The 59,170-nt window shown below is 41.7% G+C and overlaps 3 protein-coding genes across 6 annotated transcripts in view; 1 reads left to right on the forward strand and 2 right to left on the reverse strand.

Moving 5' to 3' along the window:
- Positions 1 to 2,622, reverse strand: part of NCK1 (NCK adaptor protein 1) — an 86,850-nt gene extending 84,228 nt beyond the window's left edge. Inside the window, exon 1 of one of the 3 annotated variants that reach the window (XM_032265602.1) lies at positions 2,491 to 2,622. The gene's annotated coding sequence lies outside the window, so the exon portion shown is untranslated. Of the gene's footprint in view, positions 1 to 2,051; positions 2,177 to 2,490 lie in introns of those variants that run through there. The other 2 variants (XM_032265618.1, XM_032265607.1) reach the window with 2 other exon arrangements.
- On the forward strand, positions 1,965 to 9,614 carry LOC116537896 (ferritin-4, chloroplastic-like). The gene is given in 6 exon segments (XM_032260115.1): positions 1,965 to 2,376; positions 3,442 to 3,532; positions 8,717 to 9,063; positions 9,066 to 9,146; positions 9,149 to 9,222; positions 9,224 to 9,614. Coding segments are annotated over 6 exon segments (1,233 nt in total). The 3' UTR covers positions 9,452 to 9,614.
- A 3,334-nt stretch (positions 9,615 to 12,948) lies between these two features.
- On the reverse strand, positions 12,949 to 38,462 carry SLC35G2 (solute carrier family 35 member G2). Of its 2 annotated transcripts, none has more exons than XM_032265651.1 (2): positions 37,890 to 38,462; positions 12,949 to 14,393 (listed from the first exon to the last, which is right to left on the reverse strand). In XM_032265651.1, the coding sequence occupies exon 2, from the start codon at positions 14,373 to 14,375 to the stop codon at positions 13,137 to 13,139; it is 1,239 nt and encodes a 412-aa protein (XP_032121542.1). In that variant the 5' UTR covers positions 14,376 to 14,393; positions 37,890 to 38,462; the 3' UTR covers positions 12,949 to 13,136. The 2 variants fall into 2 exon arrangements, with proteins under 2 accessions (XP_032121542.1, XP_032121550.1); XM_032265659.1 differs by lacking the exon at positions 37,890 to 38,462 and adding an exon at positions 22,178 to 22,282.
- Positions 38,463 to 59,170: the final 20,708 nt, after the last annotated feature.

Consider the following 59,170-nt stretch of genomic DNA (forward strand, 5'->3'; position numbering starts at 1 on the left):
AAAAAAAAAAAAAAAAAAAAAAAAAGAACTGCATCTGTATTCATTAAGTCAATTCTTCCTGAAAAGTGATTTGTAATAATCACATCAAACATACCTTCAGCTTTGAAAGGAAAGTTCTCAGAGAGCCAAAAGAAAAAGAAACCAAGCCAGGCACAGTGGCTCACGCCTGTAATCCCAGCACTTTGGGAGGCCCAGGCCGGCGGACCATTTGAGGTCAAGAGTTCAAGATCAGCCTGGCCAACATGGTGGAAACCCGTCTCTACTAAAAATACAAAAAAAAAAAAAAAAAAAAAAAATTAGCTGGGCATGGTGGCACACACCTGTAGTCCCAGCTACTGGGGAGGCTGAGCGTGAGAATCACTTGAATCCAGGAGGCAGAGGTTGCAATGAGCCAAGATCATGCCACGGCACTCCAGCCTGGGCAACAGAGCCAAGACTCAATCTCGAAGAAACCGAGAAACAAAAAGTATCACTTAATATCACTTTTCTTTAACTTTATTTTCCTTTTTAAATTTTTTTTTTTAATTTTCTAATTTAAAGACAGAGTCTCACTATATCGCCCAGGCTGATCTCAAACTCCTGGACTCCAGCTATCCTCCCATCTTGGCCTCCCAAAGTGCTGGGATTACAGACTTTAACTACCTCTCCTGGTCTCATTCAGTATCTAACAAAACATAACAGGTAGGTTTCAAGTTTTATTTACATGGACCTGAAAGCACTGCAGAAACCTGGACAAAAGATAATGCCTAGAAAAATAAGTACACATTTTAAAATTTAATACATGAACCAACAGCTAGTAGATCTGAACATTCTGCAAACTATCTTTATGGATATTACAGCCAATTCCCACAGACCACAATGTTCCCAAAGAAGAAAGCCTCAGGGCTTGTGGTCAAGATGAAAAGAAAGTACCATTTATTAACCAGTATATATTACTATCAAGTTGTGAATGGAATGCCTATTTAAGAACATCACCGACTCCATCCCCACAAGAAAATAGTGTTTTAAAAAAAGAAAAGAACAAACGTTGACAATTACCAAACAAACAAAACCTTCTTCTTGGGTTACTTCCCCGTTTACTGTGTGACCTCGCTGAAGGCCGAGAGTTTAGACACAGTGGTTTCCAGGTGCTGAAGAAATCGTTATTGTTGGTTTGCCGTAAGTCTATCCAAGGAAGATTTTTAAAATGAGTACTTCGGCTGGGCATGGCGGCTCACGCCTGTAATCCCAGCGCTTTGGGAGGCCAAGCCAGGCGGATCACGAGGTCAGAAGATGGAGATCATCTGGCCAACACGGTGAAACTCCGTCTCTACTAAAAACACAAAAATTAGCTGGGCGTGGTGGCCTGCGCTGGTAACCCGGCTACTCGGGAGGCTGAGGCAGGAGAATCGCTTGAATTCGGGAGGCAGAGGTTGCAGTGAGCCGAGATCGCGCTACTGCACCCCAGCCTGGCGACAGAGCAAGACTCTGTCTCCAAAAAAAAAAAAACCATCAGCAACAACCAAAAAAAATGAGGACCTCTTGGCAACACTTACCCGTTTTGGAGCAGACATTGAGCTGCTGCTCTGCTCCCCTCCCAAAAAGGAGTTGGAAAATTCTTCTTAACCTCATTCTTTCACAATTCCTAAGGCTTCTTACCTAATATAACGTGTAGAATTATTTTCAGTTGACTCCAGGTCCATCAGTTTGACACCAAGAGCCTTCCTACTGTTACGTCCTAAGCCCTGAACAAATCCAGCTTCCTCAGCTTCTAACGGCAAATTTAACTTACATGTTAACATACAAGAAACGTTACAAAACCTACCGAGATAATTTTTTTACCAAACATATTACAACTCAAGTCAAAAGTTTACACCCCCAGCAACTCGCGTACGAATGTGAAGCAAGTCCGGACGTTTAAAGTCAAAGCCCCGGACCAGAAAACGGCCGGCGGGTGGGGGGAGGGGCGAGGGCGCGTCCCGAAGATGTCCACCCTCAGCACCGCGCAGGCTGCCGCCCCCCCTCCTCTCAGGCTGGAGGTGAGAGCGCCCTCCCTTCTACCACGTCCCTACCTTCCCGGCCTTGGATTACGCCACAGCTGGCAACAGGACTTTTTCAGGAGAAAACAGACAAGCCGGCGAGCGCGCCGCACACTCGACCTCCCAGCCTCGCAGGGGCGGCCGCCGGGCTCTAACCCGAACGCAGCGCTCCAGGGGCTGACAAGGAGGCCACGGGTTCCCGCTCCCTGGGGCAGAGACCCAAGGGTCTCGCGGAATCCCAGTGCAGAAGTCCGGGTCCCGCCACCAGCAGCCTCCGCGCCCCCTCCGGCTCAGCTGCGAGCCTGCAGACGGCGCCCCCGGGGCAAACTCAGCGGGGGAAGAGGAAGCGACGCAGCGAGTAACAGGCTGTGAGGACGGGCAGCGGACTGAAGGACGGGGGTGTGTGTGTGTGTTGGCCTCCCAGCAAGGCCATCTCACCCTCCCGCTTCCGAGCCGGCTAGCTCCAGCTCACCTGAGGAAGGCACCGGGACGCCGCCGCGGCCGCCGTGATGGCCGTAACGGCACGAGGCCTGCGCTCCACCGCCGCGTAGTTCTCGGGAGAGGGGCGGGGCACGCGCGGTGGGCAGGCGGATCCGCGCGGGCAGGAAACCCACTCCCGACCCAATCTGATAGGTTCAGTTGCCCCCTTTCCCGGTCCCTGACGCGACAGTAGTCTGTGCCGCACTGGGATTGGGCGGGCCCACATGTCAATCAAGCGCCGTTCGTCGTGTGGAAGGCGCTGAGGCTGCGCAGCGGAAAGAGAGAAGACAGCGAGAGGGTGAGAAGCGCTGGGCCAGACAACGACTGTCTTCGGTTTTCCCTCTGCGGTTGCTCTGGCTGGTTACTTTGAGCCTTCCTCCTTAGCGCTGCAGGAGAGACTCTACAGCAAAAATGACTGCGTCCTGAGCTAAGCCCCCACTGTTCTGGGAGCCTCCCACTGGTTTCTGCACCTGAAGAATGTCTTCCCAGCCGAAGGTGCTTAGGAGCAGGGAGGGACAAAGAAAAACAAATAAAAAGACCTGGAAATTGGGACCTGAGAGAAATGTGGCTTTTTTTTTTTTTTTTTTTTCTGAAGCAGTCTTGCTCTGTCGCCCAGACTGGAGTGCAGTGGCGTGATCTCGGCTCATTGCAACCTCCGTGTCCCGGGTTCAAGCGATTCCCCGCCTCAGCCTCTTGAGTAGCTGAGACTACAGGCGCGCGCCACCACGCCCGGCTAATTTTTTGTGTTTTAGCAGAGACGGGATTTCACCATGGCCAAGATGCTCTTGATCGCCTGACCTCGTGATCCGCCTGCCTTGGCTTCCCAAAGTGCTGGGATTACAGGCGTGAGCCACGGCGCCTGGCCGACTTGTGTTAATTTGAGGCACAGACCAAAATCGGCTGAGTCTGAGGTCCCTCTAAAAGTACCCTCGTGCTTGAGCAGCTTCCAGTCTTAGCGACAGTAGTGTTATGAAGAGGATCGTCGGAGCCAGGTCTGCCCATTATAAGGTCTCCAGCCACTGGTTGAAGCATCAGTAAGTGTGCTGCAAACCCCAGTAACCTTTTTTTTTTTTTTTTTTTTTTTTTTTTTCAGACGGAGTCTCGCTCTGTCGCCAGGCTGGAGAGCAGTGGCGCGATCTCGACTCACTGCAACATCCGCCTTCTGGTTTCAAGCGATTCTCTCCCTCAGCCTCCCGAGTAGCTGGGACTACAGGCGCGCGTCACCACGCCCGGCTAATTTTTGTATTTTTAATAGAGACGGGGTTTCACCACGTTGGTCAGGATGATCTCCATCTCTTGACCTTGTGATCCGCCTGGCTCGGCCTCCCAAAGTACTGAGATTACAGGCGTAAGCCACCACACCCTGTCGCCTCATTTCTTCTTAACAATCTTTGTGGTTCAGTTTAGGGTCGCTCCTCAGGGAAGCTTGCCGAGTTAGGTATCCTTGAGCACAGGTATTTTCTCCATCCGAGCTATTCAAATGGCTTGCCTGTATCCCTACCTAGATTGTAAACTCCATTGAATCAGGAACCATGTCTGTTCAGTTTCTCCCTACGACCTTGCACGTGGTAGATGGTCAGTAAATTTTAAGGCATTAATACTTTTTACTTTAATCCTGGCCCTAGCTATCGGCCTCAAAAGTTTGCAGTTTTCTGCATTTAACTTCAAAATTGAGTGGTAATGCATGCATGTGGTTGGCCTGTGCTGTAATTTAGATGTTTGTCCCCCTAAACCTCCTGTTAAAATTTGATACCCAATGTTGGAGGTAGGCCCTAATGGGAAGTGCTGGGTCATAGAGGTGGTTCCTTCATGAATAGATTAATGTCCTCCCTGGGGAGGGGGTAAGTGAGTTATCTTTATTTCTGCCAGAGCTGGTTAAAAAGAACCTGGCACTTCCTTTCTTCTCGTGCTTCCTCTCTGGCCATGTAATCTCTGCATAGACCAGCTCTCCTTTGCCTTCTGCCATGAGTAGAAGCAGTCTCAGGTCCCCATTAGATGCAGATGCTCAGTCTTGAACTTTTCCAGACAGAACCATAAGCCAAATAAATCTTTTTTATTTATAAATTATCCAGCTTTGGGTCTTCCATTCTAGCAACATTAAAGGGACTAAGACAGTCTGCCATATGTAGGGTCACAAGGTCAGGCACAGATTTACCTGTTTATGCTCAGGTTGGCTGGGACAAGTATACCGTGAAACTGGGCAACAGCTACTCTATGTCTGTATTCTATTATTTGCATCCAAAGTGAATAAGGGAGGTGAATTTTGAGTTTATTCTAAGGGTTTAAATAACTTTGCATATTTTATCATTACTGGTATGGGTTAAATTACATCCCCCCTAAAATTCATATACTGAAGCCCTCACTCCTAATGTGACTCTACAGATGTTCCTCAACTTACAAAGGAGTTATATTCCAATAAACCCACTGTAAATTGAAAGCACCATAAGTTGAAAAGATCATAAGTCAAAAATGCATTTAATGCTTCTAACCTACCAACCATCATAGCTTAGCCTAGCCTACCTAAAACATGCTCAAAATACTTACATTAGCCTTCAGTTAGGCAAAATCATCTAACACAAAGCTTATTTTATAATAAAGTATTGAGTATTTCACATAATCTATTAAATACTGTACTGAATGAAAAACTGGATGGTTATATGGGTACTCAAAGTACGGATTCTAGAGTGCCTATGGCTTTTGCACCATCATAAAGTCAAAAAATCTTAAGTCAGGGACCATCTCTATTTGGAGCAAGGCCTTTATGAAAATAATAAAAATTAAATTAGGTCATAAGGGTGGGGCTCCAATCCTAGAAGATTAATGTCTTTATAGAAAGTGGCACCAGAGAGCTCTGTCCATTTGAGAACACAGGAAGAAGACAGACATCTGCAAGCCAGGGAGACAGCCCTCACCCAAAACTGACCATGCTGACACCCCCTTTTGGACCTCCTAACCTACACAACTTTGAAAAACTTCTGTCGTTTAAGCCACCCAATCTAGTATTTTGTTATGGCAGCCCAAACTAATACAATGGTTTTCTTATTTGTTGATATATTTTATAAAGTTTACAGATTGAGATATTAATATGATACTCATTTTTTAAGAAAGCGTTGTCAAGAGTTAAAACTATCTCGCCGGGCGCGGTGGCTCAAGCCTGTAATCCCAGCACTTTGGGAGGCAGAGGCGGGTGGATCACGAGGTCAAAAGATCGAGACCATCCTGGTCAACATGGTGAAACCCCGTCTCTACTAAAAATACAAAAAATTAGCTGGGCATGGTGGTGCGTGCCTGTAATCCCAACTACTCAGGAGGCTGAGGCAGGAGAATTGCCTGAACCCAGGAGGCGGAGGTTGCGGTGAGCCGAGATCGCGCCATTGCACTCCAGCCTGGGTAACATGAGTGAAACTCCGTCTCAAAAAGAAAAAAAAAAAAAACAAAAAAAAACTATCTCTGCAAAATCATGCAGCAAATTTAGCACGGCTTGACTCAATTTTTTTTTTCTCTGAGAGGGAGTTTTGCTCTTGTTGACCAGGCTGGAGTGCAATGGTGCAGTCTTGGCTCACCATAACCTCCACCTCCTGGGTTCAAGCAATTCTCCTGCCTCAGCCTCCCGAGTAGCTGCGATTACAGGCATGCGCCACCACCCAGCTAATTTTTTGTGTGTATTTTTAGTAGAGATGGTGTTTCTCCATGTTGGTCAGGCTGGTCTCTAAACTCCTGACCTCAGGTGATCCACCCACCTCGGCCTCCCAGAGTGGTAGGATTACAGGCGTGAGCCACCATGCCCAGCCTCAATTTTAATTCTGATTACATATTTAACATAATGGAGGCAGAAGGTGTGAATACAAATACAACAGGTACAGAAATACAGTTCTGGCCTTCCTGTAGCTTACCACCACGTTAAGTAGGGAAAATTAACCCAGAAAAAAATATGCTTAAGTCATACATTTAGTTTTTTGGGGGTTTTTTGTTGTTGTTTTTGTTTTTTGAGATAGAGTCTTGCTCTGTCACCCAGACTGGAGTGCAGTGGTGCAACTCAGCTCACTGCAACCTCTGCCTCCAGGGTTCAAATGATTCCCCTGCCTCAGCCTCCCAAGTTGCTGGGACGACAGACATGCACCACCACACCCAGCTAATTTTTTGCATTTTTAGTAGAGACAGTGTTTCACCATGTTGACCAGGCTGGTCTCAAACTCGTGACCTCAGGTGATCCACCCACCTCAGTCTCCCAAAGTGCTGGGATTACAGGCGTGAGCCACTGTACCCAGTCAGTTTATCCTCTTACTTTTTCTTCTTTAATCTTCCTCATCACTCATTCTTACCAGGTACTGTTAAGAAATAATTTAAGAAACCTCCAAAAATATATGCAAAAGACAAGTCAAAGAAGAAAAATAAGGAAACAGCAATGAAAAAGGAAAGCATAGACTGGAAGGGCAGATAGGCAGAAAGGCATATATGAAATTGAAATTAGAAGGGATGCAGTTCATGTTTTCATGAGGTGGGAGCTGTCCCAGAGACTTCCTTTCACACAGTCTGTCTCCCTAACTTCCAAATATAAACATGCACATGGCTGCTGCTTCCTGTCTTTCAGGGGAACTCAAACCAAAAACAGGAATCAAACTTGCTAATTAGTGCTGAGAGGATCAGGGACTAACCACAATCAGGCAACAAGAAAATGTAAGTCAAAACTTGTGATTGACCCTGGCAACAGAGCTACAATTAAAAAAAAATTTTATGATCACACCACTGCACTCCATCCTGGGTGACAGAGTGAGACCCCCACACAATAATAGCGGGAGACTTCAACATCAATATTAGATCAATGAGACAGAATGTTAACATTGATATCCAGGACTTGAACTCAGATCTGGAACAAGTAGACTTAATTAACATTCATGGAACTCTCCACTTTAAATACACAAAATATACACTCTTATCAGTACCACATCACACGTATTTACAGGTTTAAATGAAATATTGGTTGGCTGCTTGTTAATTATTTTCTTCCCTCTTTTTTTTTTTTTTTTTTATGTCTCTATTATTAAATACAATTACAGGCATACCCAGTTTTAGACTGCATTCTAGCCCGGGCAATAGAGCAACACCCCTGTTCTCTCTCCCTCTTCCTCTTCCTCTTTCTTCCTTTCCTTTATTCTTTTTCTTTTTTTTTTTTTTTAATTCTTTTTCTTCCTTTCTCTAGTTCTTAAATTAAAAAAAAAAAAAAAGCTTTTTCCTATTATGTAAGGTGCCACAGTGAGCTTCTATTTAAAGTTTTCGGTTTTTTTTTTTTTTGAGTCAGGGTCTCACTGTAAAAAAAAAAAAAAAAAAAAAAAAATTGAGACGAGAGTCTCTCTGTCACCAGGCTGGAGTGCAGTGATCTCAGCTCACTGCAACCTTTGCCTCCCGGGTTCAAGTGATTCTCCTGCCTCAGCCTCCTGAGTAGCTGGGACTACAGGCACACACCACCACGCCCGGCTAATTTTTGTGATGGTCTCTATCTCCTGACCTTGTGATCCAGCCACCTCGGTGTCCCAAAGCCCTGGAATTACAGGCGTGAGCCACCTCGCCCGGCCAAAAAATTTTTTTAAATTAGCTGGCCATAGTGGCATGGGCTTGTAGTCCCAACCACTCTGGAGGCTGAGGGGGGAGGATGGCTTGAGCCCAGGAATTTGAGGCTGCAAGATGCTTTGATCACACCACTGCACTCCATCCTGGGTGACAGAGTGAGACCCTATCTCAAAACGAAAACAAAACTTATCTATGGACTATAGGTGGAGCTTCAGATATGGGCAGCTAATCTGTCTATGATTGAAAAAATGCAGGTGGCTTACTTTATTAATCCCAAATAAAAGAATTTGGGAACACAAAGGAAAAATGAGCCTCCATGTGAAGACCTTTCCCAAAAACCTGATAGTTTATAGTTAGAAATTGTTATAGAGAGGCTGGGCGCAGTGACTCAGGCCAGTAATCCCAGCACTTTGGGAGGGCAAGCAGGTGGATCACGAGGTCAGGAGTTCAAAACCAGCCTGACCAACATGGTGAAACCCTGTCTCACTAAAAAATACGAAAATTAGCCAGGCGTGGTGGTGGCAGTCACCTGTAACCCCAGCTACTAGGGAGGCTGAGGCAGAGAATGGCTTGAACCCGGCAGGTGAAGGTGCAGTGCACTTGCACTCTAGCCTGGGCAACACTGCACTAGCACTCTAGTCTGAGCAACAGAGTGAGACTGCCTCAAAAAAAAAAAAACAGAGAGACACCGCCGTTTCCTGCTTCAATAGTGCTTGGACAGAACCCGGCGCTCATCCCCCACCCCGGCCGGCCGCCCATAGCCAGCCCTCCCTCACCTCCTCACCGCGCCCTCAGACTGCCCCAAGGCCCCAGTCACCGCTCCAGCGCCGCACAGCCGCCGCCACGACGACCGCGTCCGTCTGGCAGGTGCAGCAGAACTACCACCAGGGCTCAGAAGCCGCCATCAACCGCCAGATCAACCTGGAGCTCTATGCCTCTTACGTCTGCCTGTCATATCTTACTACTTTTGATGATGTAGCTTTGAAGAACTTTGCCAAATCTTTCTTCAGCAATCTCATGGAGAGGGTGAACACGCTGACAAAGTGATGAAGCTGCAGAACCAACGAAGTAGCCGAATCTTCAAGATATCAAGAAACCAGACCACGATGACTGGGAGAGCGGGCTGAATGCAATGGAGTGTGCATTACGTTTGGAAAAAAAATGTCAATCAGTCACTACTGGAACTGCACAAACTGGCCACTGACAAAAATGGCCTCCATTTGTGTGACTTCATTGAGACACATTACCTGAATGAGCAGGTGAAATCCATCAAAGAATTGGGTGACCACGTGACCAACTTTCGAACGATGGGAGCACCCGCATCTGGCTTGGCAGAGTATCTCTTTGACAAGCACATCCTGGGAGGCAATGATAATGAAAGCTAAGTCTTAGGCTAATTTCCCCATAGTCATAGGGTGACTTTCCTGGTCACCAAGGCAATGCATGCATGTTGGGGTTTCCTTTACCTTTTCTGTAAGTTGTATCAAAACATCCACTTAAGTTCTTTGATTTGTACCATTCCTTCAAATAAAGAAATTTGGCACCCAGGGGAAAAAAAATGTTACAAAACAGAGAATAGTTTAGCATTACTGTCAGGAAGGAATGATTATGACCTCCTCAAAAAAGTCCTATCTACCAATCAGCAAGACATAACTGATCACGCTCAGTTATGTTCAGGCTCAACGCTGAAGTATAGAAATTAGTGGGCCCTGGTAACCAAATGTAATTTCTTTTTATTTAGAGACAGAGTCTCCTTCTGTCACCCCAGCTGGAGTGCAGTGACATGATCATTACTTGCTGCAGCCTCAAACTCCTGGCCTCAAGCCATCTTCCCACTTTGGCTTCCCTTCTAAATAGCCAGGAATACAGGCATGAATTTAGGCACCCAGCCTAAATTTAATTTCTAGATTGAGTATTGTTATATTATTTTTGATCTTTTTCAGACGGAGTTCACCCTGTTGCCCAGGCTGGAGTGCAGTGGCATGATCTCAGTTCACTACAACCTTCGCCTCCTGGGTTCAAGTGATTCTCCTGCCTCAGCCTCCCGAGTAGCTGGGATTACAAGCAGCTGCCACAGCTCCCGGCTAATTTTTTTGTATTGTTAGTAGAGACAGGGTTTCACCATATTGGCCAGGCTGGTCTCAAACTCCTGACCTCAGGTGATCTGCCCACCTTGGCCTCCCAAAGTGCTGGGATTGCAGGCATGGGATTGCCCAGACAAGTATTGTTATATTTTTATGGGAATTAATTTAACAAAATTAATTAAGGGTCTGCTCTGTGGTAGGTACCAATCTACAGCCATCAGCAGTGTACCTTAAAAGTGCTCAGGTCGGGCACGGTGGCTCATGCCTGTAATCCCAGCACTTTGGGAGGCCAAGGTGGGCGGATCACCTGAGGTGTTTGAGACCAGCCTGGCCAACATGGTAAAAACCTGTCTCTACTAAAAATACAAAAAAATAAGCCAGGCATGGTGTCATGTGCCTGTAATCCCAGGTACTCAGGAGGCTGAGGCAGGAGAACCGCTTCAACCCAAGAGGTAGAAGTTGCAGTAAGCCAAGATCAAGGCATTGCATTCCAGCCTGGGTGACAGAGTAAGACTTCGTCTCAAAAAAACAGTGCCCAAACCAGTGTCAGAGAATGAGATGTAAACAGATATTTGTTATTAGTATTGTAAATACAAAAATAGGTATGTGCAAGAACAGTAAGCCACAGGGGAAAGGAGTTGTGTGGTCAGGTTAGTCAGGCAATTAACTAGAAAAGAGCTGTTCAGGTAGAGGAGCCTGCATAATAAAAAGGCATTAAATGGCAGAATATTGCTAGGGCAGAAGATAGCTAGAAATATCATCAATAGCCAGGTTATGGAAGTCAAGCACCTTAGAGTTTATCCTACAGGCAATGAGAAGCCATCAAAGGTTTTTTGTTTTTCAGCGCTTTAAAGATGTCATTCTCTTGTTTTCTGGCCTCCATTGTTTCGTGAGAAACTGGTTGTAATTCTTATCATTGTTTTCTTGTATGTCTTATGTCTTTTTCTATGAATGCTTTTAAGATTTTGTTTCTTTATATTTGTTTACCAAAAATTACACTGTGATGTTTCTAGGTGTCTTTTTCTGTGAATGCTTTTAAGGTTTTCTTTATATTTATCAAAAGTTACACTGTGATGTTTCATTACAGTATGATGTTGTTTTGTTTTTGTTTTTGTATTTATCCTGCTTGGGGTTCATTTTATGCCCTGGATCTGTACGTTGCTGTTTTCTCATTTTCTTTAAGAAAGAAAGACTTTTGTCTAGTATTTCTTCAAAGGTTTTTTTTCTGTCCCATTCTTTGTTTCTCCTCTTCTGGGACTGCAATTACACTCATGCTAGACTTCTCCGTACTTAGTACAGGTCATTCAGGCTTTGTTCATTCTTTTTTTCCTAATCTTTTTCTGTGTTTTAGTTTGCATAATTCCTATTAAGGGCCACTATCTAATAATCCCTGAAAAATCTAAATGTTGACATTTTCCCAAAGCACAGTAGCCTGCTGATAGCTATAGATTCCTTTCGGGAAGGTTTGGAGATATATTAGGAAATCAGAAATTAGGAGATATTACTACAGAGTGGATTTAGTATTGTGTTTTCATTGACTGAAAAAGCAAAAAGAGAACACTGAGGTCACCCAGAGGTGATAACTGCAGGGAGCAGCTACCAATGCTAGATCTAGTGAAAAGGGGGAATCAAGGTGGACTATCAGATTTCAGAAACTCAGACAAATAACCTGGCTGAGCTATTGCTCAGACCCGTGAGAGGATGCCGTCTGTCTGGTCCTACTACTTCGGAGAAGGCTAGTTGGGGGTAGGGAGGATGTCAAAAGAAGCTCAAGGATGAAATCAATTGCTGCTGCTAGAGCAAAGGGCTCTTGCTTATTGCTGGGATGACAATGACAGAAACTGCAAACAAATGGAAAGGAGGAAGTCCCCTCTTCCCTTCTGCCTTCCAGTCTCCCTCTAATGCCCTTTATTGATGGAATCTAGTGAGACACCACCTGGTATAGAAAAAAATGTAGTTTGCAGGGTTTGAGCCATAGCATTACAGAGGAAAGTACAGAAGGAGGAATGTGAACCTGAGACAATAGTTTAATAACCAGTACCATATCGTTTGTTTGTGCTAAATTGGTAAGAATGGCCAAAATTAGACTTAATGCCATCATATATGCTTTTACAAACTTTTAGACCTTTTTGACAAGAATCTCAGGATACCATGTCAATTTTCTTCTATACTATGATTACTGTTGGTGCCTTTTTCAGAAGTAAGGAGTATCTTTACTGCAGCTCACACATATACTTGCCACAAATTCATAAACGAGGTCAGCCTTGGAACAGATCCACATAACTGAGGATAAGCAGACCCTACCCCAACATTAGGTATCTGACCATCAGGCTCAAAGTGGCATGGGCTAGGAAAGGCTGGCAAGAATCCACACTTCTCCCTATTTCTATTTCCTATATATCACCTACTGTGGCCATAATAAGGGTAACTTATTCAAACTTTGGATAACCACCCACTGTCATTAAAAAAACCACTTCTTTTCCCTCGTTTCCTCTTTTCTTGCCTCAGCTCAGCCTCCCTGACCCAGCCCTATGACATCTAGTTTTCTAATGCAAGTAGATGACAAAACAGGGTTTGGTGTTCAACGTCTCACCTTATAGTGTATTTTTCACAAATGAAGGAGTTTTGTTGAGGATTTGTAGAACATTGGTCATGGACATTTTTCTAATTTTTGAACTTCAGTTGCATCTAAAAGGGGTCATTTCTTTGAGTCTTCTATTCTTTAGTGATAGCAGTTAACATTCTACTACAATTTGCCTGGAAAGACATCTATAAATATCAACAAAGATACCAAATTAATGACATATTTCATCTATTTAATATTTGTATTTGAATATATTAGACTAGAATAACTTTTCTGCATTTCTATATATATATTATATAGCACTCTCAGTTATATAACACAAAAGACATTAATAGGTAAACATTTAAATGGCAGTATACATATTAATAACTGAACATTAATGAGATAATAATAATCAGGTATTCATTTAATGGGAGAATCTAATATTTCCTGGTAGTCCTGCCTTCTTAAATTTCTCCAGTAAAGTTTATAGCCAGCAAGGACAAAAACACTAATCATAATGACTACTCCTCCAAAAACATCATAGACACTAGGAAATATGTGCAGCACGAGAAGCTGCAAGACCATAGCTACCACAATCTCCAAATGTTGTACTGTGCTAACCAAAGCTGGATGGAATTTGTCCAAGGCATAATACACTCCTAAGAATGCTGCAGTAGAACAGACACATATAGCAATGAGATAACTCCAAGTTTCTCCATCTAATGGAATGATGGGTTCTTGAAGAACAAACATAGTAGATATTCCCCAAATTGTCCCAGTCCAACCAAAGGTAAACAGTGCAGTCCACATGCTGATCTTCTCCCTGATGGATCTATATACTATCATAGAAAGAGCAGTAGTCAGTCCAGCCATCACAGTCATGGTGTACCCAAAGGCTTCTTTCCAGGCATTTAACAAAGAATTGTCTTCATCAACAATGTTGGGGATCATGACAAGACAAACACCTAAGATGCTGCAAACAACTGTAGCCATGTCAACATAAGCCATTTTCTCATCTACAAGTAGAAAAGCCAAAATGGCACTGAAGACTGTGGTTGTGGCTCTCCACATAGTGGTCCCATTGCTGGGAGGAACTATTGAAAATGATGTATAAGCACAGGTGATAGAAATGACATTGCATACACCATAAAAGAAGAGTCGTAATCTGTATCCACTGGGTCCAAAGGGGTCCTCCTGATAGTAACACACAACTAACACAGATAAGACCTGCAAAACAGAACGGATAAAAATCAGTTCTAGAGATGGAACTTTAGAACGATCGGAAACAAGCCTAGTGATAAGAGCTACACATCCATGAGCCAAAGCAGATCCAAACAGCACTATCCACATTTTTCGGGATTGAAAAATATTTTTTTCTGCAAAGCTCTGGAACTGTCCAATCTCATTGACCATTGGGTCTTCTGTTGGTGGAGGTAGGGTATCCATGGTTCCAAAGAAAGTTCTTCCTTTTCTTTTCATTTCACTCAGCAGACCTTTCTTTGGATTTTCTCCCATAAAATTTCCATAGTCTTCATTGATTTCTTCATATCCATCATCCCCAGGCTGGGGATAATGAGAAGTATATTTCACCATCACTGTGTTAGGATGTATTTTCACCCGTTTTTTAACTGGATATTTTTTGGAGGGAGACGTATCCATTTCTTCAGATAATCAATTCTATTTAAAGAAAAAAAAAGACAAATGACAAGACATATTCATTTCACTGAAAATTTAATTTCTATTTTGATCATGTCCAACAATTCAATGATAGAAAGTAGTGACTATAACAGGAATCTGGAAAAAAAAAATAGAAAGAGATGATCTGGCAACATGCCTTATCAGATGTATTGTACCTACTGGAATTGTTTACCCTTTTTTCACTCTCATCTTAAGTCTGTCCTCATTTCTCATCACTTACTTTTTGTTTCATTCAGCTCTATTTTCTATTTTTATACCACAAACAGATTTTTCCATGTTTTCATTCCTACCTGTTTCTCTACTTATCCAACAAGCAAAACACAGAAAAATAAATAACAACTTAGGTCAAATCTTTCCTTCTCATTACGTCCATTTGTCTATGTCTTAGTTATAAATAAGTTCAAAGAATTTTGTATAATCAATTCTGTGTAATACCAGAATTCACCTTATATTATAAATTATAGTGGTTTTTAAACATTCATTCTGGATTCCCCGTAAGTTTTGAGATATAAAGATACACTGAAATTAGAACATAAATAAAATGAATTTAGTAACATTCACGCATTGTTGGTAGAAAGGTTAAATTATACAACCTCTCTCATAAGCAATTGGGCCATATATATTAAGATTTTAACTACCCTCTATTCAGCAATACCACTTCTAAGATTTTATGCTAAAGACATGATCACAAGATGCTTTTTACATTCTTTGTAAACAAAAAGGGGGGGAGAATAAGAATACATATTTATATTTGCTTACATAACAAAGAAATTATGTAAAGATACCAAGGAAACTAATAGTGGTTCAGGTGACAGAGGGAACAAGACTGGAAGAAAACCTTACTGTTATGTATTTTTTTACATTTTTAGTTTTGAATTGTAATATTGTCAAAAAATTAAAATTAAAATGTTTATCTGCTACTTAAGAAAAAGAATATACCAAAAAATGTGGGAAAAATATGCATACAGGAAAGTTTACTGTAGCTTACTACAATGAAGGTTCATACAATGGAAAACTATGCCATCTGTCTTTTAAAAATGACAACGTAGGCAAGGTGGCTCACACCTGAACTCCCAGCACTTTGGAAGGCTGAGGCAGGCAGATCACTTGAGGCCACGAGTTTGAGACCAGCCTGGCCAACATGGTGAAACGCCATCTCTGCTAAAAATAAAAAGTTTAGCCAGGCCTGGTGGTTTATGTCTGTAATCCCAACTACTCAGGACACTGAGACACAAAAACATTTGAATCCAGGAAACAGAGGTTGCAGTGAGCCAAGATTGTACTGTACTCCAGCCTGGGTGACAGAATGAGACTCTGTCTCAAAAAAAAAAAAAGACAACATAGATTGTATTGACATGAAAAGATGCCCCTACAGACAAAAAAAATAATAAAAAAAAAAGATGTCCTCTATATAATGTCAAGTGGGAAATAAAATTGAGCTTACTGTAAGAATTAAATAAAATAATGCATATAAAGAATCTGCCACAGTGCTGGCATATAGTAAACTCTCAATAAATGTTAGCAATAAATTTGGCTTCCTTTTACCTATAACAACTTTATGAAACACTGGGTATCTTCTATAATAATATTATTTCTTTTAGACTTTTTTTTTTTTCACTTGGTTCTTTTCTTCCCTTCAACAATTTCCTGTTTCCTTCCCAATAATTCCTCTCCTCTCTGCTTAAAAAACAAAAAAGAAAAAAATTTTTTTCTTCCTCATGACTCCCCGATTAATTACCAAAAACTCATCAGTTCCAGGATCTTAAACAATGGCCCAGAAATAAAATCTCATTTTGTTCTTTGACACCATCTGGAGAGCCAACTGTTCTACTCCTATTTACTCCTTTCTTTTCTAAAAGGCACTACCTTCAGCTGGAAGAAGTCATGAAAAAAAATATCACCTGTGACTCCAAACCCTTCCATTTCCTAGCCTGGATGTCCCATTTGCAGTCCTTCCTGCACACCACTATCAGGCTAATCTGACTATTCTTCATTTCCAACTTCTACCAAGACATTTCAAATCATAGATTCAGCTTCAATAACCCCAAACTGAATTTTTCTTGTTCTCCCAAATAAATTTTTTTCCTAATGTCCTCATTTATGTAATACCACAATTTTTTAAAATGTGAGAAAGCAAAGAAAACAAAAATCACTCATAATCCTATCATTCAGAGACAACTACTAATCCTTCCAGAAAGATTTTTCTTTCAAAAATAGTATCAATTATATCCTATTTTATAACTTTCCCATTTTACAATACATTGTAATCATTGTCCATGTCATTAAAAATTATATAATATCACTTTTAATGGATAGTTAATATGGACCCAACAAGGGCTTTGAACACATTAACTTCAGCCCTCTGAAAGCTAAAGGCAAATGGGATGACAAACTACCCTCATGCAGGATTAGATTCATAACAATCCCAGGAAAAGCCACATATGTGAAAATAACAGATAACAATTTTGAAGTTTTTCCATTGAATGTATATAAAGGCATGTTTTGTCTTGTTTTTCTTTTTTTTTCTTTTTGACACAGTCTTGCTCTATCACCCAGACTGGAGTGCAGTTGTGCAATCTCCATTCACTGCAACCTCCACCTCCCAGGTTCAAGCAATTCTCATGCATCAGCCTCAGCTGTGAGTCACTACAGGTGTGTGCCACAATGCCCAGCTAATTTTTGTATTTTGTGTAGAGATGGGATTTTGCCATGTTGGTCTAGCTGGTCTCAAACTTGCAGCCTCAAGCAATCAGTTGGCCTGGGCCTCCCAAAGTGCTGGGATTACAGGCGTGAGTCACCATACCCAGCCAACAAATTTGTTTTGTTTACTTCTTTTTTTTATTTTGAGACAATGGAAAACTGATGCCTGGCTCAAAAATTAGTAGGATATGAAGTCCTTCATTCTATCCATGAGCTTCTTGTTCTTGAGAAAAAAATTTACTTTGAGAGTATGAGGAATGACAAGTTTGTTACATTCCAGAATCTAGTTTTGGTGATGTGTCCATCCTTTAGATAGGGTGCAGCTCTGTATTACTATAGCAACAGCTAACTTTTGTTTCCATAGCCACTGACTGTTCTCCTGACCCTGACAACCTCTTCCAAATGCATCCCCTTGCTTTGAAGAATCAGGGGAAGGGCTGGGTATGGTGGCTCATGCCTACAATCCCAGGACTTTGGGAGGCTGAGCCGGGCAGATCACTTTGAGCTCAGGAGTTTGAGACCCGCATGGGCAAAATGGTGAAACCCTGTCTCCAAAAAAAAAAAAAGTGCATCACTACATTCCAGCCTGGGCAACAGAGTAAGATCTCATCACACACACACAAAAAGAAGAAAGTAAGAAAAGAAAAGGGCCAGGTACAATGGCTCACGCCTGTAATCTCACACTTTGGGAGGCCAAGGTGGGTGGATCATGAGGTCAAAAGATCAAGACCATCCTGGCTAACATGGTGAAACCCCATCTCTACTAAAAATACAAAACTTAGCTGGGCACGGTGGTGCATGCCTATAATCCCAGCTACTTGGGAGGCTGAGGCCAGGGAACTGCTTGACCTGGGAGGCAGAGATTGCAGTGAGCCGACATCATGCCACTGCACTCCAGCCTGGCGAGAGAGACTTTGTCTCAAAAAAAAGGAAAAGAAAAAGAAAAAATAATTAGCTAGGCGTGGTGGTATGCGCCTGTAGTCCCAGCTACCAGGGGGGCTGAGGCAGGAGAATCACCTGAACCAGGGAGGCAGAGGTTGCAGTGAGCCGAGATCACACCACTGCACTCCAGCCTGGATGACCGAGCGAGACTCTGTTGAAAGAAAAGAAAGAAAAAGGAAGCAAAGAATGAAAGAGGGAAGGGAAGGGGAAAGGGAAGGCAAGGGGAAGGGAAGGGAAAAGAAAAGAAAGAAAAGGAGGGAGGGAAAGGGAAAGGGGGAGAGAGGGAATGAAGGAGAGAGAAAAAGAGAGAAAGAAACAGGGAAAGGAGGGAAGGAAAGAAAGAAGGGGAGGGGAGAGAAGGGGAGGAAAGGGGAGAGGAGGAAGAGGAAGAAAAGAAAGAAGAGGGGCAACGACCAGGAGTAGAATATGGATGAATCAGTCCAAATTTATCTTCATCACTCTGCCTTTCTGGTGACAACAGGTTAGTGGTGATATCCTCTGTGAGGATGACTCCCTGCAGTACTAACAGAGGCACTAGAGTGCCAGAAGTGGATAATAGCTCACTCATTTCAGGCTAGAAAAAATTCAGGGCACATTAGGCTGAATGATAAATTCCTTGGCATGCTAGCCAAAATCAGCTTAAAAGAGGGCTACCTGGGTACAAGAGAATCCTTACTTGGGGCTGAAAGGCAGAAGCTTCCCAAGAGGGAAGATACACTGAAGCTGAAGATGTGGCAGTCCCCCCAACCAATTAGGTTGGGGATGAAGGCTGCTTAGTTGGACTAGGAAAAGTAATGGATACTGGATTCCAGAGTGGGACATGTTGGGAGGAGCAAGGCAGAATGTGATCTAAGAGGACTAAGAAATGTTGGGCTGAGCTAGGCTATAGGAGAATGGTAGACAGACCTGAGGATTTTGCTGGGCTGTGTCAGTCTGGATTACAGGAGGGGGAGAAATTACAGCTAATGGACTTGGAGATGAGGGGAGATAAGAAAAGAGATCTGATGGTATTGAGGTAGAGGCTGGAAGGAGAAGCATCAAACAGGAAAGCTAGTCCAAGTTTGAGCTAGACACTCTGCTGACAGCTCTAAAGCAAAAAATTAGGGAAGGAATAGTGAGGGTCCTATCAGCTATGCAGTAGCTGCTAGGAGTCAACAGCTGGCTCTGGGAGGGAAAAGAATGAGAAAACAAAAGAAATATATAAGAGCAGAAGGTATGGGGAAAAAAGAGGTAGGGATGAGAGTTATCAGTTTGGTTACACCTGGGCTAAACATTTAATCTAGTCATTAGTTTGAAAGCACCTGGGTCAGTTAGTTGCTGTATAGGCAAAGTCAAAGGGAGAAGCCTGTCCCCTCTCTACTCAGTAATGGTTCATGACTTTAGGGGGCTATAATGAACCATGCAAACCAGGAAAGGAAAAGGTTAAATGAGGTTGGAAAAAAAAAGTTTTATGTGGCACTTTTAAACAAGCAGGTTGGTTTGGTTTGTGTGCCAGTGATGGTGTCTGATTTGGAGCAAAGCAATTTGTGTTGTGACATTTTAAAATCCATTCTGGCACATGGTGATGAATGTGTTGGCTGGCAGCTAAGAACTTGCTAGAATGCAAGTACGAAAGTCTTTCACCATTTATAATCGACACTTCCCTTTCCAGGAAAGAGCCTTTCTAATCTTTGAATCAGTGAATCTATCAATTTGCATAAAATATGCCATTCTCAATGAACACATATTTATTATCTACCACTTAACTTTCCTTCTGTTTAAAAAAAAAAAAAAGGCAGAATCACCTTGCTGTGAGTCAGCAGTTTTAAATTCAGCTGTCCTGGGTGAAGCTGTTAAGTGCAGAAAGGAGCCATCACTAGAAGGGGGACAAGCAGGAATAAAATGATCCTTTTCTATTTCCAGGATATTTTTTTGTTTGTTTCTATTTAAATTGTTAAATACCCAATTAGGTTAGATGCTAATTAAATGTAAAATTACTGGGCTGTTCCAATATGCATGTTATAGTTGTACTTCTTGGTTGTTTGTAATTTACCTAACTCTCTTGAGAGATCATCAAAGCAGCCCAGCTGAGTTCAAAGAAGCCTTCCAACCACCCAGGATATGCACCAGTTCCTGACCAAAAAAGGAACACCCCAGGATCAACAGAAGCTACTATCAAATCCTTCAAACACTACTTGCACCACCTGCTCACATTTGTCCTGTTTTTGCTGGTATTTATCCACAAAAAAAGTCAAGCCTGAACTCCTTCTTGAGGTCAAAACTTAAAAATATACCAAATGAATCAGTTCAAACTTTTACAAATTTGGTTTGGTTTAATCATAACTGATTCTTCATACTATTGACACCATTGCTTCTTCACACTATAGACATCACTCAGTAAAATTACAACTCAGTTACCTCTTCCTATATACCATATTTCATTAAAATCAACATAAGAAATGGTTACCAGGTGACATTGTTTCAGACCAAACCGTATGTCAAATTTTGAAAACCTGACAACACTTGATTGGTTAAGTACCACACCTAGATTTATTAAAATCACTGCACTCCTTTAATGTCTGTAGGAGAACGTGCATGCACAAACACACATGTGTGTGCATTATATATGTGTGTATATATATGTGTACATATATATATATATAAATGCTACTGCAAAGTTGAAAAGAGATTTTACCAAGTTCTGTCACTGACAGGGACATTATATATAAAGAATATACATAGTGTAATTCACCTCATCAAGAGTTAATTTTATGGCCAGGCACGGTGGCTCACACCTGTAATCCTAACACATTGGGAGGCAGATCGCTTTGAGCTCAGGAGATCAAGACCAGCCTGGGCAATATGGCAAAAACCTATCTCTACAAAAAATACAAAAATTAGCTGGGCATGGTGACTCCCGCCTGTGGTCTCAGCTACAGGCTCCCATTAGGCTGAGGCTGGAGGATTGCTTGAGCCAGGAAGCAAAGATTGCAGTGAGCCGAGCCAAGATTGTACCACTGCACTCTGGCCTGGGTCAAAGAGCAAGACCTTGTCTCAAAAAAAAAAAGAGAGTTAATTTTACCAGCAACGTGTGTCAAAATTTAAATTATGTGAACTCTCTGACCCAGTAATGCTGTTTTCAGGAATACATCCTAAGAAGATCACCAGTAAAGTATATAAAGATGTACATGCAAGAATATTCATCATGGCTTTACACAATGAAAAACTGGAAATCATTAATATAATATTATGCAGCCACCTAAAAGGATAATTTTTATGTGTATATATTGACGTAAGAAAATCTTCATGTCATATTGCTGAATAAAAAGATGTCAATGAGTATTCATATGATTCTTTTTTATACTTGTAAATTGCAGAAATTCAATTATTCAGTATTTTCTCTCTTTTCTGTTTATTTTTTATGTAAGTATATATTTCCTTTAAAATCAGAAAAAAAAAACAAGCTATTTTCATTGGAGGAAAAAAAATCATTACTCTGTATTTCAGTCACACTAAAATAGTCACCCAAGGAGCCAACTGTAGCTCTTGTATTTCTGTGCCTTCTGTTGGAAGGAAAACTGTAGATAAACAGACCATATTACAGAGAAAATTTGAATGGATGGTGTCTGGTGCCTAAATCAAAACAGAGGTGAAATATTCCACAAACTGAAGAGGATGCCTTTATCGCAGTGTTTGAAAGAATTAATTCTGTGTGTATGTATGTGTGTAGATATATACTAGCATATTTTCATGACTAACCAAAAACATAATATAGGTTCCAAATGGCAGTAAAGAATATAATTACCTTTGGCTTTTCTTACGTAAGTTACCACCCCATAAATCTTTATGTTAATGTGGAAAAATCTGACCTGAACAGATGGACCTCATGCTGTTCTCTAAAACATGAACAGATTTCTGATCTTCTGAACCAGGAAATGAAGTCAGCACTGAAATAGGAGACACCATCATCCATCTCCTAGAATTTCAATCTAAGAAGCTATAATAAAAGCAATTTTTCCCTCTATAGAAATATAGCACAGTAATATGTTTACATCTTAATGATATGTATTCTTTGATATGATAAAACACAGTGGGATATTTATGGCACTGGTAGTGCTGGCTGACTGGTGTCTGAACCTCACCAATTCTGGAGAATCCCCTTGCTGTGGTTCTTGGCAGGTAGTAGCATTTGGCTTCATGTTCCCAAGTTTCTTTTGGAAGGCACATCTCTGGCGCTGACACTCTGCCTTGATAAACGTTCAACTCATTAGAAAACACCAAGGACCTTTTTCCATGGGTGTTTTCATAGAAGCTGTTTCACAAATCAACTCCATTGGTGTTGAAGACCTAATATAAGGGCTCTCTCTCAAGTAATTACACCTCTGAGGATTGAATTTCTGCTCCACAACTTTCTAGTTCTTTAATTTATGTTGAGAAGAGACTGGTGGGATAACCAGGCCTGGTTCTGAGGAAGAACTGGGGCCAAGGGGGTGGCCTGTGAGGTCAGGAGATTGGTTACATAAAAGAGGAATGAATAGTTAAACATATTGAGGATAATGGAAGCCAATTTTTTTTTACCAAGAGAGAAGGAAGTTACAAAAAGAGTAAGGGTGAAGACTAAATGAACCCTGTAGTGTTGGAATAGAGGTAGAGATACTGGAGTAAATTCATGAGTTTTAATATAAATAGATGGAAAGATATATAGATATAGGTGTGTAGGTGTGTGTGTGTGTGTGTGTGTGTGTGTGTGAATTTCTTAGTTCCATCTGCTAAAATGGCCTAAAAACAATAACACTCCAGTAGCAATGCCCACATCTAGCATTCAGATCTTGGTTCTAAAAATGCATTCTCAAGTAAAAGAAACCAGAGCTCAGTGGAGAAACTGCTGATGAAATAACTGCAATGATTGTGGCAGAAAAAGTAGCAGATGAATCTGAAACCTCTGGCACCCCAAAGGAAGTCTCTCAGAATGATACAGAGATGTCAAAAGGACACAGTAACCAGCATGAAGGGTATCCCAATGGCCAGAACTGGACAAGTTTCAGCATCAAAACCAACAGTGATAGTAATGGCTTCTAATCTATTGGATAAAATAGAAATCCACAAGTCCATGCTGATGGAAATAAATAAGAAGGGAGAAGAAAAAAACTTCTGTACAGTAGAATCCCAACTAGTAAATGGAAAACTAACGTTGTAATTGGAAAAACTACAATTTGGCAATCATCCTAGTAACAATTTACACAAGAATCATAAAATAAGTGTGTGAAAGTTTGTTGAGAAACAGGATGTTTATATAGCCTCAAAGTGTCCCCCTACAAAATACTTATTAATTCAAAGGGAAAGAGAAGAGTTGAGAAATTATCACCTTAAGCCGTCAAAGGTAACATCACCAGCAAAAAGACAAATCGATATTGTGTGTTTTTTAATATGATACACTTGGAAGAATACAATTTCACTTCTAGCACATTCCTATCAAAAATGTATCACCTGAATCTAATCATGAAGAAAAATCAGACAAATCTAAAATGAGGAACTCTATTAAAAAAAAAAAAAAAGAAAGAAAGAAAAAGGCCTGAACTCAAAAATGTCAAGGTCACTAAAGACAAGGAAGGATTTGAGAAAGTGTCACAAATTAAAGATTAAAGAGACCTAACAACTAAATGCAATTCATAATCCTGACTCTGATTCTAGACCAAAAGTAAGAAATATTTTTCCAAAGAGGAAATTGTTAGGACAAATGACAAATTTTGAATGTGGTCTGTGGATTAGATAGTGAAATTATATCAATGTAAAATTTCTGATTCTGGTGATAATACTGTGGTTATGCAGGAGAGGGTCCTTGTCTTCAAGGAAAACACTTAAGTAGTTAGGGATAATTGGATATCACCTCTGCAACTTACCTTCAATTGGTTCAGAAAAAGAATGAATAGCAAAACAAATGTAAAAAGTTTACAATTGTAGAAACTTGGGTTGGCCGGGCGCGGTGGCTCAAGCCTGTAATCCCAGCACTTTGGGAGGCCGAGGCGGGTGGATCACGAGGTCAAGAGATCGAGACCATCCTGGTCAATATGGTGAAACCCCGTCTCTACTAAAAATACAAAAAAAATTGGCTGGGCATGGTGGCGCGTGCCTGTAATCCCAGCTACCCAGGAGGCTGAGGCAGGAGAATTGCCTGAACCCAGGAGACGGAGGTTGCGGTGAGCCGAGATCGCGCCATTGCACTCCAGCCTGGGTAACAAGAGCGAAAACTCCGTCTCAAAAAAAAAAAGAAACTTGGGTGAAGAATATTAAGAGTTATTCTTAACCAGGAGTTTGCTGTACAGTACTATATTTGCAACTTGTATGTAAGTTTGAAATTATTTCAAAATAAAAAGTTAAGAAAATGGCAATAACAGTATTTAACTAATTGGATTTTGGGAAGAAGTACATGAATTAATATGTGTGCTATGGTTAGAAAAGAGCAAGACATATAGTAAATGCTAGATATATGTTAGCAATGATAATGATAGTGACACAATGGTGGTAGTGGTGATGAAGTCCTGAATTTTAAACACACAATTCAGCCAGGCATAGTGGCTCACATCTGTAATCCCAGCACTTTGGGAGGCCAAGGCTAGTGGATCACCTGAGATCAGGAATTCAAGACCAGCCTGGCCAACGTGGTGAAACTCCATCTCTGCTAAAAATACAAAAATTAGCAGGGCATGGTGGCAGGTGCCTATAATATCAGCTACTCAGGAGGCTAAGGCATGAGAATTGCTTGAATCCAGGAGGCAGAAGTTGCAGTAAGCCAAGATCATGCAATTGTGCTCCAGGCTCAGCCACAAGAGTGAAACTCCGGCTCAAAAGTAAATAAATAATAAACACACAATTCATCTGAATTGGGACAAGTTGACTCTGGGTCACTTACTTGTTTTATCCTTTTAGATTTAACAAAGCAATTAAAATAGTATTTACTTGCATTTGACATGCTAACAATGTAAATTTGTTTATTGCAGTTAAACAGTGTTCATATACAATGTTTTATACACTAGAGTCCCTAAGCAAAAGACATGTTAGTTTTTATTTTATTTTATTTTATTTTATTTTTTTGAGACAGAGTTTCACTCTTGTTACCCAGGCTGGAGTGCAATGGCGTGATCTCGGCTCACCGCAACCTCCGCCTCCCGGGTTCAGGCAATTCTCCTGCCTCAACCTCCTGAGTAGCTGGGATTACAGGCACGCGCCACCATGCCCAGCTAATGTTTTATATTTTTAGTAGAGACAGGGTTTCACCATGTTGACCAGGATGGTCTCGATCTCTTGACCTCGTGATCCACCCACCTCGGCCTCCCAAAGTGCTGGGATTACAGGCTTGAGCCACCGCGCCCGGCATGTTAGTTTTTAAATAATCCATGATCAAATTTTTAAAAAGCCATTTTTATCTTTCATTAAATTAGGCAATATGGTGATAATGAGAATATGCAATACATATATACATGTATTAACATATATATTTAATAAAGGTTAACCATATACAATGCTATTGTATATGGTTAGTATACCATATGGTTAGTATACCAATAGCATTGTATATGGTTAACCTTTATTAAATATATATGTTAATACATATTATAATACATATAATTAAAGACCATGACAGTTTAAAACATTTTGGGGATCATCTACTCCATTTCCTTTGAGAGTATGTACATCCTCTCTTTACAGCAGGGGTCCCCAACCTCCAAGGCATAAACTAGTACTGGTCTGTGGATTGTTAGGAACTAGGCCACACACAGGAGGTGAGGGGAGGGCAAGAGAGCATTACCACCTGAGCTCCACCTCCTGTCAGATCAGTGGCAGCATTATATTCTTATAGGAGCACAAACCCTATTGTTAACTGTGCATATGAGGTATTTAGGTTGCATGTTCCTTGTGAGACTCTAAAGCTTAATGATCTGAGGTGGAACAGTTTAATTCTGAAACCATTTGTGAAAATCCTCCCCACCCCCGCTACTTCATGGAAAAACTGTCTTCATGAAACCAGTCCCTGGTGCCAAAAAGGTTGGGGATCACTGCTCTATAGCATTAAATACTTCAGTTTCTGATTGACTACTTGCAATGACTGGAAAGACTCCTCAGAACAGCCAATTGAAAGTCATCTTGGCCGGGCGCGGTGGCTCAAGCCTGTAATCCCAGCACTTTGGGAGGTCGAGGCAGGTGGATCACGAGGTCAAGAGATCAAGACCATCCTGGTCAACATGGTGAAACCCCGTCTCTACTAAAAATACAAAAAATTAGCTGGGCATGGTGGTGCGTGCCTGTAATCCCAGCTACTCAGACAAAGCAGACACAGCAAGTACTATGCACATTAAATAAATGAAATTATACAATTAACTACAGATTTGCTTTAACATCATAATATGGGAGAACAAAGCAAAAATAATGACAATTTCAGCCTAGAACTAATTTATTCTGGGATACATGAGAACTGGTAAAAAGGAGCAGTTTGAGATTTAAACTACACTAAAAGAGAAACTTCTAGATTAGAAGAATTACCCCACAAATACAGAAGACACAAAGAGTTTATACTGTCTTTTAACCCTTGAGAGCTTTACAACAGGAACAATAATTATTTGTGCAGAGTGATTTACATGGAATTCTTTAAATAGGCAAAAATAAAAAAGACTAGTCTACTATTCGCCAGGCTAATATCAAGCACTTTACATGTATTATCTCACTTAAACCCAAAAGTCCAATGAGGCAGGTACTAGTATTACTCCTCCTTTCTAAAAAAAAATTAAGTGAAGTTCAGCAAGGTTTGGTGACTTCCCCAAGCTTACCAAGATGCTAAAAATACTTTAGCCAGACTTCAAACCCAGGGTGTCACCTTCCAGGCCATTCGTTTACAACTGGAGATTATCAGCTACTTACTGCCCAGTAAAGCAATCTCTGGCAAATTCCCACCCACGTGCCTACAACCTTTCTGGTGACCTACTCGAAAAATCTCTTACTGAACAATCCGTTCATTCTCTGGGTTCTAAAACACTTTCTACAGGGCTCTGTCATCATCCTTGACATACTATACCATTGTGAGGTGCCTATGTACCAGTAGCCCCTGATAAAGTGTTACTACTCCAAGAAAAGGCATTATGGCTTTATCTTTCTTTTAGTATCTCCAACTCTAGCTCAGTATAAGGCTCAAGAAATGCTGGGAGAATGAATGAGTCCTCTGGCTTACCTGACATGCTTTGGAGAAAGTCACCTTCTAAGCCAGGCATCTCTAATTCTGGATCTAATTAGTTGTGGTGCAGAGCTTTGGTTGTCAAAATTCTGCAACCTAACTCTACCTGTATCACCTAACTCTAAAGTAAGGGAATCCAAAATGCAATGTGAGAATCTGGCTGTTGTCTGCCACCCTCCTCAGCAGCCTCATTCATTTTCAGGATCTTCACTCCCGTTTAGAACAGTGGCCAGCCAGAGTTACACAGAAACCAGAGGCAAAATAAATGAGAAATTAGATCACCTAATATTTCTCCTTTCCTTCACTGAGTTCCTAAAGAGTTCAGTAAAGTTGCTGATATTTTGGGTCCTTAAATAAAAGAGAGATACAAAGCAAGTGATTTTATACAGTCAGAAAATGATTAAGTAAACTTTAGTAAAGATGGCAGGTATGTGGATTGAATTCATATGTAGTTATAACTATGAAATAGTGTTAAGTGCACATAAAATATTATATATGCCCATTGAACATATAAAATTCTACTACAGGCTGGGCACAATGGCGCATGCCTGTAATTCTAACACTTTGGGAGGCTGAGGTGAGAGGATTACTTAAGGCCAGGAGTTTGAGACCAGCCTGGGCCTGTCTCTACTCAAATTTTTTTAAAAATAATACTTCTACTACAGTAACAATTATAAGAGAACCTGGAGTAGACAGACAATTTGACACGTGTTAAGTTGTATAGGTACCAAATTTTTAAAATTATTTATGTATATTAACATTAATGGGGCAAAATAAATTTTGGTCCAGAGGAAGAAATCTCTGGACTTACCTGGGGGAACTTGCTGCCCTGAAGGGAAGGACATAAACCTGGTAAGCTTTACCATCTGCTGATGGCAAAGCCCTAGGGCCTTGAGTGAACATAGGTGGTAGCCAGGTAGTGGTTACAGCAGGCCTTGGGCAAGACCCAATGCTATGCTGACTTCAGATCTGTCTGACACAACACAGTCCCAGAGGTGCTTGCGTTACCCCACCCCCAGCTTCAGGAAGCTCAGCATGGGGCGGGGGGAAAGCTCAGCATTGAGAGATGAGGCAGTGGTGGGGAGGAAGAGAGGAAGCTCAGCAGAGAGAGAGAGAGAGAGACAGAGACAGAGACAGAGACTACATTTGTTTTGGAGAAAGTAAAGGAAGAGAACAAGAGTCTCTCTGCCTGGCAATCGAAAGATTCTCCGGATCTTATCCAAGACCACCAAAGCGGTACCTCTACAAGTCTGCAAGAACCACAACATTATTAAGCTTGGGGCCCAAGTCCCTTCAAATATCTGGAAAGCCCTTCCAAAAAAAGCCCAGACTGCAAAGACTACACTAAATATCTAACTCTTCAATGTCCAGACACCAACAAACATCTACAAGCATCAAGGTCATCCAGGAAAACATGACCTCACCAAATGAACATAAGACACCAAGGACTAATCCTGCAGAAACAGAAATATATGACCTTTCAGACAGAGAATTCAAAACAGCTGTTTTGAGGAAACTGAAAGTATTCAAGATAACACAGAGAACTAATTCAGAATTCTACCAGATAAATTTAACAAAGATATTAAAATAATTCACAGAAATTCTGGAGTTGAAAAATGCAACTGGCTTACTGAAGAATGCATGAGAGTCTCTTAAGAGCAGAATTGATAAAGCAGAAGAAAAATTTACTGAGATTAAAGACAGGCTATTTGAAAACACACTGTCAAAAAAAAAGGAAAGAAAATACACCATCAGAAGAGCAAAAAGAAAAAATAGATAAGATGTATGTCTACAAAATCTAGAAAACAGCCTCAAAAAGGCAAATCTAAGAGCTACTGGCCTTAAAGAGGAGATGGAGGAAGAGATAGAGGTAGAAAGTTTACTCAAAGGGATAATATAAGAGAAGTTTCTAAACCTAGAGAAAGATCTCAACATTCAAATACAAGAAGACTGTAGAACACCAAGCAGGTTTAACCCAAAGAAGACTACCTCAAGGCACTTAATAATCAAACTCCCAAAGGTCAAGGATAAAGAAAGGATCCTAAAAGCAGCAAGAGAAAACAAACACATAACATATAATGGAGCTCCAATACATCTGCCAGTAAATTTTTCAGTGGAAACCTTACAAGCCAGGAGATAATGGCATGACATATTTAAAGTGCTGGGGGTTGGTGGGGGGGACATTTACCTTAGAGTAGTATAGCTGGTAAAAATATCCTTCAAGCATGAAGGAGAAATAGTTTCCCAGACAAACAAAAGTGAGGGATTTCATTAACACCAGAGCTTTTCTACAAGAAATGCTAAAGGGAGCTCTTCAATTTGAAAGAAAAGAATATTAACAAGCAATAAGAAATCATCTAAAGATACAAAACTCACTGGTAATAGTAAGCACACAGAAAAACATAGAATATTATAACACTGTAATTTGTGGTGTGTAAACTACTCTTATGTAGAACAACTAAATGATAAACCAATCACAAATAACTACGACAAATTTTCAAGACATAGACAGTACAATAGACATAAAGAGAAGCAACAAAAAATTAAAAAGCAGAGGGATAAAGTGTAGAGTTTTTATTAGTTTTCTTTTTGCTTGTTTGTTTATACAATCTTTGCTGCTATCAATTTAAAATAATGGGTTGTAAGACAGTATTTGTAAGCCTCATGGTAACCTCAAATCAAAAAATATGCAACAGATACACACACACACACACACACACACACACACACAGAGCAAGAAATTAAATCATACCACCAGAGAAAATCACCTTCACTAAAAGACAAGAAGGAAGATTAAAAAGAGAGAAGACCAAAAAACAACCAGAAAACAAATAACAAAATGGCAGAAGTCCTTCATTATCGATAACACTGAATGCAAATAGACTAAATTCTCCAATCAAAAGGCATAGGGTGGCTGAATGAATTAAAAAGCAGGACCCAGTAAATCCGTTTCCCACAAGAAACACACTTAACAAAATAGATTTCAAGACAAAAACTGTGAGAAGAGACAAAGAAGGTCATTATATAATAATAATAAAGGGGTCAATTCTTCAAGAAGATATAACAGCTATAAATATATATGCAACCAGTGCTGTAGCACCCAGATATATACATTAAACCTTAGAGCTAAAGAGAGAGACTTCAATACAATAATAGCTGGAGACTTCAACACCCCACTTTCAGCATTGGACAGATTGTCCAGCAGAAAATCAACAAAGAAACATTGGACTTAATCTGCAATATAGAACAAATGGACCTAATAGATATTTACAGAACATTTCATCCAGCTGCTGCAGAATACATATTCTCCTCAGCACATGGATCATTCTCAAGGATAGACCACATATTAGGTCACAAAACAAATCTTAAAACATAAAAAAAACCACCCCTAAACAAGGGAATAAAACTAGAAATCAATATAACAAGAGGAATTTTTGAAACTATACAAACACATGGAAATTAAACAATATGCTCCTGAATGACCAATAGGTCAAAGAAGAAATTAAGAAGTAAACTGACAAATTTCGTGAAACAAATGATAATGGAAACACAACATGCCAAAATCTATGAGATACAGTGAAAGCAGTACTAAGACGGAAACTTTTATGGCTATAAGTGCCCACATCAAGAAAAGGAAAAACTTCAAATACATAACCTAATAGCACATCCGAAAGAATTAGAAAAGCAAGAGCGAACCAAACCCAAAATTAGTAGAAGAGGCCAGCAATTTGAGAGGCTGAGGCCGGAAGATCGCTTGAGCCCAGGAGTTTGAGACCAGCTTGGGCAACATGGCAAAACCCCATCCCTTATAAAAAATACAAAACTTAGCCAGGCATGGTGGTACACACCTGGAGTCCCAGCTACTCAGGAGTGTGAGGTAGGAGGGTCACTTGGGCACCAGGAGGTTGAGGCTGTAATGAGCTATGATCATGCCCCTGCACTCTGGCCTGCATGACAGAGCAAGACTCATTTAAAAGAAAAAAAAATTAGTAGAAGAAAATAAATAATAAAGATTAGAGCAGAAATAAATAAAACTGAAATGAAGAAAACAATACAAAAGGTCACTGAAACAAAAGTTGTTTTTTTTGAAAACATACACAAAGTTGACAAATCTTTAGCTAGACAAAGAAAAAGAAAGAAGACCCAAATAAATAAAATCAAGAGGCAGCTGGATAAGGTGGTTCATGCCTATAATCCCAGCTCTTTGGGAGGGTGAGGCAGGCACTTGAGCTCAGGAGTTTGAGAACAGCCTAGGCAACAAGGTGAAACTTCATCTCTACTGAAAACATAAAAAATTAGCTGGGTGTGGTGGTGCATGCCTATGGTCCCAGCTACTTAGGAAGCTGAGTGGGAGGACTGCTTGAGCCAGGGGAGGCAGAGGTTGCAGTGAGCCAAGATTGCACCACTGCACTCCAGCCTGGGTAACAGAGAGCCCATATGTCAAAAAACTAAAATAAAATTAGAGACGAAAGAAGAGACATTACAACTGATACCACAGAAATTCAAAGGATCATTAGTGGCTACTATGAGCAATTATATGCCAATAAATTGGAAAATCTAGAGGAAATGGATAAAATCCTAGATACACATAAACTGCCAAGATTGAACCATGAAGAAATTTGAAACCTATATAGACCAATAACAAGCATCAAGATCAAAGTCATAACAAAATGTTACTGATTTTTGTATGTTGATTTCGTATCCTGCAAGTTTACTGAATTCTAAAGTTCTTTTCCTCCCCATTAAAAAAAAGCCTAGGACCTGATGGCTTCACTGCTGAATTCTACCAAACATTTAAGGAAGAATTAATACTAATTCTACTCAAACTGTTCCTAAAAATAGAGGAGCAGGGAATACTTCCAAACTCACTCTGTGAGGCCAGTATTACTCTGATACAAACACTAAAAAAAGACACATCAAAGAAAGAAAACTACAGGCCAATATCTCTAATGAATATTGATACAAAAATCCTCAACAAAATACTAGCAAATCAAATTCAACAATCCATTAAAGCAGTCATTCAGCCAGACACAGTGGCTCATGCCTGTAATCCCAGCACTTTGGGAGGCTGAGGCAAGTGGATCACCTGAGGTCAGGAGTTTGAGACCAGCCTGGCCAATATGGTGAAACCCTGACTTTACCAAAAATACAAAAATCAGTCGGGCATGGTGGCAGGCACCTGTAGTCCCAGCTACTTGGGAGGCTGAGGCAGGAAAATCGCTTGAACTTTGGAGGCGGAGGTTGCAGTGAGCTGAGATCATGCCACTGCACTCCAGTCTGGGCAACAGAGCAAGACTCCATCTCAAAACAAAAGCAAAAACAAAACAAGGATGCAAGGATGGTTCAACATGTTGTGAATGAATCAATGTGATAAATTATATCAACAGAATGAAGGAGAAACACCATATAATCATTTCAATTAATGCTGAAAAAACATTTGATAAAATTCAACATCCCTTCATGATAAAAATCCTCAACAAACTGGGCATAGAAGGAACATATCCCAATATAATGAAAGCCATATACAGCTGTGTGTCGTGGTTCACACTTGTAATTCCAGCACTTTGGGAGGCTGAGATGGGCGGATCATTTGAGGCCAGGAGTTTGAGATCAGCCTAGCCAACATGGCAAAATCTTGTCTTTACTAAAATTACAAAAAATTAGCCTGGCATGGTGGTGTGTGCCTGTAGTCCCAGCTGCTTGGGAATCTGAGGCATGATAATCACTTGAACCTGGGAGGCAAAGGTTGCAGTGAGCCAAGATTGCACACTGCACTCCAGCCGGGGCAACAGAGCAAGACTCTGTCTCAAAGAAAAAAAAAAAAAAAAAAAAAGGGTCATATACAATAGACCCACAGTTAGTATCATATTGAATGGGGAAAAACTGAAAGCCTTTCCTGTAAGAACTGGAAAAAGGATGGCCACTTTCACTACCATTATTCAAGACAGTACTGGAAGTCCTAGCTACAGTAATCAGATGAAATAAAGAAAAGACATCCAACTGGAAAAGAAGACAACAAATTATCCTTGTTTGCAAATGATATGATCTTACGTTTGGAAAAACCTAAAGACTCCACCAAAAAAACTGTTAGAACTTTAGAATTTATTATTAAACTATTGTTTACTGATAAACAAATTCAGTAAAGTTACAGGATACAAAATCAAAATACAAAAATCAGTAGCATTTCTATGTGCCAACAGTGAACAATCTGAAAAGGAAATCAAAAAAGCAATCCCATTTACAATAGCCATAAATCAAATTAAATACCTAAGAATTAACCAAAGAAGTGACAGATCATTACAAAGAAAACTATAAAACATTTGTGAAAGAAATTTAAGAGGACACACCAAAAAATGGAAAAATATTTCATGTTCATAGGTTGGAAGAATCAATATTGTTAAAATGTCTATAGTACCTACAGATTCAATGCAATTCCTGCTAAAATAGCAATGACATTTTTCACAGAAATAAAAAAAAAATTCCTAACATTTATATGGAACCACAAAAGACCCAGAATAGCCAAAGCTATCCTAAACAAACAAAAAACAAACATACAAAACAACAACAACAAAAAAAAACTGGAGGAATTACATTACCTGAATTCAAATTATACTATAGAGCTATTATAACCAAAACAGTATGGTACTAACATAAAAACAGACCCATAGAACAGAATAGAGAACCCAGAAACAAATCCATATAGCTACGGTAAACTCATTTTCCACAAAGGTGCCAAAAACATACAGTGGAGAAAGGACAGTCTCTTCAATAAATGATACTGGGAAAACAATATCCGTAAGCAGAATAATGAAACTAGACCCCTATCACTCACCATATAGAAAAATCAAATTAAAATGGAATAAATACTTAAATATAAGCCCTCAAACTATAAAACTACTACAAGAAAACTTGGGGAAACTCTTCAGGACATTTGTCTGGGCAAAAATTTCTTGAGTAAAACCCACCAGCACAGGCAACCAAAGCAAAAATAAATGGGATCACATCAAGTTTAAAAGCTTCTGCGCAGCAAAGGAAACAGTCAACAAAGTGAAAAGGCAGCCCACAGAAAGGGAGAAAATATTTGCAAACTACCCATCTGACAAGGGATTAAGAACCAGAATATATATGGAACGGCAAACAGCTCTATAAGAAAAATAATAATCTAAGTTTTAAATGGGCAAAAGATCTGAATAAACATTTCTCAAAAGAAGACATACAAACAGCAAACAGATATATGAAAAGCAAACATATATGCTCAACTGTTGAGCATGGTGGCTTACACCTATAATCCTAGCACATTGGGAGGCCAAGGTGGGAGGATCACAAGGTCAGGAGCTCGAGAAGCCTGGCCAGTATGGTGAAACACCATCTCTACTAAATATACAAAAATTAGCCAGGCATGGTGGCAGGCACCTGTAGTCCCAGCTACTCAGGAGGCTGAGGCAGGAGAATAGCTTGAACCCAGGAGGCAGAGGCTGCAGTGAGCCAAGATCGCACCACTGCACTCCAGCCTAGGTGACAGAGTGAGACTCCATTCAGGAAAAAAAGAAAAGAAAAAGTACTCAACATCATTGATCATCAGAGAAATGCAAATCAAAACTACAATAAGATATCATATCATCCAACTCTGGTTAAAATGGCTTTTATCCAAAAGCCAGGCAATAACAAATGCTGGCAAGGATGTGGAGAAAGGGAACCCTCATACATTGTTGGTGAGAATATTAGTTAGTACAACTACTATGAAGAACAGTTTGGAGGTGCCTCAAAAAACTAAAAATAGAGCTACCATACAATGCAGCAATCCACTGCTGGGTATATAACCAAAAGAAAGGAAATCAGTATATTGAAGAGATATCTACATTCCCATGTTTGTTGCAGCACTATTCACAACAGCCAAGATTTGTAAGCAACCTAAGTGTCCATCAACAGATGAATGGATACAGAAACCAGAGTTTCTTTATATATACTTATATATAATGGAGTACTATTTAGCTATACAAAAGAATGAGATCCTGTCATGTGCAACAACATGGATGGAACTGAAGGTCATCATGTTAAGTGAAATAAGCCAGGCACAGAAAGACAAACTTCTAATGTTTTCACTTATCTGTGGGATCTAAAAATCAAAACAATTGAACTCATGGAAATAGAGAGTAGGCTGGGCGTGGTGGCTCACACCTGTAATTCCAGCACTTTGGGAGGCCGAGGCAGGCGGATTACCAGAGATCAGGAGTTCAAGACCAGCTTGGTCAATGTGGTGAAACCCAGTCTCTACTAAAAATACAAAAATTACCAGGGTGTGGTGGCAGGCACCTGTAATCCAGCTACTTGGGAGGCTAAGCGGGAGAATCACTTGAACCTGAAGGCAGAGGTTGCAGTGAGCCGAGATCATGCCACTGCACTCTAGCCTGGGCAACAAGCCAGATGCTGTCTCAAAAAAAAAAAAAAATTGTTCAGAAGACAGATTTCATGTTATATATTCTTTCCACAATAATTTTTTTAAAGACCAAAAAATTGGACATAAATGTTCATTATCATGGGATTGTTTAAATAACTTATTCTGTCCATACAGATCAATATTATGCAACCCTTAGTAATGATGACCTAGTTTTATATGTATTAGTTTGAAAGACATTAATTATAACTTATATAGCAAAAATGTAAACAATAGAGGATTGGTCCATTTAAAATGTATATGTGTTCATTTAAATGAAAATCTGTTTACAATGGTTTTCTATGTTTATGCATTTCTCTATTACTTAAATTTTTTACAATAAGCATATATTTTTTGAGGAAAAAACAATGCCAATCTTTTTGAAAAATACAAATGTAATCTTTAAGAATTTCACAAACCATATACCACCAACATATTTAAAGTTGTCTGCATTATGATACATTTTAGACATATGTTCTTCAGATTACAAATTTCTATAAGATTATTTACAAGTTGTTCTTATTAAAATTTACATTAATTCATTTTCCTTAAGCTTCCTTTAGGATTTTTTTGGGTATCGATATCAATTTTACATCTTCCTAGACTTTGTTCTGGAATTTAAATGAGTGTAAATACTTAATTGCTCAGCCAAATACCAAACACTTGAATCTACAGGCTCTGTGCCTTTGGAACAGATGGTTATGAAAATAAATGGTTCTGCAGAGTTCACATTTACTAGAGGTGTCAAAAAATAAAGATGGATTACAAAAGCTCTGAAAAACGTGTGGCTTCTAGTGTATGATGGTTTTGAAAAGGGATGAGTGTATTTGCATGTGTGTTATGTTTGTGTGTAAAGACACATACCTGTATCTTTCATAAGTATATGTGAGAATTCCTGTTTATGCTCATGGTGTGTACTTTCTCACAGGTAATCAAATCTGTTATGCATATGCTTATCTGTACCTCCAAGGCAAGCCACATTTGCTTTCATGTTATGTTCAGGAAACCAGCCTCAACCCGTCTGCAAAGGGTTTCGGTGTCGGGCCGGCTCCACTCTGGCCACCTACAGTGGAGATGAGCTATTTTTGGCAAAGGTGCAGAGTAGAAAGGCAACGCAGGCTGCTGCCCAGGAAGTCAGTTGACGAGGGCGCGCGAGACACTTCAGCACCACGGACACGGGCAAGCCTGATCCAAGTCCCACTGAACAGCCAGGAGAGATCGCCCCCGCCAGGAGCTTCCCCCAGTCCTCTGGGCCCGGGGCGTGACTATCTCCGGGCCCTCGGTCGTCACTCGGACGCGAGGTTTCCGCCTTGCTCCTCGCGGAGCCAGGAGAAAACCTGGCCCGAGATGAAGGTGCGCGTTGAGCCCTCACCAGCCCCCAAACGAGTCTCCTTCCAGCGCGACCCTTCTTCCCTCTCCTCCTCTCAAATAAGGCCAAATGGATGCACGTGGCGTAGAAATTCTATTGAGCCCAGAGGACTGTCAGGAAAGATTGGGGTTTTCGTCCCTGTGGCTGCCGGAGGCTGAGTGGACTTGCCCTGAGCCTCCGGCGCCACTCTCGGCCGTGTCCTGGCCCTTTCTCCACTAATCCCTGGCCTTCGTCTTCCCTTGGGAAAAGATTTCTACAAACCGTCGATGTACCACGAAAATATCAGCGCACATAGACTGGCTTTCAAGAGTCATGGACATGAGACAAGAGAGTAATAGAAAATACAAATTGGCCATATTTCTAAAACCATCCAGCCTTTTTTTAAAACTTGTATCTGAAATTGATCCCATGATGCCACAGGGACTCACCCTTGCTTGGGTGGGCTACTGGGCGAGAGCAAAGCAACAGCCTCCTGCCTTTAACATGGACGCTGCGGGAGGGCCCAGACACGCGACGGCGACAAGAAAAGGGAAACGGGGCTGTAGCCCAGCGGTCCCCGCGTCCTGGTTCTCCAGAGGGCAGCGAAGAGAACTGCGGGCCCTGCGGCCTTTCAAGCGTTGTGCTGAGCACCCCGAGGTCTGCAAAGGGGCAGGGCGCGTCGCCCCCAGCCCGGCCCATACCCAAAAAGACTGCTCTGCCTCTTAGGTATAGCAACTAAACGCGTGTGTGGGGTTCGGGGTCCGCTGTCACTCCCCTGTGGGGGCGGCCGGGCAGGTAGGGTCAAGGTCCCAGTCCGCCGCCGCCGACCGGCTCCCGGGGCCCGGTTACCTGCGTGTCGAGGCGAGGAAGGTGCGCACGGAGCCCAGGAGGCGACTGAGGCGGGCGTGCGCTCGCCGGGGAAAAGCTAGGCGGGCGCTGCCCGGAGGCGTGCTGAGCGAGAGGGGCGCCGCCGGCGCGGACGCTGCGCCTGCGCTCTCCGCCGCCCCCACCCCACAACCTGACTGGCGCCGGAGTCGAAGACTGTGGGGGGCGCCCAGGGTTTGTGCCTGAGCTGAAGGACTTCCTCTCCCCGCGCGGTAGGAGGGTCTAAGTCCGGGAAGCCGCCTGCCGGAGCCCCTCTAGTTTACGCCCTTGGAGGGCGCCTGTTTGAAGCAATCGCCTGCCTGATAGGGCGATGTAATCCTCTGCAAGTGGGTAGGGAGGCAGTTTCTGTCCATTTCCACCCAAGTTTGCTCATAAACGTCTCAAGTCGATTCCTTGGTGTTTAAATATGTGTCCAGCATCGGAAAATCGTGGTCCGGAAAAGTCTTCGGGCATCCCCGAGTCCACCCGCCATTTTACTGATTAGGTCTCTGAGGGAAGGGTCTGGATACTGCACAGCTGGTTCTTCTACCCACTTCCATATGCCCCAGTCCCAAGTGTAATGAGTATAGCTTCATGGAAATAGACTAGTCATCAAAGCAGTGGATTCTATGGGTCCAGGGACAGGCAGGAAGGCTATACCCCTGGGACAGACAAGAAAGGGTGAGGCCTGAACCAAGGTGCTGACTGTGGGAAAATAAATAAATAAAAAACAGGAGGTGCCTGCTGGTTTTTCCTCTGTCCCTTCAGATCCATTCTCCACTCTGCTGTGATTCAGGACTGACCATTATTGGCCACCTCAACTAAAATCTGGCTTTCAATTGGCTTTGGCAAGTGGGAGGCACCTGCAGATCAGAAGGCAGGATGTAATTCAGGACCTCCCGTGCATCCCCAGCGGGCCACCCTGTTTGCAGTCACTATGTTCTTCAACTGAAAGCCATTATTCCCATCCTGTGGCCTTCTCCTGCAGTTTTCTCCAGGTGCTGGTTACCACCAACTACACTTGCCCCTTCAGGCCTGGGGTGGGTAATGGCACCCAGAGGTTTCCTTTAACCCCATCCACATCTTTTTTTTTTTTTTTTTGAGTCTTGCTCTGTCGTCCAGGCTGGAGTGCAGTGGAGTGATCTCGGCTCACTGCAACCCCTGCCTCCCAGGTTCAAGCGATTCTCCTGCCTCAGCCTTCCTAGTAGCTGGGACTACAGACCCACTCCACCACGTCCAGCTATTTTTTTTTTTTTTTTTGTTTTTTGTAGAGACGAATTTTCACCGTGTTAGCCAGGATGGTCCTGATCTCCTGACCTCGTGATCTGCCAGCTTGGGGCTCCCAAAATGCTGGGATTACAGTCCTGAGCCACCCACCCGGCCCCCATCCACACCTTTTTAAATAGTCCCTTTATTAAACTCTCTTCAACTATCCCATCTTTTCCTCCACCTTTCCAGGACACTATAATAGATTTTAGTCCATTTCGGTTGGTAAAATTCATGAGGACAAAAAGATATGTAAAAGAAATATGGGGCTTTTAAAAGGTGAGAAGTCTTCCAGAGCTATCTTGACAGTTCCCTGGGCTCCAGGCAGCCAGCATGCTAGGTGGTCTCCCCACTGGGCCCCATAGCCCGAGGGTGCCAGTTTAAGTAGACTCAAAAATGGAATACAGGGTGCTCACAAACAGTGTGATCACAAAATGGCTGGGGATCATTTGAGTGGCCAGCATAATAGGATTTCGGATTCCTCTTGAGGTAGAGAGACAATTTAGATCTTTATAGAGCAAGTGCTGGTGCTCTCCCAACTACAGCTGGGCTGCTTTTGAATGAGTCAATATTCTTAGGACACTTGAGAGAGTCCTGGGCACAGTGTCTGATAAATGTGCTTAACAAGAAACTGCTGAGTGAAGCAATTGTCACTTGAGAGACTCTGGCTGTTTCTGTAGAAAACCCAAGAATGTTCCCAAAGAGGGGGAAAAAGGCAAGAGAGTGGGAAGTCATTAAATTGCCTCTAGCACACTATGGTGTGCTTGGTCTGAATCCAGAATTTGGCTATTTCTCAGGCTTGTAAAAACGACCAAACTGATATGACTACTTTGATTCCTTCCCCATCCCCTTAAAAAACTAAACAAAAACAAGATGAACAAATAAACAAAAAAACCTATCAGTGCGGTATCTTAGCAAGACTTACCCAAAGAGACCTCCAGCTGTAGCTATTTGCAAATAGAATTAATGTCCAAGCAAACACACTATTTGTACTGAATACAAATGAGACCAGAACAGAACATTTAACATGTAAATATTTCCATACTTTCAGCCTTCCCAAGAGAAAGGATCATTTGTTGTTTAGACAGGCATTAATTGTGCTGATCTCAATAAGGAATAGAGGTAAAGAAGCAAAAGGAGCCTCAGAAGGTTAGGCTGATCTGCAAGGCTCAGTTAGATTTTTTGTTTTGGAGAAGGTGGGATGGATGGAGTGGGCATGAGGAAGACAGCCAGCAAAGTTTTGAGTAAGAGAGTAAGAAAAAAAGACCTAGAATGAGCTGACTTTAGGAGAGACGGTTTCTGCGAGTTTTGAGAGAGACTAGGGATTTAGCACAGCTGACATTCTGAATGACACTAAGGTATAGAAAGATATGAAAGAGGATTTTTAGACATTTTGTGATGTGTAATAAATGGAATTATTTTGTGCTATGAAACGTAGGGCTTTTCCTTACAAGTGTCAAAATTTTAAACTCAGACCAATTTAAGAAAAGGAGTGTATTTGGCTTAATAACTGAAAAATCCATAGATAGGTAACTTCAGATATGCCTACAACCAGGAATGCAAACAATGACATCAGGACGTAGTCTCTCATTTTCTCTTTGTTGACTTCAAAGAATTTGTTCTCACATAGTGATTTCTTGCCACCTTTCCCCAATGTTCAACTTATATCGTCCTTATAGCTAAACATTCCAAAAGAAGCAGAGCACTTATTTCCCAGTAGTTTCAATAAAATCTTGAGCTTATGTCTCATTGGCAAATTCATATACCTTAATCTAGAGACAGGGCCGGGCACAGTGGCTCACACCTGTAATCCCAGCACTTTGGGAGGCCAAGGCAGACATATCACCTGAGGTGGGACGTTTGAGACTAGCCTGACCAACATGGAGAAAACCCACCTCTACTAAAAGCACAAAATTAGCTGGGTGTGGTGGCACATGCTTGTAATCCCAGCTACTCAGGAGGCCTAGGCAGGAGAATTCCTTGAACCCAGGAGGTGGAGGTTGCAGTGAGCTGAGATCATGCCATTGCACACCAGCCTGGGCAACAAGAGTAAAACTCCATCTCAAAAAAAAAAAAAAAAAATCTAGCGACAGAAAAATGGGGGAGAGGTCATCCTCCAAAAGAAAATCAAGATTCTTTTACCAGAAGAGACCATATAGTGATGAGCAGGTGAAAAAATAAAATATCCACTACAGGTACCTCTCAAAACAACTTCAGTTAAGATATATATTACTTTCCAGTATTTTTTTGGTTACCAAACTAGTGTTTCTTTTGAAAATGACAGCAAAGTAGCTAAAATGTTCCTTTAACTTAAAAAATAAAGTGAAATGTTCGCTGGCACAGTGGCTCACACCTGTAATCCCAGCACTTTGGGAGGCCAAGGCGGGCAGATCACTTGAGGTCAGGAGTTCAAGACCAGCCTGGCCAATATGGTGAAACCCATACAAAAATACAAAATTAGCTGGACATGGTGGTATGCACCTGTAATCCCAGCTACTCAGGAGGCTGAGGCAGGAGAATTGCTTGAAACCGGGAAGCAGAGGTTTCAGTGAGTTGAGATCACACCATTGCATTCTAGTCTGGGCATTGCAGCAAGACTCTGTCTCAAAAAATAAACAAACAAAGTGAAATGTTTTGCTGTTCCTATACAAAGAGATATCAGAAAATATTTTTAAAATGTATTTTGGTCTGAGTTTTCATATACTCATAGCTTTTATTTAAGTAAAAAGGCCCCTTTTCTGATCCCAGCAAAGAACTAGAATCCTCAAAGCCCTGAATAAGTTAACAGAATTCCTCGTTACCATTGTGGAGATACTTATGTCCTCTTATCAACATTATCAACTTCACTCTAACAATCAGATACAAAGCTCAATACAGTTGACTCTTGAACATCATCAGTTTGAATTAGACAGATTCACTTATACGTTGGCTTTTTTTTTTCCAATAACTATATTGGAAAATTTTGTGGAGACTTATGACCATTTGAAAAAACTTCCAAACCTAGCCTAGAAATATTTAAAAAATAAATAAATGAATAAGAAAAAGTTAGGTACATCATGAATGCCTCCTGGATTCAAGCGATTCTCATGCCTCAGCCTCCCAAGTAGTTGGGATTACGGGCATCCACCACCACACCTGGCTAATTTTTGTATTTTTAGTAGAGATGGGGTTTCACCATATTGGCCAGGCTGATCTCAAACTCCTGACGTCTGGTGATTTGCCCACTTCGGCCTCCAAAGTGCTGGGATTACAAGTGTGAGCCACCATGCATAGCCTATAATTTTGTCTGTCTTTTGCCAAATAGTTTGAACCATAACCATAATCTATTTTTCTTTTTCTTTTTCCTTTTTTTTTTTTTTTTTTTTGAGAGTGACCCTCTCTCTTGTCACCCAGGCTGGAGTGCAATAGCACGATCTTGGCCCACTGTAACCTCCGCCTCCCAGGTTCAAGCCATTCTCCTGCCCTAGCCTCCCTAGCAGCTGAGATTACAGGCATCTGCCACCATGCCTGGCTAATTTTTTTGTATTTTTAGTAGAGAAGAGGTTTCGCCATGTTGGTGAGGCTTGTCTTAAGCTCCTGACCTCAGGTGATCCACCCTCCTGGGCCTCCCAAAGTTCTGGGATTACAGGAGTGAGCCACTGTACGAGGTCCTTTTTTTCTTTTCTTTTTTCTTCCTTTTTTTTTTTTTTTGAGACAAAGTCACTCTGTCACCCAGGCTACAGTGCAGTGGCTGATCTTAGCTTACTGCAACCTCCACCTTTCGGGTTCAAGCAGTTCTTCTAGTAGCTGGGAATACTGGCCTGTGCCACCATGCCTAGCTAATTTTTTGTATTTTTAGTAGAGATGGGGGTTTCACCATGTTGGCCAGGCTGGTCTCGAACTCCTGGCTTCAAGTGATCCACCTGCCTTTGCCTTCCAAAGTCCTGGGATTATAGGCATGAGCCACTGCACCCGCCCTATAATCTTTTTAAATAAAAAATATTTGAATGAGGCCAGGCACAGGAGAATCACTTGAGCCTGAGAGGCAAAGGTTACAGTGAGTTAAGATCATGCCATTGCACTCCAGCCTAGGCGACAGAGCGAGACTCCATGTCAATTAATAAATAAACACATAAATTAATAAGGATATTTGAATGAGATAAGGCAGGGGTGGAGTTGAAAAAGCTTGAAAACAAAGGAAGATAAAAAATTGCACTTTAGGCCTGGTGAGGTGGCTCATGCCGGTAATCCCAGCACTTTGGGAGGCCAAGGCGGGCAGATCACCAGGTCAGGAGATCCAGAACATCTTGGCTAACACAGTGAAACTCTGTCTCTACTAAAAATACAAAAAATTAGCCAGGCGTGGTGGCATGCACCTGTAGTCCCAGCTACTCGGGAGGCTGAGGCAGGAGAATCGCTTGAACCTGGGAGACAGAGGTTGCAGTGAGCCGAGATCATGCCACTGCACTCCAGCATGGGCAACAGAGCAAGACTCCATCTCAAAAGAAAAAAAATACACTTCAGAAAAATCTTCTCAAATTGGCAAGCAGATCAGCTTCATGAGGGAATTAGTGAATGTTCAGAGTATTCTCCGTGTCTGGAGCATTGCTGAGGAGGTCCTAGATGGAGTTGCTTGAGGTGCAACCAAATGACCTTCTGACCTCCACCTCTCCCAAAACTGGATCAGTGAAACACTGAATTTGATCTATAGCAATGGGGATGCAGAGAAATGTAAATGGGTTGCAATACACAACCAAGTGCCTTTCATGGAATTTATAAAATTCCCAGACTCACAAGTGGTGTTGAGCAGTTGAAAAACATGCAATCTCCTTGATTAGTGAAAACATACTTAACAAATTCAACTTCTCCCTTCTTTATTTCAGAAGAATGACTGCAAGATAATCTACATGGCATGAAATGTCAAAGATGCAGCTATGCCTTACTATTATTTCTTTTTTTTTTTTTTTTTTTGAGATGGAGTCTTGCTCTGCCTCCAGGCTGGAGTGCAATGGCGCAATCTCAGCTCACTGCAGCCTCCACCTCCCAGGTTCAAGTAATTCCGTTGCCTCAGCCTCCTGAGTAGCTGTGACTACAGGCATGTATCACCATGCCCGGCTGATTTCTCGTATTTTAGTATTTTACCATGTTGGCCAGGCTGGCCTCAGTCTCCTGACCTCATGATCCACCTGCCTTGGCCTCCCAAAGTGTTGGAGTTAGAGGCGTGAGCTACCATGCCCAGCTTTTTAAATTTTTTTTTTAAGATGAAGTTTCAATCTTGTTTCCCAGGCTGGAGTGCAATGGCGCAATCACAGCTCACTGCAATCGCTGCCTCCCAGGTTCAAGCAATTCTCCTGCCTTAGCCTCCAGAGTAGCTGGGATTACAGGCATGCGCCACCACGCACGGCTAATTTTGTATTTTTAGTAGAGATGGGATTTCTCCATTTTAGTCAGGTTGGTCTTTAACTCCCGACCTAAGGTGATCTGCCCACCTTGGCCTCCCAAAGTGCTGAGATTAGAGTCCTGGCCTTTATTATTATTTCTACCAGTTGGCAAAAATGCACCCAGAGCCTGGAACGTGGGAGGAGTTTCTAGATAAATTCATAGCTGTAAAGGTGTGTTTTGGTTTCTGGTATGACTATGTTAAGGGCTGGTGGGAGAAGAGGAAAGGGTTTTGTATCTTTTACCTATTTTATAAAGACATGAAAGAGAATTCAAGGTGTGAATTCAGAAGCTGTTAAATAGAGACAGACGTGTCAGAAGAAACTATGGAAAAAATCCTCTAGTATAGCTCTTTTGATGTGATAAAGCAAAATCCTAGTGTATATTATATCACTATGGAAAATGATAAGATGGTCCATTCTGCCTCCTCTCGTGAGAAAGGATATTTCTGGAGACCAGAGGCATCAATTTTCTGTTGCTCAATATGAGAAATTTGAAGATATGAAAAGAAAACAAAAGGGTCTACACTGCAGCTTCAGTCAGAAATCTAAGAAGGACCTGGTCTCCAGGTGCAGTGACTCACACCTGTAATCCCAGCACCTTGGGAGGCCGAGGCAGGTGAATCACCTGAGGTCAGGAGTTCAAGACCGGCCTAGCCAACATGGTGAAACCCCTTCTCTACTAAAAATACAAAAATTAGCCAGCTGTGGTGCTGGACACCTGTAATCCCAGCTACTCGGGAGCCTGAGGCAGGAGAATCGCTTGAACTCAGGAGGCAGAAGTTGCAGTGAGCTGAGACTATACCACTGTACTCCAGCCTGGGCAACAGAGCAAGACTCCATCTCAAAAATAATTAATACTATCTTTATGGTTTTAATTGCCTTTCCTGGTATTTTTATTAGTCTTACAAATTAAATCATAAAATGAAGTTTAAAATTTTTTAAATGATGAAAATGGTAAAATTTATAGTATACATATTTTACCACACAAAAAAATGTTAACTTGGGCCAGGTGCTCACACCTGTAATCCCAGCACTTTGGGAGGCTGAGGCAGAAGGATTGCTTGAGACCAGAAATTCAAGACCAGTCTGGGCAACATAGCAAGACTTCATCACTACAAAAATTAAAACAGTTAAAAACAGTTAGGTGTGATGGCACACACCTGTAATCCTAGCTACTCAGGAGATTGAGGTAGGAGGATCACTTGAGCACAGGAGTTCAAGAATGCAGTGAGCTAGGATCACGCCAGTGCATTCCAGACTGGGCCATAGACCAAGACCCTGTCTCTAAAAAAAAAAACAAAAACAAAAGTTGGCTGAAAAATGCAAATGCATAAACACTGTCAAGTGTGTCACCATCCACACTACATGGTACTCTCTGAGAAAAATATGAGTACAATTAAAACTCTTTAAATCACATGAGGACTCATTCATAGGGAAAGTCAAGCCAATGCAACAAGACAGTTTATCTCTGGTTCACACTGGCACTGTTGATCGCCCTGATGTCTGGCTGTGACTTCCAGAGAATTCCCAGCCCAGGTAATTTGCCTGCAGGTTTGGCTACAAGGTTACTTTATTGCCACCATGACGACCTTCTGCCAGACTAGCTAGCACCATCAGCTACTTTCTAAGTACCTAACAGGGCATGCAGGAACCTCTGGGTCCCTTCCATACCATGCTAAAGCGTGAATAGGATCAGGACTGTCAACTCAGGCCTCACTCTGTTTGTCTCTGCCATGTTGCTCTTTCACTCTGCTTTAGCCATTCTATATTGGTGCAGAGCCACCCTATGAGGCTTTCTCCTGTCATAATTCCAAAGAGAAAGTGGAATCCAAGACCCTCTACTTTCAGCTTTTTTCACAGTCAATTTAATAGCCGTATTGGAATTTCTGCCTGAAGGTCAAAATCATGATACCAGGGTCGGCCTACTTACTCCACTATCTCCCCTTTCTGCACGCAAGTAAAAAGCTGAACTTTGACTCTTCTTTTTCCTAAATTAATTCTTTTTTTTTTAGGAGTACTAATCTCTACCCCTACCTCCGGTGATTGGTAGATACTTGTGGCTGACTATAGAGAAGTCATATATGTAGAAATGGAAAAGAGAAGAACATGTTTATTTTTATTTATTTATTTATTTATTTATTTTTGAGACAGAGTCATTCTCTGATTTTTTGTAGAGATGGGGTTTCACCATGTTGGGAGGTGGAGGTTGCAGTGAGCCAAGTTCGAGCCACCGTACTCCAGCCTGTGCGACAGAGCAAGACTCCATCTCAAAAAAAAAAAAAAAAGGAGTAAACATCAGGGGCAAGGAGGATGAGGATTCTGACTAAACCAACCTAACAGGATTCTTGCTGAAGATAGGCCAGGGTGATCAGACATCACCTAGGAGGTGGTGGAGGATGTGGAACTTGGTCAGATCTTGAGGGTAATCATACACCAAGTGTGGGAGAGTCTTGCTAAACCAACTTAGCAATGTTGTTTGCTAAAACTGGTTTTACAAAGGAGTGTACAAATGGGTATAAGAGAAGCGTTAGGAGCTTGGCTAAAGTTTGACCAAGCAAGTGATCTTTGTCAGTCCTGACCTTCCCCTACAGAATCTCCAGCAAACCTCAGGAGATACACAGTCCCAGGAGGCAATGTGGACTGAACTGCAAGAATCCCCACTGTCTTTGGTCTGGGGAACTGATTAAATTTTCTAGGTTCACAGAATTCCCTTCTTCAGAGGCACGTCCAAGGACCCAGACCTTTCCCTTACCACCTGTGTTTCCTAGAAGCGGGCCCTACTAGGGTGGACCATCCAAGGTTTTGTCTCACGACACCTAAATCAAGATGACAAATAGAAAGCATGAATTAATCCAAGCACAGTGGCTGATGTATGTGATCACACCACTTTGGAAGGCCAAGGCAGGAGTGTTGAATGAGGCCAAAAGTTTGAGACCAGCGTAGGCAACATAGCATGACTCTGTCTCTATAAATTGTTTGTTCTTTTTTTTTTAATTAGCCAGGGGTGGTAGTGCATACCTATAATCCCAGGTACTTCGGAGGCTGAGGAGATTGCTTGAGCCCAGTAGTTCAAGATTACAGTGGGCTATGATCATGCCACAGTGCTCTAGCCTGGATGACAGAGCAAGACCCTGTCTCTAAAAAAAAAAAAAAAAACAGAAAAAAAAATGAAATAACGTCAACTCTTCAGAGAGATGGATATTACATCAATGAAAAAGGAAAATGGTGTGTTTATAAAAAGGGATACTCTGAGAACATGAAGAAAGCCTTGAAAATTTAAAGTTACATAGTAAAAACAAAAAAAACAGTAAATGGGTTGAAAGAGGGTCTCCCATACCATGGAACAGAAAGATAAAATGGTGGAATAAAGGACAGAAAAGGTAAGAAAATTAGAAAACCTGTCAGGAAATCCAATATCCAAATACAGAGTCTAGAAAAAGAGAACAGAGAAAATGGAAGGAAATAATCCTCAAAGCAATTCAGGACAATATCCTAGAGTTTGCAGATTGAAAGGGCCTATGGAGTGCCAGCATGGCACTCTAAAGTTGTTCCACACCAGGGCATAGCTTTGTGAAGTTTCAGAATCCTGGGGACAAACAGATCTTCTATATCTAGAAAGAAAACAAAAAAAAAATCCCAAAAATGCTTTTTTTTTTTTTTAAAGATAGGGTTTCACCATGGTGGCCAGGCTGGTCTTGAACTCCTGACCTCAGGTGATCCACCTGCCTCGGCCTCCCAAAGTGCCAAAAATGTTTTAAATTGGCCACATTAAAAAAATCAGAAATCAGAATTCTTGGGTTTCTTACCAAGTCCCTCCCACATGCCCAGAGTTTCCAGTAAAATTTTCAGTGTTCCCCTCTTAGGTATCAGACAGAGGCCCAAAGAAATTTGTAAATGATGATTGAAAAAGATTGAACATAATCTAAAAATCTAAAATTCTCTCACTTCCCCACTATTACCTAGAAGCCAGTGGGATGGATGGAGCCCGATGCCATCCTTTTATTCTTCCCTTGGGCTCCAATTCCTCCATTCTACCTTTCCCTATTCACCACATGATCATCTCCTCCTTTTCTCTCTCTCTCTCTCTCTCTTTCTGTCACACACACACACGCACACACACAGGCTTGATTTGAGGACACGCATCATGCTGCTTTTCTTGAGAGCAAACAGTGTTAATTATGGCTCTGCCCAGGAAATAGGCAAAAAAGTCTCAAGAGCTCAGCTTTTGACAGTGGGGAGCTACACTTCTTTCTGGACACAGAGTCAGACTAAATTTAGTGACAAATTCTAAATTGGTATGAGACTTTCCCATTTCCTTGAAGCATAATGCTCCATTGATTGCAAGCTGAGTCATATATTGAGCCTGCTTCTCACACTGTCAGCTGGAAGTGTAATTCTTGAATGACTCCCAGCAGACATTTATAGATTTTTCAGTCTGTTGAGTTATAAAAGATAGCCAAAGTCGTTTGTTTTTTTTTTTTTCCTGAAGACCTTCAAATAAATCTTGATCTCAACAGCTAAGTCATTGAACATAATTATATACAACATACTGGGAGTAATCTGCATAAAAGCAAGAGTTGAGGTAGTGAAGTTAGAAAAAAAAATCAAGTGAGTCTGTAAAGAAATAAAGAGCAGAGGACTGACACATGGAGTTCCACCTTCCAGTGTGCTCCTATTTAAGAGGTAGATGAAAGAAAAAAGTAACTATTAAAGGTGAAGAGAGGGCAAAGATGGAAATAGGAACGAGGTTAGGGTACCAGGACAGGAATCAAAGAAAGAGAATACTTCAAGAAAGGGTGGGTGGCAGAGTAAAATATGGTGTGGAGACCAGGAAGGGTTGTGGCAGACCCATTTAGTGTTGTGTCCGTACCTTCTCAGTTCTTACTGCACAGGGCAGGACTCCTGACTCCTGATGTCTTAGGACATTTAGTCGCTGGATCCTATTCTGCCTCAGCACTGTCAAGCCAGAAGTGCAGGGGAATTAATGCTTCCTCATTCTCACCCCAATGCAGCAACCCTCAATCAAGGAATGACTACAGTTGGTATGTATATATGCCAGATTCCTCACCCCTTAGAATAACTCTGAGCCTATGCTGTACACTGACTCTGAGAGTTCCCCAGCAGAATTAAGCTCCAGTTACCTTTTCTTTCTCATTTCCCTACACCCCTACTGGTGTTTCTTGCATCATCTCCAAAAGTATGGGATGAGAAAAAGCCATTGATAAGATATTCTGAAGATCCTTGAGAGGTCAAGGTCAGTAGACTAGAAAAGGCAGAAACTACATGGCTAGTTTCTAAGAGAAGAGCTGGAGATGAGGAGTTGGAGACAGAAATGGAAAACAACTCTTTCAAGAAGTTTAGCATGTAGAAGAAAGAAAGAAATGAGTGAGTCATTAATGGGGCAATAGGATTCAACAAAGTTTTAAATTTATTTGCATTTGTCTAGGAACGATCCACTCATATTTTGACACATAGGACTCTAGGACCATGTATGTGTTTCTAGAAGCTCTCCTCCCTCTTCTGTTTTCAACACTTCTTTGGCTGGTGTGTCTTCCGTACCCAGACTTGTGTTTGTTTTTCTATAGACTCTGCACTTAGCACTCTTCTCATCTCTTTCTGTACCCTCTCTCTGGGTAATTTAATCCCCTCCCATTGCTTGAATTTACACCTACACACTACTGATTCCTAAATTTATATCTTTAACTCAGAGCCCTTTCCTGGGCTCCAGACCCATGTATTGAATCACCTACTTTACAAGTATTCCTATCTACTCAGCAGCTCCCTCAAATTAATCATGCAAAAATTGAACTTGCCATCTTCTCCTCAAATTCATTTTTTCTTTGTGCCTGATGGGTGAACGGTACTTGTATTAGTCCATTCTCACACTGCTATAAAGAAATACCTAAGACTGGGTAATTTATAAAGAAAAGAGGTATAATTGGCTCACAGTTCTGCAGGCTGTACAGGAGGCATGATGCTGGTCATCTGCTTGGCTTCTGGGAAGGCCTCAGGAAACAGAATCATGGCAGAAGGCAAAGGAGATACAGGCTTCTCTTATCTGGCTGGAGCAGGAGCAAGGTGCGGGGTGGCGGTGTCACACACTTTTAAACAACCAGATCTCATGACAAGTCACTATTGCCATGACAGCTCCAAAGGGGATAATATTAAACCATGAGAAACTGCCCTCATGATCCAATCGCCTCCCACCTTCAATGTGGGATTACAATTCAACATGAGATTTGGATGGAGACACAGATTCAAACCATAACAGTACCACAATTTATCTAGTTGCCCATATTGGAAAAATGGAACTCATCCTAAACCATACTGTTATATGTAAAATTTTCGGTGCCACAAAAGAAGTAGCACTCAAATATAAATTCTCTCAGCAAGGCAATTTAATTCTATAGAAGGACACATCGCACAGATTGAGCAATGGCAAGTGCACACCTGGACAAGGGAGGGGAAGGGGTTCTTATCCCTGACACAGGAAGCCACTACTGCTGGGGTTAGGCAATTCCAACTGGCTATTTTAAAGAGAGCAGTGGTAAGAGTTGGAGTGATGGGATGGGTAGTTTGGCAGGAGGGACAGTTATAGAACAGGTCAGAACAGGTAACCAGAGCAGGTGATCAGGGCAGGTGACCGGGATGAGTCAGGATGGAGCAGGGGACCAGGGGAACAGATGTGAACTACTGATTAGAACTGGTAAAAATGGTTTTTAAACTTTACAATGAAGTTAAACTTTAAAATGGAGAATTAAAGAATAAGAGAGCTGAACATACTGACATACTGATTCTTTGAAGAGAAACTTGGAGTTGACGACATCTAAAATACCCTGTCATTACCTTCATCCAATCAGTCATTATGTTGAGTAAGTCCTTTCCATTTGTTTAACATCTCTCAAGTTAACACATTCCTTCCATCCCCACTGCTCCTGCCTGAGTTTAGGCCATCATTATCTCTTGCACAGGCTATAAAGGTCTTTTAAGTAGTGACAAAGTTCTCCTAAATGGTCTCACTGCTTTTAGTCTTGACTCTTTTAATACATTTTTCCACCCTTCTGCCAAATAGATTCTCTGCTACTTAAAACATTTCCAGGCCTCTGGGAGAGTTGGTGCAGAGGGAGCATTTAGAGGAATGTGGATAGTCAGAATTGGTAAAAATTGTGTCATGCACCCAGCTCGAAGACTTGCTGGATAAGACTTATGGATCCATTCTGATATCCTTTTCTGTAGGTTCAAAACAAGAATCTGTCCCACCCCCACCAAAGATAATGACTCTCTTGGAATCTTTTTTTTTGAGACAGGGTCTTGCTCTGTTGTCCAGGCTGCAGTGCGGTGGCGCGATCTCAGCTCATTGCAACCTCTGCCTCCCGGGTTCAAGCGAGTATCGTGCCTTAGCTTCCTAAGTAGCTGGGATTACAGGCATGCACCATCATGCCCAGCTAAGTCTTGTATTTTTAGTAGAGATAGGGTTTCAGCATGTTGGTTGGTCTCGAACTCCTGACCTCGTGATTCACCCACCTCAGCCTCCCAAAGTGTTGGGATTACAGGCGCGAGCCACCGCACCCAGCCCAACTCTCTTGGAATCTTTTTCTGGGGTCAATTCCTGTGAATCAGGATAGAGATAGAAAGGACATCCGCTAGTATTTTTCATCTATGAAGACAGCCACCAAGAAAGAACCCAAGGCTAAGAAATGGACCTGAATAAGGATCATATACAGGGAGAAAAACTCAAGGTTCACAAGGAGCGCCCCCAAGGCAAGCATTTCAAGGTTAAGGCAAGACCAACATGGCAAGATACAAGAAGGGATTTCTTTTTCCTAGAAAATTCCTCTTTAGTAACTTTATTCTGGACCTGAGAGGTAGCCATTCCCATTCTTGCTCCCACACAGGACAGTAATAATATCTTCTAAGACAATGGTCTTCCACCTGAGGAATGTATGTAGCCTTAGAGGCATGTGAAGACTTTCCAAAGGATTCAAGTGCAAGATGGTTCTAAGAAAACCAAATTTCAGGCCAGGTGCGGCCGCACACGCCTGTAATCCCAGCACTTTGGGAGGCCAAGGCAGACAGATCATTCGAGGTCAGGAGTTTGAGGCCAACATGGTGAAACCCTGTCTCTACTAAAAATACAAAAATTGGTCTGGCATGGTGGTGTACGCCTATAGTCCCAGTTATTCAGGAGGCTGGGAGAATCACTTGAACCTGGGAGGTGGAGACTGCAGTGAGCCGAGATCACACCACTTCACTCCAGCTTGGTTGACAGAGTGGGACTCCATCTCAAAAAAAGAAGGAAAGAAAGAATGGAAGAAAATAAAATAATTTCAGATCCTCAACTTTCTTGTTTATTTTTTTCTGAATGCTTGGTACTGATTCTTATCTCGCAGGTTCTCCTTTCCTGTCTACCGTTTTTACAGTTATCCTTCCCCCTCTGTACAAAAGAAAGCACACGCCTCCCACCCATCCTGAATCTTACTCGGGTGCACCAAGAAAGAGTGAAAGGGTATGCGGGGTGTGTGTGTGTGTGTGTGTGTGTGTGTGCGTGTATTGGAGGAGGTTTGATATTTTGGTCTTAATGTTAAGAAAGTGAATCATTGGTTAACAAGATTATTTATAAGCCTAGTGTTTCCTATTCTTTAATTTCAACAAAATTAGAGGAGGATCTAATCAAGTTATCAGCTGATAGTTCAACAAAAATAATTTTTTATAATATATCTTTTTTTGGCATATAATTTAGGAGGAGTTTGAAGCTTGAGTGACATTTGGTTATAACAAAATGTCTTGCCTTCTTTTATTCCCATCATCTTATTTATATAAGGATTTCTGAGAGACATATGTACATATATATATATGTATATACATAAACAAAAAAGAAATATGAATGATTCTAAATGCTATCTCATTTCAGCAATAAAAAATTTTCACCCATGCATTCATGAAACAATTTTTTTTTTTTTTTTTTTTTTTTGAGATGGAGTTTCGCTCTTGTTACCCAGGCTGGAGTGCAATGGCGCGATCTCGGCTCGCCGCAACCTCCGCCTCCTGGGTTCAGGCAATTCTCCTGCCTCAGCCTCCTGAGTAGCTGGGATTACAGGCACACGCCACCATGCCCAGCTAATTTTTTTGTAGTTTTAGTAGAGACGGGGTTTCACCATGTTGACCAGGATGGTCTCGATCTCTTGACCTCGTGATCCACCCGCTTCGGCCTCCCAAAGTGCTGGGATTACAGGCTTGAGCCACCGCGCCCGGCCCTCATGAAACAATTTTTTAAAATAGGCTTCCATCTCATTAATAAACTTATTTCTAATTTATTCCATTTTAATTTACACACATAATTTTTGTTGCAAAGAAGTATGATGATGTGATCAACAAAAAACTTTCAAGTATAAAAATTTTCTGTGGGCCGGGCACGGTAACTCCTGCCTGTAATCCCAGCACTTCAGGAGGCTGAGGATGGTGGATCACCTGAGGTCAGGAGTTCAAGACCAGCCTGGCCAACATGGTGAAACCCCCACCTCTACTAAAAATACAAAAATTAGCCAGGCATGGGGGTGGGCTCCTGAAATCTCAGCTACTTGAGAGGCTGAGGCAGGAGAATTACTTGAACCTGGGAGGTGGAGGTTGCCGTGAGCCAAGATTGTACCACTTCACTTCAGCCTGGGTGACAGAGTGAGACTCTGTCTCAAAAAAAAAAAAAGAGAATGTTGATGGGGAGGATACCGAATATTGAATTGCTTTGGTATTCAGATTCCACTGGATTTATTTAAAAGTTATATAATGACTTATTTTAAAATGTCTATATTTTTAAATGCCAGAAACTATTTTTACAATGATTAAACTTGTGATAAAAATGTTAAATGTCAACTTAAAAATATACAAGGAGATACATAATTTTCAAATTATTTTAGGAAATATGTAAGTAAAAATGTTTGATGACCATGAGTTTAGATTCTATAAGCCAAGCCATTTTTTGTTGCTCTACTCTTTTTTTTTTTTTTTTTTTTTTTTGAGATGGAGTTTTGCTCTTGTTGCCCAGGCTGGAGTGCAGTGGCATGATCTTGGCTCACTACAACCTCCGCCTCCCAGGTTCAAGCGATTCTCCTGCCTCAGCCTCCTGAGTAACTGGGATTACAGGCATGCACCACCATGCCCTGCTAATTTTATATTTTTAGTAGAGACGGGGTTTCGTCATGTTGGACAGGCTGGTTTCAAACTCATGACCTCAAGTGATCCACCTGCCTCGACCTCCCAAAGTGCTGGGATTACAGGCGTGAGCCACCATGCCCGGCCTTGTTTTCTTTTTTTGAGACAGGATCTCACTCTGTCGCCCAGGCTGGAGTACAGCAGTGGGATCTTGGCTCATTGCAACCTCCGCCTCCTAGGTTCAAGTGATTCTCCTGCCTCAGCCTCCTGAATAGCTGGGACTACAGGAATGCATCACCACACCTGGCTAATTTTTGTATTTTTTGTAGAGACAGGGTTTCCTATGTTGCTCAGGCTGGAATCAAACTCTTGAGCTCAAGCGATCCTCCTGCCTTGGCCTCCCACAGTGCTGGGATTATAAGCATGAGCCGCTGCCCACAGCCCCAAGCCCATTTTTGTTTTGTATTGTTTTCTTTTTAATTTAACCAAGACTCAAAAAGACCATCATCACCAGAAAAGGGCTCTTGGTTCTGATAACAGCTCCTTAATGTTGAACCAGGCTCATAAAGCCCTATCCATGAATTTTAAATTCCATTAGTTTAATATCTGACCAGTCACCTCCCTTTCCCCTCACTTTCTACTCTGCAACCCTCCTCAGCTCTAAGCTAGAGACATGAGGGAGGCTTGCAACTTCCCAAACCCCCCTACCATTTCACACCTCTGGGCTTTTGCTCAAGCTGCTCTCTCTGTCTAGCATGCACTTTACCTCTCACTACCTTCAGTTTCTCTTCTCCAGCCAAAAGGTAATTTCTCCCAGAAATTGTCACTCATAACTGGTTATTTTTGTTTGTTTTTGAGACCAAGTCTCACTCTGTTGCCCAGGCTGGAGTGCAGTGGCACAATCTCAGCTCACTGCAACCTCTGCCTCCCAGGTTCAAGAGATTTTCCTGCCTCAACTTCCCGCGTAGCTGGGATTACAGGCGTGCAGTACCACACCCAGCTAATTTTTTGTATTTTTAGTAGAGACGAAGGTCTCACCAGGTTGGCCAGCCTGGTCTCAAACTACTGACTTCAGGTGATCCATCTGCTTCAGCCTCCCAAAGTGCTGGGATTGCAGGCATGAGCCACTGTGCCTGGCCATAACTGGTTCTTAATTGAGGATGACTAACCATCCCAGTTTTTCCAGGACTAAGGAGTTTCAATGCTATGAGGGACTATCTGTGCTAAAACCAGGATAGTCCCAGGCCAATCAGGATTGTTGGTCACCCTATTATTGTATATTCAAGCAACTCAAAATTTCACCTGGAGGAGTGGGATCAGCTTTAGGGTATTAACTTATATCTTCTCCCAACTGACAGGTCTGTGGAAGACAATACTCTTCCATATCCCAAGAGCACTCTCTTAGGCTAATACAGTTCAAATGCTTTAAGCATTTAAGTTTCAGTATTCCTGATTATGAGCTTGCACTTCAAACAGCAGTTATGTTGTGGTCTTAGAAGAAACACTCTCTTCTAATTAATTGAACTCATTATGTTTGCATATTCAATTCCTGCCAGGGCATGCCCTAGAGCATCACTTCAAAATAATTTGTCTATGTGCATTTGAGGCTCCTAGACTCCTAAAATAACTTTGAGAGAGACATTGTACATTTCCTGTGAATGTATGTATATGTGTTTGGGGAAGTGGGAGATGAAGGTTAATTCTAATAACCTTTAGGAGTGTTTCCAGAATTTTCCCAGGGGAGAATGTGGTCACAAGCAGAGAAGCTATGGAGACATGTTACCTGACTGAGCTTCAGTATCCAATCTGTTCAATTGGTACAAGTCAATAAAATAGATGTCACTATTTTATTGGATTATTGAAAAGATTGAAAGAGGCAGTGCGGCAACTTGGTGAGGAGCACAGATGCTGGAGCCAGACACCCTGGGTTTGAATTTTGTCTCTAGAGCTTACTAGCTATGTGACCTTGAGCAAGTCACTTAACCTCTCTATGCCTCATTTTCTGGTCTCTAAAATGTGAATAACAATATAAGCTGCTTCATAGACTTGTTATAAGAATCAAATGAATTAATATGTGTAAAGAACACAGAAAACGGCTTAGTTATTATTATTATATTATAATAACTAATAATAATATAAATATTATTGAGTTTATAAGCATTCTTTCTTAGCTGGAATCTTCATATTTTCATAGAATAAATGGATTCAACAGAAGTTCAACAAATTACTGAACCATGAGAATAGATTTTCCAACTCTCTACTAAAGGTCCTTTATTTAAATTGTCTAGGGCTCACTGAGAAAAGACTTTGAGAGGTCAGTTTTTGTTTGTTTTTTTGTTTTCTTGGGCTGATAAAAAAGTTCGACAATTGACAACTGAATTATTTTAAACAATTTTTTAATATTAGCCAGGGCATCATCTCTGCAGTTTTTATCAAAAGTGTGTTATTTCTATCATTTTTCTGTTTGCCCAGGAAGGGAGGTCACCATATACAGCCTGGTTCAGAGTCCAGGTCAGCAGGCAGCCACCCTCAGCAGGGCTTCCCTTGGTACACAGGGCTTTGAAACCAATTTTGGGTTACCATAGTAATCAAAGGAGCTTCTAGAAAAATTTCCAAATGAAATATTCATTCAGGACACCAACAGGCATGGCCTGGGGGTGGGGAGTCGGGAAGGAGAGGGACAAAAATGTACTGTCTCTGACTTCACCAAGTTCACAGTCTGTTGAAGAGAAATGGTGTAAAAAAATCATTGACTTAGTTCCCCAATTTAAAGATGCTTTAAAAAAAAAAAAACATTTTAAAGCTTCCAAATCAGATGCATTAATAGATGAGTTCATTTAATGTTATGGGCTCCCTGACCCAGGTATCTATTACTAAATTGACAGATTAAAAGATGTCTTACAATCTATAACGCTCTGGAATTGAAAACATTTGGTATACTGGTGTGCCACGTGCTATGACAGAAGCACATACAAAGAACAGAAGGGGCCAAGCAATGAGGGGAGGGGGAAACAGCATGAAAGTATTTGAGCTCCCTAGGAAGCTTTTGCAAGCTTCTGCCTTAGTTCTGACTTATGTGGATACAGAAAAAGATACAGGACTCTACCATTAGGATGAAAATTAAATTGCCTTCTCTCTTTCTCCATTTAAGTAAACATGACACACCAATTTCAGATTGTGACACACAGATGACAGAGAGGTAGAACAAGGCTTGATGGTGGCGAGCCTTGTGCCATTGATTGCCAGTTTGTGAGCACTCAGCCCCATCCCTTCCAGCTACATACCCAGGCAGCAAGGGGCAGATCTTGTTGAGGAGGCTGTTTGTACTTTGAGCTTTGAGCACAGCTACTCTCATGGGTGCCTGTAACCAAGCTTATAAGAAATCCTATGGTTGGGGCGATACACATACTAAGTAGTAGAGCACCACACTCTTCCTTGTGTGTTGGAGGGATGGTACCATCCAAAAACCAAGAATGGCAAGTACTTATATAGCCCTTCTTAACAGTTGCCCTCCCACAACCCCTTCACCCATTTACCCAGAGGCCTTCCAAGACCAACAGTGTAATATAAATTGAGACCTGAAGAACAGCTGCTCAAAATTTAAAAATTAAAACCCATGTCTGACAAAGGAAACACTTCTGGAGACCTCAGACTGAGGACTGGAGAAGTTCCGAGTCTGCAATTTCTAATCTATTCCTTTGATCCCTACCCATGGCCAGAGCCCCATCTCTTTTTGGTACTCAGCCTACAAGGAACTGGCATCTAGTTATTCTGCCCCATGCTATTCCCTTGCAGGGTAGACAGAGGAGGCTTCATTGATCTGGAATCACTTGGATAGGATCTTGAAGGATGAGTAAATGTTTGCTGATGGGAGTTTCACAAGGGGAAAAGTGGATTCCAGGTACAGGGAAATAGCAAGAGCCAAAGCTGAAAGGCAGAAAACATAAGGGAACTTTTGAGGCTCTATGGGTAATTGTATGTGAGCACAAGGTGCGGCTGGAGAGGGAACAGGGCCAGGTGTCAGCAGGACTCTGGTGTCAAGTGAGGAAACCTAGCTTTTACTTTGGAAGCAGTGAGAACCCCTGAGAGATTTTAAGCTGGAAAGTAAGATGCTCTGATTTGGGTTTAGAAACTTCACCCTGGGCCACACACGGTGGCTCACTCCTGTAATCCTAGCACTTCGGGAGGCCAAGGCGGGTGGATCACGAGGTCAAGAGATCAAGACCATCCTGGCCAACACAGTGAAACCCCATCTCTACTAAAAATACAAAAAAAAAAAAAAAATTACCCGGGAGTGGTGGCATGCGCCTGTGGTCCCAGCTACTCGGGAGGCTGAGGCGGAAGAATCGCTTGAACCCAGGAGGCAAAGTTTGCAGTGAGCCGAGATTGCGCCACTGCATTTCAGCCTGGTGACAGAGCAAGACTCCGTCTCAA

This window comes from Sapajus apella, unplaced genomic scaffold (genome assembly GCF_009761245.1).
Source record: "Sapajus apella isolate SASKATOON/1434 unplaced genomic scaffold, GSC_monkey_1.0 scaffold4, whole genome shotgun sequence".
NCBI classification, from domain to species: Eukaryota; Metazoa; Chordata; class Mammalia; order Primates; family Cebidae; genus Sapajus; species Sapajus apella.

Bases quoted from the DNA above. Each gene is read 5' to 3' on its own strand.
- SLC35G2 (XM_032265651.1), bottom strand. From the start codon at position 14,375: ATGGATACGTCTCCCTCCAAAAAATATCCAGTTAAAAAACGGGTGAAA.